At 44.3% G+C, this 60,000-nt stretch overlaps 1 protein-coding gene across 1 annotated transcript; it reads right to left on the bottom strand.

The window, feature by feature from the left end:
• Positions 1-35,638: 35,638 nt before the first annotated feature.
• Positions 35,639-50,543, bottom strand: LOC126999309 (homeobox protein extradenticle-like). The gene is made up of 2 exons (XM_050861750.1): positions 49,230-50,543; positions 35,639-38,226 (listed from the first exon to the last, which is right to left on the bottom strand). The coding sequence occupies exons 1-2, from the start codon at positions 49,436-49,438 to the stop codon at positions 38,112-38,114; spliced, it is 324 nt and encodes a 107-aa protein (XP_050717707.1). The 5' UTR covers positions 49,439-50,543; the 3' UTR covers positions 35,639-38,111.
• Between the last annotated feature and the right edge of the window lie 9,457 nt (positions 50,544-60,000).

The following is a 60,000-nucleotide window of genomic DNA, read 5'->3' as shown; positions in this document are numbered from 1 at the left end:
TCCCCCCCTCCCAGCTCATAACCTTACCAGCACCACAACCCCCCCCATACCACCCTCCCCCCCTTCCAGCTACCCCCCAGTCCTAAGCCAGTGCACCCCCAGCCTCCCCCCTCCCCTCCCTCCCCCCCACCTCGTAACCCCACTTTTACGATCGCGAAATGGGCGCGTCAAGACCCGATACCCATCATGTAATTACTTATGATCGGAGGCAGACTATAGGCCGACGACCCTCTCACCCCACCACAACAACCACAGGGGGGGGAGGGGGAGAGAGGAGGTGTGAGAGGAAAGAGGGGAGGTCAGAGGGGACTGAGGGGGGAAGTGAGGGGAAGATGGGTGGGGTGTGGGGAGGGATGAGGGTTGGGGTAGTAAGGGGAGTGAAGGAAAAGAGGATGGAGGGAGGGGAAGAAGAAGGGAAGGGGGAAAGGGAGAGGAGGGAAAGATGGTAGAGGGAAAAGGAGAGAGAGGAGGAGTGAGAGGGGGGGAAAGAGGGGAAAAAAGAATGTGAAGGAAAGAGGTAAAGAAGGAAGTGAGGGGAAGGGGGGGTGAAGGAAAAGAGGAGTGACGGAGGAGTGAGCGAAAAGAGAGGGGAGAGAGTGAAGGGGAGAGGGGAATAATAGGAGAGAGATGGGGGGAGTGAGGGGAGAGGGGAGAGGGGAAGGAGAGGGGAGCGCTATAACCCAATTTTACGAGCTTAGAATAGCCAGGCCAAGTTTCCATAGCGGTGTGTGTTTATCTGAACCACTTGAGAGGGAGGGAGAGGGAGAGGGAGAGGGAGAGGGAGAGAGGGGGGAGAACAAAACATTACACTGGTCTCTCCCTCCTCCTCCTCCCTCAAACTTAGAGAGAGAGAGATCAAGAGTGCGAAAGAGATAATTAACAGGCTATCAAACAACCATTTCTCAAAGACACCCCATCACCCTAATGACGCCCTTCACCCCTTCACCTTAATTCACCCCTTCCTCCCTCCTACACACCTCCTCCTCCTCATCATCATCCCCATACCCCCACCACTAGCCTACCACTACTACCACCACCACTATTACTACTACTACTACAACTACTACTACTACTACTACTACTACTGCAGTCTCGTATACCTTCACACCTGCTCACCTGCTGCTAATTACTCCCGCACATACCTGAGCACACCTTGACCCACATATCCACACAATACACCTCTCTCTCTCGCTGGCCAGGACAATGAAGAGGAGGAGGAGGAGGAGGAGGAGGAGGAGGAGGAGGAGGATGGCTGAGGGATAAGTAGAAAGAAAATAAGACATGGGCAGGAGGAGATGGAGGCAAAGGCAACGTCGGGAAAAGAGGAGGAAGAGGAGGAAGTAGAGAAAGAAGAAGAGGAGGAATGAGAATTAAACTAAGTAAAGGGGGAGGAAGAGTCACAATAAAAAATGGAAGAACAAGACTCAAAGTAGGAGGAGGAGGAATCAAAGAGGAGGAGGTAGGGAGGGGTTAAGAAGAAGAAGAGGAAGAAGAGGAGGAAGAGGAGGCGCCAAGTCCGAGATTCGTCGTAGAGCGGAAAATCTAAGAGTCGTAACGTGGGTTTACGAGCGCGCTATCACCGGGCCAGGCCTCGCAAACACATTGGCGAATTATTACAGTGGCTGCCGCCCGCCCGGCCCCGCGACCCACTGCGGAGGGGAAGCTTGTTGCATCACTTAACTACCGCACAACGACCGGGAGGGAGGGAGAAGAGGAGGAGTGGAGTTATACATGGAAAGAGAAAGGTGTGGTCGGTTTGAGTGTTGATAGGGACAAGGAGGAGGAGGAGGAGAGGATGAATTGAAGGAGGGAAACGAAGAAGAGGAGGAAAGGAGGAGGAGATATAGATGGACAGGGAAAGGTGGTGACAGTTTGAGTTAATAAGGGTAAGGAAGGGAAAGAAAGGGGACGAATAGAACGAAGGAAGATGAGGTGAAAAAGATATAGAAAATGGAGAGAAGGAAGACGAGAAGGAACTACAGATGAAGAAGGAAAAGATAACTTGATTTTGAGAGTAAATGAAGATAAGGGAGGGAGAGATAGAGATAAATGGAAGGAAGAAATAAAAGGAAGAGGAGCAATAGTATGTAAATCAGGAGACAGAGAAGGAGATAAGAAAAGAAAAGAGATTGGTAAAAGAGATAAAGAAGAGAAGGAAGAGAAGGAAGAAGGCAAAGAAAAAAGACAAATGAAAAGGTAAGAGGGAGAGAGAGGCAAGGGGAGGGAAGGGAGGAGTCACAGGGAGGGAGGAAGGGAGAGAGAACGAGAGATAAAAGAGGCTTGTAAAAGGAGGAGAATGGAGGTAAAAGTGGAGGAAAGACCTTTAGAGGAAATCCAGGCGGAGAGGAGATGAGGTGAGTGATGGAGGGAAGAGAGAGAGAAAGAGAGAGGAGATGATAAGTGAGGGGAGTGAGTGAGAGAGAGAGTGAATGAGAGGAGCAATGAGTGGCCATGAAGGAAGGGCGGAGAAGAGGGAATGTGAGAGGGAAGAGAGGAGGAGGAGGAGGAGGAGGAGGAGGAAGAAGAGGTAAGGTAAAGTTGGGTGCATACGCTATGGCTACGCGTGGCTCCAATGCTCCTCTCCGTTGCAATGGTCCTTAGAAATAAAAAAAAAGGAGAAAAGAGGAAGAAGAAGAAAGAGAAGAACAAAGGGAAAAAGAAATACATAAAAGAAAAAGAGAAGAAAATGTAGAAACGAGAAGGAGGCGAATGAGACGGAAGAAGAAAAACAAGACAGAGAAGAGGAAGAAGGAGGAGGAGGAAGAGGAGGAGGAGGAGGAGGGGGGCGTAGGAAACTTGTGTCATTACTTGGGCAAAACTTAACGCTCCCTTGAGATCACCACCTCGACTCTGCCCCCTTAAAATGAAGCTGACGGAGGGCTGACGAACAGACTGTTAGAAGAGACTGACGAAAGGGCTGACAAAATGGGCTGATTCTAGAAAGGACTGACGAAGGGGCTGACGGAAGGACTAAAGAAGGGACTGAGGTAGGGGCTGACGTTGATTGACAAATGGGCTGATTGGTAGGACTGACGAACATAGACTGCCGAGGAAGCTGACGAAGTACTGAAAGAAGTGGCTGACGGAGAGGCTGACGAAGGGCTGACATAGTTCTAGAATGACTAAGAGGACTAAGAAATGAACTAACAGGAAAGGAGTAGATAGAGACAACGAAGGAAACCAAGAAACAAACAAACAAACAAAGGAGTAGATAGAGAGATAACGAAGAAAATCAAGAAACAAACAAACAAAGGAGTAGATAGAGAGATAACGAAGAAAACCCAGAAACAAACAAACAAACAGACATAGGCGCTGACGAAGAGGCTGACACTTAGAAATGAGAGAAGAAATAAGAGATTAAAAAAGGAGTTAGTAGATAGAGAAATAGATGAATGTAGGAATAATAAGAGGCAAATCGTACACACACACACACACACACACACACACACACACACACACACACTAAATCACCCAATCTGAAGGTCATTTAACGCTTCATTTTACACTCTCGGCGATAAAGAACGGAAGAGCAATAACATCCAGTGCGGCGTAATGGTGTTAAATCACTTAGGAGAGGATCTGAACCCACCCTGAGGCGGATCATAACGGGGCCATTAGCATAAAGGGTGTTTGGACTCCATGTAAACAGCGCGTAAAACTCCTTTATCGCAACCCTTATTATGGGCTCCTGTCCCCGCCACCCGTATGCAAATTATCTATCTAGTTTACTCCTTCCTTCCTTCCTTCCTTCCTCCTCGTAAATTATCTAGTATTAGTTATGATGGTGATGATGTTGGTATGATATTGGTGCTGTTTATCTAGTTTTCTCCTTTCTTTCTTTTTCTTTCTTTCTTTCTTTCTTCTGTGGGTTTGATATTGGTGGGTCTTCATATCTTTCTCATTCTTCTCTTAATTATTTTTTACATCCTTATCCTCCTACCTATCCACTACCTTCCTCTGTTATCTATCTGGTTTTCTTCTTCCTTCTTTCCTTCCTTCCTTCTCGTAAATAATCATAGTATTACTTATGAATTTAATTATATTGATATTGGTGATTTTTATGCTTCTCTTTAATCTCCTCCTCCTTCTCCTCCTCGTTATTCTCTACATTCTTTTCTTCCCTGTCCAGTTCCTTAATTTATCCTAATATTAGTAAGGAAAGGTAAGTGAGTGTGTAATTTTCATCCTCCTCTTCCTTCTCCTTCCTTTTCCCTATAACATCTTTACATTAGCTAACAAATGCTAAGTCTAATTTTTCAAGTCTTCATTTTCCTCGATTATGTTCTCCACCTTATGTTATGTGAGTCTTATACTGCAAGTTGTCATTCTCTCTTCATTTTACTACGCATTATCATCCTCATCTTTCTATTTCCTCTTGTCTCTCTCATGAATTGTCTCAACGTGTATAATTTTGTAATATTGAAACGTTTTATCCTTCTTCTCTTCCTCTTATGCGCAATCTTCCCTTCCTGTTCTGCCTCTTAACTTTCCTAACATTAGTGCGAGTATGATGCGTGTCTGTAATATCGGTGTGTCTCGTAATCCTCCTCTTCCTCTTCCTCCTCATCCTTTACCTTGACTTACTGTCCACGAGATCCTACCATACATGTGTCCTGTTGTCCTTTATCTTCTCTTCCTCTCCGTCATTTCCCTTCACTCATCCTTAACCTATCAAAATATTCCTTTCAACTAAGAACTGACCCTATAATTTAGTCATTTAATATCCCGAAGATAAATAAAGAAGAAAAGGATAAAGATAACACACACAGGTAAGAAATATGTACAGGTAAATGAGAGAGAGAGAGAGAGAGAGAGAGAGAGAGAGGGGAGGGGGGAAGAAGAGGAGCGCTATAACCCGTATGGAGTGTTAAGGGCGGCCAAATGATACTAACAAACACACAAACAGGTGATAGTGGAGGTGAGAGGTGGTGGTGGTGGTGGTGGTAGTGATGATGGTGGTGGTTATAAAAGTGGTGATAGTGGTAGTTGTGGTGTTGATAGTGGTGCTGAAGGAGGTAATAGTAGCGGTGATGGTAGTAGTAGTAGTAGTAGTAGTAGTAGTAGTAGTAGTAGTAGTAGTAGTAGAAGTAGTAGTAGTAGTAGTAGTAGTGGAAGTAGCAGACCGTCTCACTTCTCTTCAGTCTCTCTAACTCTCTCTCCCTCTCCTCCTCCTCCTCCTCCTCCTCCTCGCGAACCAGCCATAACCTTTTTTACGAGGCTCCTTTGGGTGAGTTTTGCGAGCGCCTGAGTTGGTGTTATTGAATCATAGTCAGGCGGGGCGCGGGTGTATGGCCCATCACTTACCGCACGACCCCCTCACCCCTCACCCCTCGCCCCTCACCCCTCGATCCTCTCCCCTGCCCCATCATCTCCCTTCCTCTTCTTTACCTTTCTCCTCTCTCGTCTTCGTCTTCTTTACCATTCAATCGATTTTTTTTCTTCTTTTACTTTATTTAGCTTTTTTCTCTGGCCCTTCACTTACCCCATCATCTCCCTTCTTTACCTTCATTTCCTTACATCTTCTTTACTTTTCCATTAATTTTCCTTCCTACTCTTCCTTTGTTTTGTTTTCCTTTCTTAAACTTTCTTCTCTTTTTTTTCCTTCTTCTGTCCCATCGCCCTTCACCCCTGCCCCATCATTTCCCTTCTTTATCATCCTCTTCCGTCTTCTTCTTTACCTTTCAATTGGTTTTCCTTCTTACTCTTCCTTTGTTTTTTCTTTCTTAAACTTTCTTCTCTTTTTTTTCCTTCTTCTGTCCCATCGCCCTTCACCCCTGCCCCATCATTTCCCTTCTTTATCACCCTCTTCCGTCTTCTTCTTTACCTTTCAATTGGTTTTCATTCTTACTCTTCCTTTCTTTTTTCTTTCTTCAGCTTCCTTCTTTGTCCCATCACTTACCACAAGACGCCCTTCATCCCGCCCCTTCCTATCCCATCACCATCTTTCTTTACTCTCTCTTCCTTCTTCTTTATACGTCTCTCAGATGATTACTTTTTCTTTTCCCCTTTTTCCTTTCTTTTTTTTTTGGACTTTCCTTCTTTATGTGCCTCTTAGATGATTACTTCTTTTCCCTTTTTCCTTCTTTTTGGACTTTCCTTCATTCTTCACCCTTCCTTATGTGGCCCATCAACTAACAAAATACCTTTCTCCGTCCCATCATCTATTTTATTTCCCCCTTCTTCTTTCCTACCATTTATTCATGTTTTTCTCCTCCTTTTCCCGATTCTATTTTTCAACGCTTTCTTTATTTTTCTCCTCCATCCATCCATCCATCCATGCAACAGGGTAGGGTGATTCGTCTCTCTCTCTCTCTCTCTCTCTCTCTCTCTCTCTCTCTCTCTCTCTCTCTCTCTCTCTCTCTCTCTCTCTCCTAACTCACCGCCAAGGGGGACCTAAACGCAACCTTATTCCTGAGTTGCTTCATCAAGTAGACCATTCCCTTCCTCCTCCTCCTCCTCCTCCTCCTCCTCCTTCTCCTCCTCCTCCTCCTGCAGAGCCCAAGGGAGCCGCCGTGACTGAGCGAGGGTCTTCCTTGCCTCCTTCGCTCTCTTTTTTTTTTTTTCCTCTCTCTCTCTCTCTCTCTCTCTCTCTGAAGCGGGTTCCTATATTTACTTTTCATTAACCTATTTCTTTTTATTTTTACTTCTATTTCGATGTTTAGCTGCTAGTACGACTCTCTCTCTCTCTCTCTCTCTCTCTCTCTCTCTCTCTCTCTCTCTCTCTCTCTCTCATCACCACCACCTTCAACACCATTATCATATCAAAAACTACAAATATTCCATCCTTTTCCAATTTCTTTTTCAACTTTTTTTTTGCATTTTACTTTTTTTCATATATTTATTTTTTCCACTTTCTTTTTTACATTTTTTTCGCGTGACAGAATCGAGTGTAGTTTTTCAGAGCGGCAAATTCACGGCTGCCGATTTACCCCCCCCCCCCCCACCACCACCACCCAGTCCCCCCCTCCTCACCTGAGCCCCATCACCTGCATCACACTTTCGCAACCCGACACCCGCACTTTACCTGATAGTTCTCGGCTAATTTCACATCAATTGCCCCAAATCTTCATCGCCACTCTTCAAAAACTCAGACACTATTATTCTTTTTTTTATCATATCTTTTTTTTATTTTTTTACTTTCCTGCATTAATTTATTCTTCCGGGGATTATTGTATTATTCGCTAGGGGTGAGGGGGAGGAGGGGGAAGGGGGGGAAGAAGGGTGAGGGAGGAGGGAGAGTGAAAGGAGAGAGGAAATGTGAAGAGGGAAGGGAAGGAGGGATGGGGAGGGGAGGGAGAGGGGAAGGAAATGTAAGGAGAGGGAGAGGGACGGGGAGTGGGAAAGAGGGAGAAGGGGAGGAATTGTGTGAAGAGGGAATGGGGAGGGGAGGGGAGGGAAGAGGAAGGAAAGGGGAAGATATGAAGGGGAGGAAGAATGGAGGGTGAGAATGGAAAGGGAAGTGAAGAGGAGAGAAAGGGGAGGAAGAGGGAGGGGAGGGAAAGGGGGAGGTGAGAGGAGAGAAAGTTAACGAAGTGTGGGGAAGAAGAAAGGGGAGGAGAGGGAGATAGCAGGGATGGGGAGAGAAGGGAGGGGAGAAATGAGGAAGAGAGGGGGAGGAAAGGAGAAGGAAGGAGAAAGCATTAATTATTTCTTTCTCTCTTTTTTAACTTTTCTTTTTCTTCTTCTTCGGTTCTTTAATATTTAAGTTTCTGTGTTCCGTTGTCCAATTTATCGATTCATCTCTCTCTCTCTCTCTCTCTCTCTCTCTCTCTCTCTCTCTCTCTCTCTCTCTCTCTCTCTCTCTCTCTTCTCTCTCTTCTCTCCTTCCCTCCCTTTTTCCCTCTTCCTCCTCTCTCTTCCCCTTCTTCCTCCTCCCCTCCCTTCCCCTCTTCCTCCCCTTCAAATTAGAACCTGCAAGTCAGTGATCGTTAGAATGGTTACTCTCTCTCTCTCTCTCTCTATCTCTCTCTCTCTGTATACATCCATCCCTCTTCTCTCCCCTAAACCAATCAACTAACACCCTCCCCGAGAGAGAGAGAGAGAGAGAGAAGGTGGGTGTGTCCTTCAAGTATTCAGGAGGGAAGAAGGAAGAGAGGAAGGAAGAAAGGAAGAGAGGAAGGAAGGAGGGAAGGAAGAGAGGAAGGAAGGAGGGAAGGAAGAGAGGAAGGAAGTCCCCCTGGAGAGAAAACCCTCCAACTGAAGCAATAAGTGAGGCAGGTCGCGTCCAGGAGGAGGAGGAGAAGGAGGAGAAGGAGGAGGAGGAGCGAACTTTAGTGGAGGAAGTAAGAGGAAGCAATGAGGAGGAACATGGAGAAAAATTAAGAAAGAGAAGGAAAAGAATAAAGGAAAAGGAAGGAAGGAAGGAAGGAAGGTTAAGGAAGAAAGAAAAAAGAAAGGAAGGAAGGAAGGAAAACAGACGGACAAAGAAAACCAAACATCACCCTGGACACACACACACACACACACACACACACACACACACACACACACACACACACACACACACATGTACACGCTTCAGCACTCTTGAACTCGATCAATAACGCAGACGAAAACCATTAATAAGAGAGAGAGAGAGAGAGAGAGAGAGAGAGAGAGAGAGAGATTAAAAATAGACTTGTTAGATGCCATGAACCACACGAGACGGAAATAAGAGTGAGGAACCGTATCTCTCTCTCTCTCTCTCTCTCTCTCTCTCTCTCTCTGGCCGGATATCCTGTGGTGGTCTCTTTGTACCTAAAACCTTTCTCCTTCCCTTTAAGTCGCCTTTCAACGGAGTAATTTAAAGAAAAGGTTGATTTAAAAAAAGTGAAAAAAAGGTAATATTCACGATAGGTTAAGTTCATTGTTAGGCAGTCAGTCAGTCGGTTAGTCAGTCAGCCAGTACGTCATTTAGTTACCCAGTCAATCATTCAGTATATCAGTCAGTCAGTCATATAGTCAGTCAGTTAATCAGTCAGCCAGTACGTCATTTAGTCAGTCACCCAGTCAGTCATTCAGTCAATCAGTCGGTCAGTTTAGTCCGTCATTTAGTCAGTCAATCAGTCAGCTAGTCAGGCATTAATTAAGGCCGTCATTTAGTCAGTCAGTCAGTCAGTCAGAAATAAAAATATATAGTGTAACAAAAACAGAAAAATTAGGAAGAAAAAGGTAGGAAGAAAAGTAAACCGTGAAAGAAAATAAATAAAACAAACTAGGAGAAACAGAAGCAGAAAAAAATAGTAGAAAGAGCAGCAGGTCAGTTAGTCATTCAGTAGGTAGGTCAGTCAGCCAGTCAGTCAGTAAGAGATGTCAGTCAGTCCCCCTCTACCCCTCCTCCAAAACTGACACTAAACAACAACAGCGGGTCAGTCAGTCAGTCAGTCAGTCACTCAGTAGGTAGGTCAGCCAGTCAGTCAACCAGTCAGTCAGTAAGAGATGTCAGTCAGTCCCCATCTACCCCTCCTCCAAAACTGACACTCAGAAGGCAGGAACAGAACAGAAAGACAAAAAAGTTATTGAGACACAGAACCATAAAAAAAAAATAGTAAGAAGAGCAGCCAGCCAGTCAGTCAGTCAGTAGGTAGGTCAGTCAGTCAGTTAGTAAGAGATGTCAGTCAGTCCCCCTTTCCCCCTCCCCCAAAATTGACACTCAGAACGCAGGAACAGAACAGAAAGTAAAAAAAAAGTTATTGAGACACTCCAAATTTCAGGTCGTGCTGCCGCGGGGACGAAGGAAAATGGAAAAAGAAAAAATGCTGCAAGGAAAGCCGGGTAAGGGTTCTCTCTCTCTCTCTCTCTCTCTCTCTCTCTCTCTCTCTCTCTCTCTCTCTCTCTCTCTCTCTCTCTCTCTCTCTCTCTCTGCAACCCCCTTTCCTTCTCTTCTTCCCCTTCATAAAAAAAATCCTTCTTCTTCCATCCCTCTTTTCCTTCCTCAATACCTCTCCCTTTTCTCCCTTTTTCCCCTTCCTTTACCTCTCTTTTCCTTCTCTTCTTCCCCTTCCTTTTACCTTTCCTCTCGTGCCTCCCTTTCTTTCCCTTCCCTTACCTCTCCCTACTTCTCTTAATTCCCATCATTTATCTCTTCCTCCATCCCCTTCTGTTCCCTTACCTTTCTCTCCCCCTCTTCCCCCCCTTTCCTTCCCTTGACTTTCCTTTCCTCCCTTTCTTCCCATACCCTTGTCTCCTCTTTCCTCTCTTTCTTCCCCATCCCTCCTCTCCTTCCTTTTTCCCTCTGTCTCTCCCTCCTCCACGTTACCTTCACCTTTCCTCACCTGTGCCTAAAAAAAAAACATACCTTTGCTGTTTTTTCTCACTTTTGCCAACTGTGATTTTTTCTTTCCTCTTGTTTTTTACTCATATAGACAGACACACAGACAGATACAAAGACAAAGAAAAATGGAGCGATAGAGACACAAACTGAACAGAATATAAAACAGAAAAAAATAGATACAGAAGAACAGGTAAGACAGATAGACAGATAGACAGACAGGCAAACAGAAACATGGATGAAAATAAGGATAAAAAGAAAGAATTAAAAAGAAAGTAAGTTGGTCCACACACACACACACACACACACACACACACACACACGGAGGCAATCGGAGAGCTGTTATCTCTATCATTGTAAACAAGAATGTGGGTTGTTTACATGCCCGGCTCTCGTGGGTGTCGGGAAGAAGAAGAAGAAGAAGAAGAAGAAGAAGAAGAAGAAGAAGAAGAAGAAGAAGAAGAAAAAAAGTACCTAGTTTTGTGTTTTATATTTATGTCTGGTGTGTGTGTGTATGTGTGTGTGTGTGTGTGTGTGTGTCTGTGTGTGTGTGTGTGTGTGTGTGTGTGTGTGTGTGTGTGTGTGTGTGTGTGTGTGTGTGTGCGTGTATGTGACGCCACTGCCACGTACGCTGTTTAATCTCGCACGTGTCAAGATCACACACACACACACACACACACACACACACACACACACACACACACATCTTATCGTAAAAACGGGAAAAAACACGACATAAAAGATAGAAAAAACAAAGCATAAAAAATAGAAGCACGGAAAAAACATACATAAATTACGGTATTTTTTTATTGTGGATGGTGGTAGTGGTGGTGGTGGTGGTGGTGGTGATGGACGTGGTGGTGGTGGTGGTGGTGGTTGGGATTGGTGGAAGAAAAGTAAGAAGGAAAGGTGAGAAGGAATATATCGAAATGAATAATAATAATAATAATAATAATAATAATAATAATAATAATAATAATAATAATAATAATAATAATAATAATAATAATAATAATAAAAAGAATGGGAAGAAATAAGACACATGACTGAGCAGAAAGAGAAAAAAAGAATGAAGAGGAGAAAGAGAAAGAGGAGGAGGAATAACTGAAAAAATGGAGGAAACCAGAATCAGAAGTAAAAGTGAAAAACAGGAATGAGAGGAAGAAAGAAAGGAAGAAAGAGGTAAAAAGGGAAGAGGAAAGAGAATCCCAAGAGAGAAACAGGATAAGAGGAAAGGGGTTAAAAGAGGAGAAACATGTGAGAGAGGAGGAAGAGGAGATGATCCCAACAGGTAGCAGGTAACAGATAACAGGTAGGAGAGGAGGAGGAGGAAGAGGAAAAGGAAGAGGAGCGGGTCATCCCAAGAGGTTCAGGGTATCGAACGTTTTTTTACGATGTAATAAAACGACCCAAGAGGCCACGACCTCCTCCTCCTCCTCCTCCTCCTCCTCTACCTTTACTTCTATGTTCTCTTCCACACTCTTCCTCCTCCACGTTATCTACCTCTACGGCATCCTCCTCCTTTTCCTCCTCCTCCTCCTCCTCCTCCTCCTCTTCATTATCATCTACCTCTACTCCACTGTCCTCTTTTACCTTATCTACCTCTTCCTCTCCTCCTCTTTATCACCCTCTTAATTTGTGGGCATCAGGGCATATGGGCAAAACATGGATGAGGAGTAAGGGGAAGGGCATAAAAAAAAATCTCTTTCTGTTCTCTTCTATTTTCTTTCTTTCATGCCTTGTCCTACCCTTTCTTTGTATTCTTCTATGTCGTTACATACGCTCCTTTCTTCTCATCTCTTCCATTCCCTTTCCCTTCATTTCCCTTCTCTCTTTCCCTTCATTCTCTGACCTACACTTCCCTTCTCTTCTCTATCCCTTCACTCCTTGTCTTAAAATTCACTTCCCTTCTCTTCTCTATCCCTTCACTCTGTCTTAAAATTCCCTTCCCTTCTCTTCTCTATCCCTTCTCTCCTTGTCTTAAAATTCCCTTCCCTTCCCTATCCCTTCACTCCTTGTCTTAAAATTCACTTCCCTTCCCTTCCCTATCCCTTCACTCCTTGTCTTAAAATTCACTTCCCATCTCTTCTCTATCCCTTCACTCCTTGTCTTAAAATTCCCTTCCCTTCCCTTCCCTATCCCTTCACTCCTTGTCTTAAAATTCCCTTCCCTTCCCTTCTCTATCCCTTCACTCCTTGTCTTAAAATTCCCTTCCCTTCCCTTCCCTATCCCTTCACTCCTTGTCTTAAAATTCCCTTCCCTTCCCTTCTCTATCCCTTCACTCTGTCTTAAAATTCCCTTCCCTTCCCTTCTCTATCCCTTCACTCTGTCTTAAAATTCCCTTCCCTTCTCTTCTCTATCCCTTCACTCTGTCTTTAAATTCTTCCTTCACTCCTTGTCTTAAAATTCCCTTCCCTTCCCTTCTCTATCCCTTCTCTCCTTGTCTTAAAATTCCCTTCCCTTCTCTATCCCTTCACTCTGTCTTAAAATTCCCTTCCCTTCTCTTCTCTATCCCTTCATTCCTTGTCTTAAAATTCCCTCCCTTCTTTTCTCTATCCCTTCACTGCCTGTCTTAAAATTCCCTTCCCTTCCCTTCTCTATCCCTTCACTCCTTGTCTTAAAATTCCCTTCCCTTCATTCCTTGTCTTAAAATTCACTTCCCATCTCTTCTCTATCCCTTCACTCCTTGTCTTAAAATTCCCTTCCCTTCTTTTCTCTATCCCTTCACTCCTTGTCTTAAAATTCCCTTCCCTTCTTTTCTCTATCCCTTCACTCCTTGTCTTAAAATTCCCTTCCCTTCTCTTCTCTATCCCTTCTCTCCTTGTCTTAAAATTCCCTTCCCTTCATTCCTTGTCTTAAAATTCCCTTCCCTTCCCTTCTCTATCCTTTCATTCCTTGTCTTAAAATTCCCTTCCCTTCTCTTCTCTATCCCTTCACTCTGTCTTAAAATTCCCTTCCCTTCCCTTCTTTTTCCTCCACATTCCCTTCCTCCAGTTATTTTTTATTCCTTTGCTTTCTGGCTCCTTTACCTTCTGTCCCCTCTCACTGCCTGTATTATTTCCTTACTTTCTCCCTCTCACTCACTCACTCATTCACCCACACTCTCTTTCTCTTTTGCTCTCCCTCTCTCTCACCCTCTCTCTCTCTCTCTCTCTCTCTCTCTCTCTCTCTCTCTCACACATGCACACGGGTAATAGACATGATTTTTGCCCCTCTCTCAGGCCTAAATTACTTATTCGCTTACTCTCTCTCTCTCTCTCACTCACTCACTCAACTTCCTCTCTTTTTTTACTGTTTCTCTCTCTCTCTCTCTCTCTCTCTCTCTCTCTCTCTCAATACAGATGATTTGGAAAGAAGTTGATTGTGTTATTAGAAAGAAGTGATCCTTTTTTTTTAGATAGAGAGAGAGAGAGAGAGAGAGAGAGAGAGAGAGAGAGAGAGAGAGAGAGAGAGAGAGAGAGAGAGAGAGAGAGAGAGAGAGAGAGAGAAGGAGTCAACACAAGTAGCGACCCTCCACTAGGCAAGCAAATATTGAATGTTTTTACGATCGCATAAAAGAAGATGGCGGCAGACGTACGTACACACACACACACACACACACACACACACACACACACACACACACGAGGGCGACAAAAGTGGATTAATTTTTCAGCGACAAAACACGAAGTAAGACGCAACGAAATTTATACGCGACATGCAATAAAAAAAAGGGACAAAGACCTCTCTCTCTCTCTCTCTCTCTCTCTCTCTCTCTCTCTCTCTCTCTCTCTCTCTCTCTCTCTCTCTCTCTCTCGGGGGACACAAAGAACAAGGCAGCAAATAGGAAAATAAATAAAACCAAGAACAAAAGTATAAATAAAATAAACAAGATTACCAAGAAAAAGAACAACAACAACAACAACAACAACAACAGAGAAATGAGAAAAAATCAAAGCAACAAACATAAAAATAAATAAATGAAAGAACAAAAGTATAAATGAAATAAGAAGAATAAGAGGAACAAGAATACCGAGAACAAGAACAATAATAACAGCAACAACAACAACAACAACAACAACAACAACAAATTAGAAAAAAATCAAGGAAAAAAATAACCTTAACTTCTAGAAAAAAATAAAAATAAAAACAGCTGATCAACACCAACCCCACAATCTGCCTCGACGTTTGAAAAAAAAAAAAAAGATAAAATAGAGCAAGAAAGTAACTCCGTGAACTATGCCATTAACAAAGTAAAAAAAAATGTCTAAAAATTACTAACTTCTCTTGGCAATATTTATTTTCCTCTTTCCTCTTCCACTTTCTCTTCCACTACCACTTTTTCTCCCTTTTCTCTTCCTCTTGTTCTTCCCTTGCTACTTTTCTCCTCTTTCCTCTTTTTCTTTCTCCTCTCCTGCCACTTCTCCGTCTTTCATCTTCCTCTTTTTCCTCTCCTGCCACTCCTTCCTCTGTCTCCTCAGTTACTTTCCCCAGCCTTTCCTTTTCCTTTCTCTTCTTTTTTCTACTTTTCTGTCTTCTATTGCCCCTCCTTCTCATTCCTCTTCCTTCTATTGATCTTCCACTTATTCTTTCTATTAGAACATAGGAACATAAGAACGTAGGAGTCTGCAAGAGGCCGGTAGGCCTGTACAAGGCAGCTCATTTGAACCTAAGCTCCCGTGAATCTAACCCCACCTATTATCACTGTCCATGAATTTATCTAATCTATTTTTTATCATGACTGCTCAGCCTATTCCACTCATCCACCACTCTGTTAGTAAAGCAATTTTTGCCTATGTCCCTGTTGAATCTGAATTTATCCAATTTAAACCCATTATTACGTGTCCTATCCGGTTCTCTTACCAACAACATTTTATGAATATCCCCCTTATTAAAGCCATTCATCCATTTATAAACCTCGATCATGTCTCCACGCATCCTCCGCCTTTCTAGAGAATGCAAGTTTAACTTTTCTTCTTCCTCCTCCTCCTCCACTTCGTCCTCCACTAACACAAAGAGTACACACACACACACACACACACACACACACACACACACACACACACACACACACACCTGAATCAATCGTACACAACATCCCCGAACCGCTTGCCACACCTGTGCATTTTTAAACCTCAGGTGAGCGCCACTTCAGGAGGAGGAAGAGGAGGAGGAGGAGGAGGAGGTAAGAAAACTCCCTTACTACTCTCCTTTTTTTTTTTTCTCTCTCTCTTCCTTCCTCTCCCTTGATAGTGGAGAGAAAGAGGGGAAGAGGAGAAACAGGAATAAAGAAGAGGAAGGGAGAGAAAAATTGACCCTTCTCTCTCTTTATCTCCTCTTTCTTCCTTGCTTCTGCTTCCTCCTCCTTCCCTTCCTTCTTTTTCGATTTCTCGTAGTAAGAAGAGAAAAAAAATGAGGAGGAAGAGGAGGAAAAAGAAAACTAAGAGGAGGAGGAACAGGAAGATTAGGAGGAGGAGGAGGAGGAGGAGGAAAAAGAAAACTAAGAGGAGGAGGAACAGGAAGATTAGGAGGAGGAGGAGGAGGAGGAAAAAGAAAACTAAGAGGAGGAGGAACAGGAAGATTAGGAGGAGGAGGAGGAGGAAGATGAAAAAGAAGAGGTGGAAGAGGAAGATAAAGATGAGAAAGAAAAGAGGACGAGAAAAAAAAAGAAGAGAAGGAGGAAGAGGAAGAAAGAAGAGGAGGAGGAAGAGGAAGAAAAGGAAGACGACGACGAGGAAGAGGTGAAAAAATGAGGAGGAGGAGGAGGAACAGGAGAAACAAAGGTAAAAAAAGAGGAGGAAGAAAAGTACGACCATTTCTCCCTCCTCCTCCTCCTCCTCCTCCTCCTCTTCCTCCTCCTCCTCCTCCCCGGGGCTCGAACACCCTCCGAGTCACCTTTACGGCGCCAATTAAAATTTTCTGCCATTAAAAATCTTGAGCGGAATGAAGTTTACCGGCGAGTGTGTGTGTGTGTGTGTGTGTGTGTGTGTGTGTGTGTGTGTGTGTGTGTGTGTGTGTGTGTGTGTGTGTGTGTGTTTCCATTTTCCTGTCTTTCTTCCTTGCATTTCACTAATTTTCCTCCTCCTCCTCCTCCTCCATCTTTTCTTGATCCTCTTTTACCTCTTCCTCGATCATCTTTTTCCTCCTCCTCCTCCTCCTTGTCTTACTCACCACAACTACTACTACTACTACTACTCTTACAACTACCGCTACTTCAACTACTAATGTATCTCTTTTTCTCCTTTTATAAGCCCTATTCTGTCTGTTATGCCAGAAAACAACAACAAAACAAGGAAAATCAAGAACAAAACCTAAAAAACAACAACTGGACAAAACAACAAAAAAACAAAAATAAAACTTGAAACAGAACAATCACCATCACAAACATAACTTAAAAGAGAACCACCACCACCACCAACAACAACAACACCAACAACAACAACAACAACAACAACAACAACAACAACATCATCATCATCACCACCACCACCACCATCGCCAAACACAGTCGCTCACTATCCCTTACTTCCTTCCTTCCTCTCCACACTCACGCCCTCCCCCCCTCCCTCCCTCCCTCGCTCACGCACGCACGCGGGACCTTAGTTACGATATGCAATTTACATTCAAATAATACAATTCGCATTTCACGGATTTTTGCCTCCCGAACGTGGCTCCGGCGGCTGTATTGCATTTCCGCGTAACCCTGTGGCGACGCTGAGACTTGGGGACGAAGGGAGGATACTGGGAGGGGTGGGGAGAAGGGGGGGGCTGAGTGAGTGACAAAGGTAATGAAAGGTAGGGATGAGGGTAGGGAGAGAGGGAGGGAAGTCAGTAGGTAGGAATGGAGGTGGGTAGGTTAGGTTAGGTTAGGTTAGGTAGAAAGGAAGGAAGGAAGGTGTATAGATAGATAGGTTAGGTTAGGTTAGGTTAGGTAAGAGGAAAGGAAGGAAGAAAGGTATATAGATAGATAGATAGGTTAGGTTAGGTAGGAGGAAAGGAAGGAAGGGAGGAAGGGAGGAAGGTATATGGATAGATAGGTTAGGTTAGGTTAGGTTAGGTTAGGTAGGAGGAACGGAAGGAAGGGAGGAAGAAAGGAAGGAAGGAAGGTATATAGATAGATAGGTTAGGTTGGTTAAGGTAGGAAGATAGAAAGAAAGCAAGCAAGGAATGAATGAATGAATGTATGAAATGTATGAATAGGTAGGTAGGAAAGTAGGCAGGTAGGTAGATAGGCAAGTAGAGGTAACGTTAGCTAAGATAGTAGAAAGATAAGAAGGGAAGAAGGAAGGAAGGAAGGAAAGAAGGAAGGAAGGTAAGTAATATTTAGGTACGAAGCTGAGTTGGTAGACCAGGAAGTAGATAGAAAGGTAGGTAGATAGGTAAGTAGAGAGGTAACGTTAGCTAAGATAGGAGGAAGGAAGGAAGGAAGAGAGGAAGGAAGGAAGGTAAGTAAAAGGTAGATACGAAACAGAGTCGGTAGACCAGAAAGTAGATAGAAAGGTAGGTAAATAGGTCAGTAGAGAGGTAACGTTAGCTAAGATAGGAGAAGTAAGGAAGACAGAGAGGTAGGAAGGAAGGAAGGAAGGTAAGTAACAGGTAGGTAAAGTAGATAGAAAGGTAGGTAGATAGGTAAGTAGAGAGGTAACGTTAGCTAAGAGAGGAGGAAGGAAGGAAGACAGAGAGGTAGGAAGGAAAGAAGGAAGGAAGGAAGGTAAGTAACAGGTAGATACGAAACTGAGTAGGTAGACCAGAAAGTAGATAGAAAGATAGTAACAAAGGAACATGCATACCGAAATACATAAATAAACGAAGGAACCAATAAACAAAGGAAGGAATACCCGAACTCAGGTGTAACTAACTCAGCCCGCCTTACCTGTGCTACGCGAGACGGGTGTGACGTGACGGGCCGCGCTAACTCACTTTTTCTCATCGGGTGCAATTTTACCGTCACGTTTGCCCTCTCCCCCCCTCCCCAGTGGATCAGGCCCCCGAAGAGCTATTCCTATGTGTGTGCGTGTGTGCGTGCGTGCGTAATTTTCTCCAGCTCGGGAATAGTGTATGAGGAGTAATTTTATTTGCGTCAAGCTCGCAATGTATATGTGTATTTATTTTTGTTTATTTATTATTTTATCTTTTTTTTAATGTGTGAAGTTTCTGTGTCAACCCCTATTTATTTTTATTTATCTGCTTCTGGTATTTATCTTTATTTCTCTATTTACTCTATTCTTTTATGTGCGTTCTCTTTTTTCTCTCTTTCTATTCATGAAGTTTCTCTACGTTTCTCTTCATTCCATCTGTTTCTATCTACTTATATTTCTCTATGTTTATTTATTCGTAAAGTTTCTCTGCATCAACTTCTATTCCATTTGCTTGGTTTTGTATTTTCTTATGTATGTATGTAAAGTGAGTATAGAAAGGCGGACATTTGTCTACATATATATTAACCCTGCACAGAAAGAAAATGTAAGGTAGGTTGTGAGTTGGCAGCACAGGAAGACGATAGGAAAAGGAAGGAAGAAAGTTAAGGAAGGAGGGGAGGAAATATGGACGCAGGGAAGGTTAGGTAGGAAGGAACAACGGAAGGAAAGAAAAGAGGAAGTAAGAGAGGAGACAGGTATACAGGAATGAAACGGGGAAAGGAAGGGAAGGAAGGAAGGAAGGAAGGAAGGAGAGAAGAGAAAACACAGAGGGTGGGGAGGGAAACAAGAAAGGAAGAAGAGACAAACACCAATACAAGGGAACAGACACGAAGAAAGGAGAAGGAAGAAAAGAAATAAGGAAGAAAATAAAAATGGAGGAGGAGGAGGAGGAAGGAAGAAACAAGGACTATAGAGGAGAATAGGGAGAGGAAAACAAAACAAGGAAGCACAGATGAAGAGAAAACACACACAAACACACGAACACATACACAAAGGGACACACACACACACAGGACCAGAGAGAGAGGAGAAAGACAAGGCAAGACAAGGTGTGTGTGTGAGTGTGTGTGTGTGTGTGTGTGTGTGTGTGTGTGTGTGTGTGTGTGTGTGTGTGTGTGTGTGTGTGAAGGTGGTGGTGGTGGTGGTTCGGCTTGTTCCCAACTTTGCTCCTCTTTCTTGCTAAACAAATGAACACTGGCGCTACTTTCAAGAATTCCGGCCAAGTAATCGCATTAAAGTGTGGAGGAAAACACATTTAATTGCAGCGGGGCGAGTGGAAGGAGTGCGATAACTACATTAATAAAGGTAATGTACGGCGCGTGAAGGGAGAGGCGACGGGGGAAGGTGCGAGAGAGAGAGAGAGAGAGAGAGAGAGAGAGAGAGAGAGAGAGAGAGAGAGAGAGAGAGAGAGAGAGAGAGAGAGAGAGAGAGAGAGAGAGAGAGAGAGAGAGAGAGATAGAGAGAGAGAAAGAGAGATAGAGAGAGAGAGAGAGAGAGAGAGAGAGAGAGAGAGAGAGAGGAGAGAGAGAGAGAGAGAGAGAGAGAGAGAGAGAGAGAGAGAGAGAGAGAGAGAGAGAGAGAGAGAGAGAGAGAGAGAGAGAGAGAGAGAGAGAGAGAGAGAGAGAGAGAGAGAGAGAGAGAGAGAGAGAGAGAGAGAGAGAGAGAGAGAGAGAGAGAGAGAGAGGAGAGAGAGAGAGAGCGAGAGAGAGAGAGAGAGAGAGAGAGAGGGGGGGTGGGGATATGACACACCTCTCACCTCTCCTCCTCCTCCTCCTCCTCCTCCTCCTCCTCCTCCTCCTCCTCCTCCTGCTGCACACCTGCGCCTCCACACAGGTGTTAGGGCGCCCCTCACACCTGAGATTCTCCTGCTTTGAGACCAAATGAGCCGGAGAGAGAGAGAGAGAGAGAGAGAGAGAGAGAGAGAGAGAGAGAGAGAGAGAGAGAGAGAGAGAGAGAGAGATGCAAATCTATCAGGTTACTATGATAAATAAGAAGGAATGAAGGAGGAGGAGGAAGGGAATCAGAAAGAGGAGGAGGAGGAGGCGGCGGAGGAGGAGGAAGAGGAGGAGGAGGAGGAGGAGGAACACGAAGGAAGAACAAACAACCGCAGACCTGCTGGTCCTTACGAGGCTGTTTGTGACAAGCTACACTAACTATTTAATCAAAGGTGGAAGATGAAGGACAGCAAAGGCGAAGGCTCCTCCCCACCCCCCACCCCAATCCCTCTAGCCAAAGCTGGCAGGAAAGGAAAAAGAACCATGCAGCATGGAAAAACTGCATGGAAATTATGTAGGAAAGAGGAAAGAACTACCATTACTGCTACCACTAACCGGGCGATAAAAGCGGACAAGGACACCAGTATTCGAAAGAACTTAACGTTATTACGACAATGAGTAATATCTTAGTTGCTGGTTGGATTCAAAATACTTGTCTTATCTATTCTTGAAGGCCGTAACTGTTGTACTATCAACGACATCACAGGGTAGAGTTCCAAACATTTACAACTCGATTGAAGAAGAAGGGTTTAGCTTCGTGCGACGAGAATCTTTTACCACTTATCTTCAAATTGTGATTTCTTCTTGTTCTATTTGATCGATCAATTGTAAAGTAATCTTCCGCATTAATATCACTGAATCCTTTAAACATTTTAAACACTGCTATTAGATCGCCTCGCATTCTTCGTTTTGATAGGCTGAATAAATTTACTTCTTTAAGCCTTTGTTCATATGATAAATTTCTCAACCTAGGAATCATCTTTGTTACTCTTCGTTGAACCCGTTCCAACTTTTCTGTCTTTTCTGTAATAGGGAGACGAAAACTGTACACAGTACACTAGACGGGGTCGAACCAACGAATTATACAGTTTTAATATTACTTTTTCCGATTTATTATTAAAGACTCGTCCGATGAAGCCAACCAATTTGTTTGCAGTTTTAACTACCTCTGAACAATGCTGACCGGGCTTTAAATCGCTTGATATAGTGATTCCAAGATCCTTTTCTTTACTTACTGCAGAAAGTTGTTGGCCATTCATTACGTACCGAACGCGATTGTTATTTTTTCTGATGTGCAACACTTTTCATTTGTCAACGTTAAATTTCATTTGCCATTGATTGGCCCAACGTGCAAGTCGATCTAGATCTGATTGTAAAGCTTCTTCGTCGAGTGTCGCAGTTACTTTACTAGCAAGTTTTGTGTCATCAGCAAATTTTGATACTTTGCAAGTGAGCCCATCATCGATATCACTAACATAAATTAAGAAGAGCATGGGGCCGAGCACTGACCCTTGAGGTACGCCGCTTCTGACGTCGAGCCAGTTAGATGTAACACAGTTTAGAACTACTCTCTGTTTCTCCTCAGAGAGCCAGTCCACAAGCCAATTGTGAATGTTACCCGAGATACCGTGCGCCAATAGTTTGCTGAGCAATCGTTGGTGGGGGACCTTATCAAATGCCTTTTGAAAATCCAGATATATGATATCTACTGATCTGCTTTCATCGAACACCTCAAAAATATAATGAAAAAAATCAAGTAAGTTAGTCAAACACGAACGTTTACTACGGAAGCCATGTTGCGAATTATTTATCATATTATTTTCTTCGAAGAATTTCACCATATTGTCGCGAATGATAGTCTCCATTAACTTACAAACAATCGATGTCAGGCTAATTGGTCGATAGTTTCCTGGATGAGACTTGTCCCCCTTTTTGAAAACTGGTGTGACATTTGCAAGTTTCCAATCCGACGGAACTTTTCCAGCTGTTAAAGATTTATTGAATATGATGGAGAGCGGTTTACAAATATGATGTTTGATTTCTTTTAAGACCCTAGGGGTAATTTTGTCTGGACCAGGAGCTTTGCTTACTTTGATCTTTTCAATTGTGCGTAAAATGTCACTTTCTACTATCAGCACGCCACTTAACATCTTTTCGGTCCTTCTAACCTCCGGCGGTTGAGGTGATAAACAATCTTCGTCGGTAAATACGGATGCGAAAAAGTTATTTAGGATTGTAGCCATTTCAGGAGGAGGAGGAGGAGGAGGAGGAATAAAGGAAGCCAAAAAAATACGCAGTAGCTTCAAAAATTAAATGAATAAATTAGACGGAGAAAAAACGCAACATGATATTTAAACGTTTCCAACCCACTGAACTGATGAGACGAGAGTGTGTGTGTGTGTGTGTGTGTGTGTGTGTGTGTGTGTGTGTGTGTGTGTGTGTGTGTGTGTGTGTGTGTGTGTGTGTCCTTCAAAAAATACCATTAACTGAATTTCTTTTAACCACACTACCTCTCTCTCTCTCTCTCTCTCTCTCTCTCTCTCTCTCTCTCTCTCTCTCTCTCTCTCTGTGGTTATTCTTGGTGCCAGTTCCGGAGACGCTGCCAAGATGGGGTGTCACGTTGATGTGGTGGGAGGGGGGGGGGGAGGAGGAGTGTGGTGGTGGTGGTGGTGGTGGTGGTGGTGCTGCTGCTGCTGCTGCTGCTGTGTGTGTGTGTGTGTGTGTGTGTGTGTGTGTGTGTGTGTGTGTGTGTGTGTGTGTGTGTGTGTGTGTGTGTGTGTGTGTGTGTGTTACTAACTTCTCTTACGCTCTTTCCTTTACATTATGATCTTTACATGAAGGAGAGCAAGAATAACTAAAGGAAGGTAAATGATTCAAACTAACATTCTTACATATAAAGGAGCAAATCTCTATATATCTGGTTACGTAATTCGCGACAAAGGAAAGCAAAAGACTGATTCCCTTCCTAACACTCACCTAAGGGAACCAGACTTCACATATACGGCTAAAGGAGCACAAATGAATAAGTCACCTCCTAAGACACGTAAAGGAACCAATTTCGCTGTATGTAGCTAATGGAAAATTGAAGAATGGCTCACTACATAACATCCTCAGTCTTCATTCTTCTATCAAAGCAAAACCAACAAAGTAAACAAAGGAATAACACACGCCTAAAGGAACCAATCAGTCTTCATTTGTACGGTTAAAGGAAAACAAAACAAGAAAAATAATCAGCCAGTCAGTCAGTCCGTCAGCTGCTTCTGCTCCGGCCAAGGTAAGAAGAGGAAGAAGAGGAGTAGGAGGAGGAGGAGGCGGCGGCAGTGACGGGCAGCAGCAGGTCCTCAAAAGGGCGGGGAAGGGGGTGTTTACGGTGTGTATGGGTGTGTAAGGGCGGCGAGGTGGTGGTTAGTGGGTGGAGGCGCGCTACTTCCCTCGTAATGGGTGGAGGGAGGAGCGGGGCGTGGAGAGGTGTGATTGTATGGGCGTTTGAGGGGGGGGAAGAGGGCGTTGTTTTGCGGTAGAGTTGATGTGGCTATGGCGGTGAAAAGGGGCGGTTTGAAGAGGGAAAGGGGGGAAAGGGGCGTTGCTCTGGTGGGTCTTGAAGGGGAAGGATCTGTTTTGCGGTGGAGATGATGTAGCTATGGGCGTGAAAAGGTGTGATTCTATGGGTGTTTGAAGGGGGAAAGAGGGAGCTGTTTGCTGGGTCTTGAAGTGGAAAGGGAATGTTCTGCGGTTGAGATGATGTGGCTAAGGGGGTGAAAAGGGGATGTTTGAAGGGGGGAAGAGGTGAAAAGGGGGGCTACTTTTGTGGTTCTCAAAAAGGGTAAGGTAAGGTAAAGCTTGAAAGGGGAAAAAGGGGGAAGAAGGGAGCAGTTTCGTCGGTCTTGAAGGGGAAAGGGATTATTTTTGTGGTTCTTAAAAAGGGTAAGGTAAGGTAGAGTTTGAAAGGGGAAAAAGAGGGAAAGAAGGAAGCAGTTTTGTGGGTCTTGAAGGGGAAAGGGATTGGTCTGCGGTAGAGTTGATGTGGGTAAGAGGGTGAAGTAAGAGACTATTTGGAGGGGGAAATGGGGAATAGGTGTGTTTATGGGTGTTCTTTAAAGGGGGGAAGGGAATGTTCTGCGGTCGAGTTCATGTGACTAAGGGGGTGAAGAAAGAGACTATTTGAAGGGGGAAATGGGGGATAGGTGTGTTTATGGGGTTCTTTAAAGGGGGAAAGGGGATGTTTTGTGGGGGCTAAGGTGCTACTTCTGATGTTCTGGGAATAGGGGAGGAGTTGAGGTGGCAGAAGGTAAGCAGGTGTGTCTGAACAGCTGTTGGGGTAATAGCGGTATTTAAGTCAGTTTTTTTTATTCATTATTTACTTATCTATTTATTTCTTGATTTTCATTTATTCATCTACTTATCTATTTACTTTTATCTATTCATCCATTTATTTGCTTTACTTTATATTTCATTTATTAATTCATCTATTGCTTTTGTAGGGGACTTAAGTGCTCCTTTAAATTTAACTTGGGAATAGGTTCGTTCTGAAGGCCCTTTTTTTTTACAGCAAAGGAGACAACACAAGGACACAAACAAAGGAAACAATAATAAAAAAAGGCCCGCTACTTGCTACTCCTGATGATTCGAAAGGGAAAAGGAAGTATCTATAGATCTTGAGGATGAGCTAAGCCTTGAAGGGGGTAAAGGCGCATTTATAAACTTTCTGAAGGGGTCTGAGGCGCTACTGCTGCATTTATGGGGGCGGGAGTGCGTTTTGAGGTGGTCGGTAGAGGCAAAAGGTGTGTTTATGTGTGTTTATCTATCTTGAAGGGAGGTAAAGGGGTTGAGGGGGTTGGTGCAGCGTTGAGGTAGGTCTGTGCAGCGGCTCTGTGGCTGTGTGCGCGCCTTGTGGTCTGTTAGGTAGTGGCGGTGCGGTCTACTGCGGTGGCGGAGGCGGGGAGTGAAGTGGAGTAGAAGTAGGAGTGGGAGGGCGAAACGAAGGAAGAGATGTAGAAGGAGGAGGAGGAGGAGTAGGACGAAAAGAAGGAGAGTGGAAGAAAGGAAGGAATAAGTAAGAGAGTAAGGCAGCGGGGAATGAAGTGGAGTAGAGGTAGGAGGCCGAAAAGAAGGAAGTGATGTAGGAGGAGGAGGAAGAGTAGGACGAAAATGAGAAGAGAGGAAGAAAGGAAGGAATAAGCAAGAGAGTAAGTCAAGGAGTGTGTGTGTACGTGTGTGTACGTGTGTGAAGGTTTAACGGAAAAGTGGTGACGGTGACTAGTGATGGTGACTGTGGTGATGGTGACGAATGTGATGACCAGACTGCCATGTAACACTTTCCATAAAAATATCATGAACGGTATGGCAGGTGATGATGACAGGGGTAATAGTACTCAACCTACACAAACTCCTCCCATTACCAAAGCTACACTATCCTAACCTAACCAAACCTAACCTAACTTAACCATTACCAAAGCTACACTAACCTAACCTAACCTAACCTAACCTAACCTAACCTAACCTAACCTAACCCTAACCTAACCATTACCAAAGCTACACTAACCTAACCTAACCTAACCCTAACCTAACCATTACCAAAGCTACACAAACCTAACCTAACCTAACCTAACCCTAACCTAACCATTACCAAAGCTACACTAACCTAACCTAACCTAACCTAACCCTAACCTAACCATTACCAAAGCTACACTAACCTAACCTAACCTAACTTAACCTACGGACAAGGGGATCAAAGCAGAAGGAAAAGTATGCAATGAGATATGAGAAGGAAACGAGAGAAGAGAGAAGTAGAAAGGAAGAGGTAAGAAATGAACAGCAGGGAGAGAAGGACGCAAAAGAATAGAGGAGAGGAAGAAAAAGCAAAAAATTAAGGAAACAGCAGGAGAAGGATGCAATAGGAAAGGAGAGAAGAAGAAGAGAGAAGAGGAGGAAGAAGCAATAAAGATATGAAACAATAAACAGCAGAAAAAGAACGCAACAGAAAAGGAAAGAGAGAGAAAGAGAAAAGAAGAGAGTAGAGGAGAGGTAAGAAACAAGCTGAAGAACGTAATAGGAAAGGAGAGAAGGAGTAAAGGAGAGAAGAGAGAAGAGACAGGCGAAAATAAAAACAGCAGAAAAAGAACGCAACAGTAAAGGAGAGAGAGAGAAAGAGAAAAGAAGAGAATAGAGGAGGTAAGAAGCTGAATAGGAAACGAGAGAAGGAGTAGAGAAGAGAGGAGAGACAGGCGAAAACAAAAACAATAGCAATCCCAGCAGCGTCCTATTACCCAGAGGAACGCCGCCTTTTAGAGCACGAAGCAGCACAAGTAGCAAGGGCGGCGGCTGCGTATCGTGTGTCTGAGGTAACCATCCGCGGCCCGTCAGCAGACAACAGTTAGCGCGCTCACTCCCCCCGTAGCGATTAACTCAGCATGGGGAGTGTTAGTGTGAGAAGCGAGGCGGGGAGGCGGGGTGCTGAGGCGTGTTGGTGGTGAGGAGTGAAGGAAGGGGTGAGGAAGGAAAGGGGAGAGGACATGGGAAAGGAGAGAGAGGGAGGTTAGGTAATGGAAGAGTAAGGAAGGGGAAGGAAGGGGTGAGGAAGGAAAGGGGAGAAGACGTGGGAAAGGAGAGAGTTTAGGGAAGGGAAGAGTAGGGAAGGAAAAGAAAGGAAAGATAGGGGTAGGAATGGGGAAGGGAAGACATGGGGAGGAAAGGAAAGGTTAGGAAGGAAAGGGAAGGAAAGAAGAGAGTAGTGAAGGGAGATAAAGAAACTGGAAGGGAAGGGATGGAAAAAAGAGACAAAAGAAGGGAGAGAAGGCATGGGAAAGTAAGGGATGGGAAGGGAGGGGAAAAAGAGACATGGGAAGGGAAAGAAAGGCATGGGTAGGTAAGGGAAGGGAAGGGAAAGGAAAGGGAGGGAAAATAGTAATGGAAATATGGTAATGGTGCTGGTGGCAGGTAATAAGTAAGGCAAAGAAAGGGAAAGGTAAGAGGAAGGGAAGGGAAGGAAAAGGATGTCAAAAGAGGGGAAGGGAGGAAAAAAAAAAGAAGGCAGACACACACACACACACACACACACACACACACACACACACACACACACAACACCGATCACCACCGCCGCCGCCGCTACCTCCACATCGCTACCTTACCGCCGCCCGCCGCCGCTAGCCAACACCACCACCACCAGCACAACACCGCCGCCGCCGCCGCACCGCCCTCCGCCATCCCTCCCGCTTGTAAACATTGCTCCGACTTTAGTGCCGCGGAATCATAAGTAAAACCATAAATTCCTTGATTATTCGTTTTTCCTCGTAAGGAGCGCGGCGAGAGCACCCACGACCACGGCCTCTGAGCTACGCGAAGTGTGTGTGTGTGTGTGTGGGGGGGGGGGGGATATTATGCGGGTTTAGGAAATGGTTTGATGGTTGACTGGGGGAGAGGGAGGAAGGTTATGAGTGTACGTAGGTAGGTAAGGTAACACAGCGTAAAGACTTATAGTTGAGGAGAAGGGAAGATTAGGTAGGTAGATAGGTAGGTAGGTAGGTAGATAGGTAGGTATATATATAGGTAAGGAGAGTAACACAGCGTAAAGACTTGGATGAGGTAGAGGTGAAGGTTAGGCGCGCATACTGGAGTTGGAAAAAAGTTGGTTGTATCGTTGATTGAGGGAAGAAGTTGAGGAAGCGGTGAAAGGAACAAGTGTGAACATTATTGAGGTTTTAAAGTGAATAATTGCTGAAGGAGGGAATGAAGGAAGAAAGGTAGGTAGGTAGGTTAGCAATGGACACTCAAATTGGAGGAGTCGAGTGGGAAGAAATCAAGGAAGACAGGTGAGATAGCGAAAGGAACAGGTGGGAATATAACTAGGGTCTAAAAATTCCTCATCTTTTTTTTACATTTTCTTTCTCACCGATATATCCTCACTCGCCGATAAAAATTTCCTGCTACCGATAAAGCTGAGTGGTAGCCTCCTCCTCCTCCTCCTCTTCCTCCTCCTCCTCTTGTGTAACTCAGCGCCGATTTAGAAGTCTCCGCCGATAACTTTGCGACCACTTCCGATGACCGCGTATATTTCCTCACTACCATTCTATTCCGGGGCCGATTTTGCGCTAGTTTGATGATTCTTTCCCCGATTTACTTACTGGCCGAGTTACCACTATTTTTCTTCTTTTCTTCTTCCTTTTCAGATGTTTTCTTATTGAATTTACTGACTTCAAATTCTTGTTTTCTGGTTTAATCCGATTTTTCACTTCTTTATTTTACTAATTCTATTGTTTTTGGGGCATATTCGACATTATCTACAACTACTTTTTTTTTTTTTGCGTCATAACCCCCTTCCTATCTTTACCACCATCTTCCCTCTCTATCTCTATGTATCATCTATTTTACCTATCATTTCCTTATCGTCTAACTCTCTCCTCCTTTCAACTTCCGTCCCTATCGCCAACTGCTTCCTTTCCATCACCATCCTCTTCCTGTCTCTATCACCTGTCTGACCTATCTCTCACCTATCACCATTCTCTCCCTCACTATCTATCTACCCATCATCTCCATCTGCCTCGTTTCATATTACCGCCATTTTGCATATCACCATTCATCTTCATCACTGACCTCTTTCCATCATCTATTTATTCTTATTACCTTACTATCGCTATTATCTCTTTCTCTTTCTCTATCTCTACCTATCATCACACTTCTCCCCCTCCTCCTCATATTTCCTCTACTATGCTTTTCACCATTTCATTTTTATCCTCCCCCTCTTCTTTTCCATCATCTATACTGCACTATCGGTAGTATCTCTCTTTTTCTATCTCTACCTATCATCACCCTTCTCCTAATCCTCCTATTTCCTCTACTATGCTTTTCACCATTTCATCTTTATCTTCTCTTCTTTTTCATCATCTGTTTGTCCCTTTCACTTTACTATCATCATCCTCTCTCTTACTCTCATTCTATCTATCTGCCATACTCCTCCTCCTCTACCTATCATCACCCTTCTCCTAATCCTCATATTTCCTCTACTATTCTTTTTCACCATTTCATCTTTATCTTCTCTTCTTTTCCATCATCTGTTCGTCCCTTTCACTTTACTATCATCATCCTCTCTCTTACTCTCTTTCTATCTCTCTAACTATCCTCCTCCTCCTCCTCCTCCTCATTCTATTCTCAACATTGCCTCCACTAACATAACACCATTTAATATTTATCGCTATCCTCTTCCTTTTTATCATCTCTCTGACTTACCTATCACTTTCCTATCAGCCACCACACTCTTCTATCACCCTTCTCCTCCTCCTCCTCCACCCCCCCCACACTGCCGCCACTAAGCATAACACCGCCCCCCGATCACAGCCATTCACGGTGACTTTTACGACTTATTCCGACCTTCTGCACACGAGGCGTTAAATCGGTCCTTAGCCCCCGTGCGTGTGTGTGTGTGTGTGTGTGTGTGTGCCCTCTCTCTCCCTCTCTCCCTTGACACAACCGCCCTCCGCCGCCACCGCTTCTGTCTGTCTGTCTGTCTGTCTGTCTCTGTCTCTCCGCTACTCTGAAACTCTTTAACCCTTACGCACCGATTTCTCTCTCTCTCTCTCTCTCAGCTGAGCCCTCGCTAACACACGCTAACATTCCCTGAAGTTAGCAAAGTTAGAACATATCAGACCAACTCCCCTCCTCCTCCTCCTCCACCACTATACGCAACACACCGCCGCCATGCCCTTCGCTATACGCTCAGCCATACGCCAATCCCCTTACGCCGTACGCTACTTGTCCCGTCCTATACAAGGGAAAGGGGGAGAAAACATGGGATGGGAAAGGTTAGGGAAGGGAAAGGAAGGGATGGAAAGAGATGGGAGGGTAAAGGATAGGGAATGGAAGAGGGAAGAGAAGAGAAGGGAAGGAAAAGCTAAATCGGCCTCTTCCCCTTAAAACAATTTCCTAAACTATACGCAATGTCTTACGCAGTTTACGCTACTTCTATCCTCGCTATACGCTTTTTTTATTCATATACGGATATTCTGGCATGGATACTCCTTCTCTTTCCTATTAGTTATATCCAAAAATAGACTATACGCCTCTTCCCTCCCTCCTCTCTCCCGTCTTACGCTCTTACGCAAACCTGACCTGCGTATCTTCTTTCCGCTTCTAGTTATACGCTATGTTCTACACTATACGCCATCTATATCCTGTAAGCTATGTAAGTAAAGACACTATAGGCCACTTTCACTCCCCCTCCTCCCGTCTTACGCTCTTATACGCAAACTTAACCAGCGTATCTTCTCGTTTCTAATATACGCTATGTCCAACACTATACGCTATCTCTTATACTGATCTCCTCCTCCCCCCTTCCTTCCTTCTCCTCTACACAGCTCCCCTCTCCCCTTTTCTTCCTCCCCCTCCTCCCCGCTATACGCATTCCCCCCGGCCGGCGTAAAGTGGCGTAAAGGGGACACAGAGGGCGGGTTCGTTTTCAAAAAGAGGAATGGCTAAGAGGAGGAAGAGGAAGAAGAGGAAGCGTCAACGTGTGATATTGATGTGGGAGAAAATCTTTGCTCCTACGCCCCTCTCTCTCTCTCTCTCTCTCTGGGTTTGATCCTTGTCCTCCTTCCCTCTCGTCCTTTTCTGCCTATACATAATTCTCTCTCTCTCTCTCTCTCTCTCTCTCTCTCTCTCTCTCTCTCTCTCTCTCTCTCTCTCTCTCTCTCTCTCTCTCTCTCAGCTTCATTTATCTCCCCTTTTATCTCTTCTTCCTTTCCTTCTGCTCTTCTCTCTCCGTTATCTAATCTTCCTCTTTCTTCTTCCTCCTTATTATTCTTCCTATACAGTATTTTGCTCCTCCTCTCTTCCTCCTCTTTCCTCCTGGACTCTTCTCCTTCTCCGCCTTCTCCGACTCTTACAGAATCTTCCCTCCTCCTCCTCCTCCTTTTCCTCCTCTCCCCTGGTTTCGTCTCTACCGCCTTCTCTCCCTCCTCCTCTCCTCCTCCTCCTCCTCCTGCCCATTCACTAGGCCTATCTCAACCCTCCTTACAGTGTTGCCACGTGTTCCCAGCATCTTCCCAGCCTCCTTGCGCGATGTTGCTACTCTCTCTCTCTCTCTCTCTCTCTCTCTCTCTCTCTCTCTCTCTCCGATTATTTTTCCTTCTCTTCTTCCCTTCATTTTCTCTCTCCCTACCTTCGTCCCATATTCCTTCTCTCCTTCCTCTCCTCTCAGCCTCCCTCCCTTCACCCTCCTCCCTTCTACATATCTCTCCTCCCCCCTTCTCTCCCTCCCCCCCCTTAACACGACAAGACGCCTCTCAAGTGATCTTATTAACGTGGAGAATATTTGGATTTGGAAATATGCGGAAGAGGACCAGTTAGAGGAGGAGGAGGAGGAAGAGGAGGAGGAGGAGGAGGAGGAGGAGTAACGCCCTGGGTGGGATGTGTTATGGATCGGCCGGAATAGTTTTGTTGGCGGTAATAATTTCAGCTTAACACAATTTCTATGATTTATCTATTTGTTATTATTTGTTTATGTCTTTTTTTTACGGCGATATCCGTGTAATTATTTATAGCTACTGAACGGACTGCCTCTGGTTAGTGTTTGTTTGTCTGTTTGTTGTTTTACTTTACGGTTCATAATTAAAACACAAAAAAAATAAACGTGAATGAAAACGATGAGAAATGAAACACGAAACAGAAAAATACGGAGCAACACTTTCTTCCCATTTAACCAGTAATAAGCATAAAGAAAAAATAAGGAAAAGAAAACAAATTCACTCCTCCACAAAAATTGCTATACAAAAACTTTAAATTAAAAAAAAAAAATTGCCTCCGATAAGGAAATTAAAAAACAGATTGAAAATATGGTAGCTGTAGTAGTAGTAGTAGTAGTAGTAGTAGTAGTAGTAGTAGTTGTAGTAGTAGTAGTAGTAGTAGTAGTAGTAGTAGTAGTTGTAGTGGTAGGAGGAGGAGGAGGAGGATAGTAGTGGTAGTAGTAATAGCAGTGGAAACAGTAATAGTAATAGCATCAGTAGTAGTAGTAGTAGTAGTAGTAGTAGAAATAATAATAATAATAATAATAATAATAATAATAATAATAATAATAATAATAATAATAATAATAACAATAACAACAATAATAATAATAATAGTCGCATTTGTAGTATCAGTAGTAGTAACAGCAGCAATTCCAGCGAGTAATTAATGACAACCGTGACGGGACAGGTAAAAATAATCACAACACACAAATATTTGCAGGTGAACACTAACTCACAACAGGCGGCGGCGGCGGCGGCGGCGCGGCTCATAATCCCAATTTATGCTTGGCCCCAGATTAGTACAAATTAGAAAATATCAAGAGCCGGGTAATTCATTAGTGATATATTACCATCGATTCCAACCACCTCGCGTCAATGGTACGTAGCCCAGTGCTGGTGGTGGCGGTGGTGTGTGACTGTGGTGGTGATTGTATTGTTGTGGTGGCAGTGGTGGTGGGTGGTAGTGAGTATGGTGGTGGTGTGTGCATGTAGTGGTAGTGACCGGTGTTGGAAGTGGTTTTGGTTGTGGTGATGTAAATATATTGGTGATGATGGTATTGATTGGTTGCGAGATTGTGGTAGTAGAAGTAGTGGTGGTGGTGGCGGTGTGTGACTGTGGTGGGGATTGTATTGTTGGTAGTGCTTGTGGCTGTGGTGGTGGGTGGTAGTGAGTATGGTGGTGGTGTGTGCATGTAGTGGTGGTTTTGGTTGTGATGTAAATATATTGGTGATGATGGTATTGATTGGTTGCTAGATTGTGGTAGCAGTAGTAGTGTTGGTGGTGATGAAAGTGGCGGTGATGATATTGTGGTGGTGGTGATACAAGGTCAGGATGGTTTAGGTGGGTGGTAGTGGTACTTGTGGTGTTGCTGGTGTTCTGCAGTGGTGGAGAATGTGGTAGTGATGGTGGTGTTGATGGTGTTAGACGAATCAGAACCTACTCCCAATGCCTCCTTCAACAAATTATCCTTCCATTAATCTTTGCTAATGGAATCTAAACTCATGATAGTAGTTTTCAGTCCCTTATAAAGAATCACAACCTATTCCCAATCTCGTCATCATCAAGGCAACTTCAAATCCTCTATAAAACTCTAACCTAATCTACACCCCATTGTTATAGGCTTCAATCCCATATATAAAAAGAATCAGAATCCATCCTCAACCCCTTCTCACTTTCCTCGCCCGATAAAGGGTTAAACGCTCTCTTAAACCCTTTCCATCTATCCATCAAACTCCAATATCAAAGTTTCCAATCCCTTATATGAGGAATCGGAGCCTACATCCCATCCGTTCCTCCTCACCTCCTCCCCTATAAACCTGTATCTGTCCATCCATCAGCGAAGGTCACGGAAAGAATTAACACACTTTTGTGGAATCGAACCCCTTTTGACGAGGCGATACGAGCGTCAATCCTCCTTATGATCCTATTATTTCTGAGTTATGGGATCACATCTTCCTCTATCCGATAAATAGTCCAGAGCTCGCGATAGAGGATTCGAACCCTCTCTCTCTCTCTCTCTCTCTCTCTCTCTCTCTCTCTCTCTCTCTCTTTATCGGTGTTTTTGCGTGTTTGGTTGTGTTTTGATTGATTTATGGTTGAATTTGGGGGTAGAGTTAGCCTGTTTGTTTTTTTATGTCTCTTTTTACGATTTGAGAATGTGAGATAAGGGTAGTAGTAGTAGAAGTAGTAGTAGTAGTAGTAGTAGTAGTAGAAGTAGTAGTAGTAGTAGTAGTAGTAGCAGAGATGAGACGGCTGAGATATCGCCTTGAACACACACACACACACACACACACACGCACGCACGCCAGTTATCACTTTATACGGTAATTCTAAGTGAGGGATCGCGGCCGTCCATCTTAGCGGCGGTCAAACACACATAAATATTCGGCCCATAATTTGTCGGCGTAATCTGAGAAAGCCCGAAGCCTTGTCTCCCTTGCCGGGCTTATTTATCGTGGACAACAGCAGCAACAACGACAACAACAACAACACTAACAACACAACCACCACTCATAACTACAACATTTGGATTTTCTTACTTTATACTCAAACCTAAACATCACTACCAGTTCCAACATCACCACCATCAGCAACAAGAATACAACCACCACTAATAACTACAACATTTGGATTTTCTTACTTTATACTCAAATCTTAACATCACCACCACCTCCAACATCACCACCAACAACAACACTTATAACACAACTGCCAACACTAACAACTACAATATTTGGGTTTTTATTTGTTTTTACTTAAATTTCAACACTTCCAGCATCATCACCACCATCACCAGTATCACCAACCCATCCATCACCACTCCCTCCACCATCACCACTACGTCCACCATCTACATCATCACCACCAACAACAATAGCATTTTCATTATTTATAGTCATAGCAACATCATCACCACCACCACCATCACCACCACCAACATCATCACCACCACCACCATCACCACCACTACTAATCGTTAGGTGATTCATAACATAAAACAACAAACCACCAAGATTTCTCACCATCGCGTCGCTTTAAAGATATCACCACCATCACTTTCATCACCACCACTGTCATCACCACCATCACTTTCATCACCACCATCACTCTCACCACCACCACTGTCATCACCACCACCACTATCACCAATAATTTCACTTAAATATCGTGAACCAAGACACCACCACCACCACCACCATCAACACCAGAATTTACACCGCTTAAATCATCACCACTACCACAATCATCACCACCACCACCACCACCACCACCACCACCACTGTTATTTATATTTATTTATCGCAACTCCATTATGTTTATTTTATCTTAAACAACAACAATAACAACACCAACCAAAGAATTATGACCGTTTAAACACCACCACCACCACCGCCATCACCACCACCACCACCACCACCACTTATATTGCGTTACCGAGAAAAGTTAGAAGAGGAGGAGGAAGGAGGTTGAGAAAGAAGGCTACGGTGTTGAAGGATGGAAGAGGAGGAAGAAGAAGAAGAGGAGAAGAAAGTGAGGATAAGGAAGATAAGTGAATGGGAAGATAAGATGAAGAGTGGAAGAAGGAAGAGGAGAAGGAGGTGAAGGAAGAGGAAGAGAAGATAGTGGCGTATAGGAGAAAAAGAAGAAAGAAGAGATGATACGCAGTGATGTTAAGCAAGAGGAAGAGGAAGAAAAAGAGGAAGCAGAACAAGATCAGAAGGAGGAGGAGCAGGAACAAGAAAGAATAGGAGGAACAAGAATAGGAAGTAGAAGTTAAAAACAGGAGGAGGAGGAGGAACAAGAAAAAGAGGACGAGAAGAAGGAAGAAGAGGACGAGGAGGAAGGGGAAGAACAAGAAGAACAAGAGGAAAAGGAGGAGGTCATGGCGGTAACAAGGAGGTGGCGTTCCCGCGTTACACACCTGGCTCGCTTCTTAACACACCTGTCTCCACCTGGTCGGAGAGGCGCTCATTTGTCCCCGTAGCGTCAGGTGTAACGGCCAGGTGTGGGGCGGTAATGCTACACTGCCGCTGTTTGTCCGTGTTTGTCTGTGTTTGTCTTGTGCTTGCTTCTGTTTACGTCTGTTTGGGTGAGTGCCGTGTTTGTTTGTCTGTTTATTTACTTATTTTTTTGTTTGTTTACTTATTTGTATATCTAAGCTTCTATGATTTTTTTTAAGTGGTGTTTTTTTATTGTGTGTTGTATTTCTTGAAGTGGTGTGTGTGTGTGTGTGTGTGTGTGTGTGTGTGTGTGTGTGTGTGTGTGTGTGTGTGTGTGTGTTATCTCTAATTTATGTTAATTTTTTTGTGGTATTTTTTTCTACTTTCGTCTCTAGTTCATTTATGTTTTTCTTAAGGTTGCATTTCCTGTTTCCTTATAATATATTTACCAAAGAATGTGTTGATATAGCAATCTTATTTTCCTACAGTCATTTGATTCATTATTTACAAAAGATTTAGGAATGTGTGGCTGGTGGAGGTTTTTTTTTGTGTGTGCGTGCGTGTGTGAGCATGTGTTTTCTCTCATTTATTTTTCTTCTTCCTCTTGTTCTTATTCTATTCTCCTCTCCCTAATCCTTGGTGATGACGATATGCTGTAGGATTCACTTCGCACGCTTCTCCGTATAGCGCATCTAACGCTCCGTAATGCGAGGTTCCTATAACGTTGCCGCGACACTAGTAAATGACTCCTATTCCGTCTCTCTCTCTCTCTCTCTCTCTCTCTCTCTCTCTCTCTCTCTCTCTCTCTCTCTCTCTCTCTCTCTCAGGTAACGGCTAACAATGTGGTTTCTTGCCTTACTCCGTGACAAGTTGAGATGGATGCAAACACACACTCACATCCAGGACGTGAGTTTTGTGCGATACGCCGTGGTTATTATTTTTAAGGTGTTTTCACAGGTATTATTTCTTCCCCTTCATTATCCACATCTTCCTCTTTCCCATCAACACAACTATGAAATTTCCCTTCCTCCTCCTGCTCCTTCTCTCCCTCATCTCTTCTTCCCTCTCAATAGGCCTATCACTATGCAACTTCTCTTCCTCCTGTTCCTTTCCTCCTTTTTGATATCACGATCTTCCCTTTCTTCTCTTCTTCCTTCCCCTCAAGTAACCTCCTTTCCTTCTCCTTCTCCTCTTCCTTTCCCTCCTTTTCAGTACCATTATCTTCTCTTTCCTCTTCCTTCCCCATCATCGTCTCTATGTAACCTCCTTCTCCTCCTCCTCCTGTCTCAATACCACTATCTTCCCTTCCTTCTTCTCTTCCTCCTCCACTTCCTTTTTCTCCTCCTCTTTCTTTAGCTACCTGTGCATTAAGCGGGAGACCATTATGCACTACACCTAGCCAGACGCCAGACGTATAGCCACACCTTGCCATAACACACCATACACTGTCACATCTCTCACAACCAGCCACACCTCACCACACCCGTACACACACCACACAGCAACCACACCCACGAAAGAGGCAAACAAACACATGTAAACAAAGCCCCAAAAAACAAACAAACAAACAACGAGGAGGGGGCTCAAACACCAACACCACCACCGACACCGCCGCCGCCGCCGCCAACACAAACGCCGATAAAGACTAAACCATAACACGGAAATAGGGAAAAATCGGTTCGGATCACTCAACGGCGGAATATAAACGAAAGCACACAGATAAATACCGCAAGGGGGCCGCGGCGAGGAGGAAAAAATATAAACGACATGAAAAAAAAAAATGATTGAGGGGAAAAAATACACGACTGATCGGACAAACACAGCAACACAACCATCCTCTCCAACACCGGCAACACACTAACAACACAGCGTAGAAGTAGAATATAAAAAGAATACTCAGTTGATTATCATGGAACCTGAAGAAGTGACGCGATTTTCACCTTCAGCAACACACTAACAACACAGCAACACAGCGTAGAAAGGAAGTAGAATATAAAAAGAATACTCAGTTGTTTATCATAGAACCTGAAGAAGTGACGCAATTTTCACCTCCTGCAACACAAAACCTAAGTCCCTCGCAACACAAAGACAACCTCACCTCCCTACACTTGCCTATGATAATTAATGCTCACCTTTCCTCTCACCTGTAACTCTTTTCAACGCCACGGAGGACGAAAAGGGAGAGAGAAAAGGAGATAAAAAACGCGAACTTCTTCAGAAAATTAAAACGAGACCATTTTTTCCCCCTCCTCTTCCTCATTTCTTCTAAAAAATAACTCCTCCTACTTCAGTTCTTCACCCATCACCCCGAGTACTCAAGACACCATTTTCTTCTCCTCTTCCTCTTTAAAATAACTCCTCTTTCCCCTCTTTCTTCAGTTCCTCTTCCAACCTCAACCGAAATACTCGAGACATCATTTTTTCTCCTCTTTATTTCTTCGTCTATAAGTGAACTCCTCTTCAGCCTCTTCCTTTAGTTCCTCTTCCACCTTTCACCCAAATTACACCCACACTCCCCTACACCTCCACCCAAGAAGATACACCCCAATACACCCTTCCCCTTTCTCCCCTACAACACAGAGACACCATCTCCCCTCGCCTTCCCTCCTTCCCCCTGGCACCCTTACACTTACACCCAAGAAGACTCACCCACACTCCCTTACACATACACCTAAGGAAAATACACCCTCATACACCCCTTTACCACCCTACAACATACACACACCCTCCCTCTTGGCCCTCCTCGGTGCTACATCCTCCCGCCACACCTTTCCGGCACTCGGCACTTACCTGTTTTTTCCTTGATTTCACAGAGGACGCTGAAGAGGGCGGGTTTCATGCGATGACAATTTAACGTGTGTTTCCTGTGGGGAGAGACACGGGAAGGGAGATTAGTACAGTGGCCATAGTAACTTGTATTGGTAAATCGATGGGTAATAAATAAAGGAGAATATAGATGAAAATAAAACTGCATCAAGACAGAGACAAGTAAAGGAGAATATAGAAGAAAATAAAACTGCATCAAGACAGAGACAGGAAGTTTTAATGGAACGTCCTTAGAAACTTTTCATGGTAAATCAATAGACAGAATAAATAGATGAATGAAGGAGTACATTTATATATACATCAAGAGAGAGTGACACAAGAAGTATTAGAGGGGCGGTCTTACTATCTCGCCATGGCAAATCAATAAAGAGATAATAAACAAATGAATAAAGGAAAAAAATATATCAATGCATCAAGAGAGAGAGAGAGAAACACAAGTAAAAAGATTAGTGGGGCGCCCTTAGTGACATGTTCTGGTAAATCGATGAAGATGGAGATGAAAAAAGATAATGAAGTAAGGAAAAAATGATATATTAATATATCAAGAGAAAGAAACACACGTAAAAAGATTAGTGGGGCGCCCTTAGTGACATGTTCTGGTAAATCGATGAAGATGGAGATGAAAAAAGATAATGAAGGAAAAATTAATATATAAAAGCATCACAAGAGACAGAACATGCTTTAGTGGGTCAGCCTTAAAAACACGTCATGGGCTACTACAGTAAATCAATAACAAAACAAAGATATATAAACGTACCAATACAGGAGAAAATATCGTCACCCTCATAAAATAATCGCCTAAGTCATTTTTCATATATTTCCAGGTTTTTGTCTACATCAATTTTTCGACATGTGACGCCCATTTTTGTGGAGTTGCCTTCGTCGTTCAGGGTTTGAGTGTTCTAGAATTGGCCTTTTCCTTTCTGCCTAAATCTTAAGGCAAATGATATAATGACAGTTCTTTTTCTGATTTCTTGTAAAGTAGAAAATAATGACTTAGGCGGTTTGTTTACGAAGGTGACGATATATAAATACAATGATATAGACACAAGAGGAAGGTTTAGTAGGGCGGCCTTAAGAGCAGCGTTGCCAAATTGTCGTACTCTGAGCATTGCATTTATCATTTTTAGGCTCCAAGACCGTCGTAACCACACAAACAACGATAGAAAATTAAAGTTATCGTTGAAACTGTTAAAGAGTGATGGTTTTCGCTCATTTTTGCTAGAGTTATCGGTCAGAAACTAGGAAAATGCAATGCGCTGAGTACGATAATTTGGCAACGCTGCTTAAGAACACGTCGAAGGCTACATAAATGAATAAACTTGGATAAATAAATGGACCATACAGGACGCACTCGTGGTCTCCCTCAAAGCATAGGCGCGTTCTTCCAAATGGTCGCCCGAAGTCACTCAGCTATTTCTTTTACATTTATTCGCCATCATTTTTTTTTTCATGGTAGTTCCCGAAAGTTAACGAGCTTGAAATGATCAGCTACAGATGTTCGCATACGAATTTGGTGATTAGCTCCGATGTGTCAATCCGATTTTTTTTTTTTCCGATATTTTTGAAACGGAGTCGTCAGACATACCTAACACACACACACACACACACTAACGAAGACACAGGCGGACGACGGAAACCTGATCGTCCTCCTCGGTGGCCGGCGATAGTAAACAAGCAGCGAATCAACGAACAAACTGACCAAGTAGCTAATACATATCAAAGTTAACGGCGTCACCGCTCACCCACTAAGCGAACAGAATCACAGGAGTTCAGTAAATGCAGAAGAAAATATCGCAGCTACAAATATCACTGGACGCTTGATAAATTAATAATATTCTCGCATCCAAGAACACAAAGCAAGAAATTACATAATCTTTTAGTAATATATAAACAAAAATCATACACCTGCTAACCTTTCAAAATTTAGGAGGAAAAAAATCGATATACTTAAAATTTAGGAGCGTAAAAATTTATGCACAAAAATTTAGGTAAAGTTGGGATACACGCCATGGCCGCGCGTGGCGGCGGTGCTTAGCTTCGTCCCGAGGGAGTGTAAAAAGCTATACGGTGCATTAAAATATAAAAGTAAAGTTGGGTGCATACGCTATATCTGCGCGTGGCCGCGGTGCTCATCTCCGAAGCATTGGCCCTTGAGGCTGTGGTGGGAAGAACCATCACCCCGGGACACAGGACCAGAGTGACATCCGGGTTGCCAGTTTGCCTTCCCCAGGTTTCCCCAGGTACTACCCACTTATCGACCAGCCCGAGAGGAGGATGAACAGCTGGGTGAGCTGAACGCTGAATGCACGGATTGGGATTCGAACTTGGGCCAGCAAATTCGTGGCTAGGCACGCTAACCACTAGACCACGGAGGCGTGTTAAAATCAATCAGTATAAACATGATAATTTAGAAGAGGGTAAAAATCAATATACATGATAATCTGGGTGAGCGTAAATAACTATACAAAAAAATTGCCAACAAGTAAACAAACACTGCGATCTCAATGATCAGCACAAAATCACTAAATATCGCCGCTCATATAACAATGAAAGATGAAATGTTTTGCCGTCCTCTTCCCACCAGTGCAGTGGAGAAAAATATTTAGCTTCCACAATATTACAAAAGAATTCTGAATCCTTCACAGACCCATCCCGCGGCGCATTTAATACCCGGGCACCTTATACATCATGAAAACTCTTATTCATTCGTCTATACTTCAGGTAAAATAGAAGAGCAAGAAGAATATATAGCGGTTTCTGTTTTCCAGGACTTATTCTTTCATGGCTACATCCTGAAGTGATCTGAATACCTAGTTATCTTATATTATTACATGAAAACTTTGATTCATTCATCTATACTTGGGAAAAACAAAGGAGCATACAGAATCGACGGTAGAATTCTGTTTTCCCGTGACTTATTCTTTTATGGCTACATCCTGAGGCGATTTTAATACTTCGTCGCCATTTGTTATATAACTACGATTCATTCATTTATATATACTTAGGCAAAACAAGAGCAAGCGGATTATACAGTAAAGTCTTGCTTCCCGGAACTTACTCTTCCACAGCAACTTCCAGAGGCGATTTTAATACCTACAGTCGCGTTGCAGTCTAAGAAAACTATAATTCATTCATCTATACTTCAGAGAAAATGGAGCAAGCAAAATGTATGACAGTTCTGTTTTGCGGGATTTATTCTTTCATAGCTACATCCTGAGGCGCCTTTTAATGCACACAGACGTTACTTCATTCATTTACTACATTTCGTCACTAGATGCAGACGGAAACTTTAATCATGCTCTTAATATTAACGGGAAAACTTTGAAGCCCACTTCCGACGCCGCAATGTATACCCCGTCGCCTTATTCTTCATGACAATCTTAATTCATTGTTAAACTCAAGGAAAAAATATATGAGCAAGATTATACGACGGAAGGCTTTTTCTGAATCTTTCACAACAACCTCCATAGGCGCAATTGATAACCAGTCGCCTTATATATTCGCTAAAACTATAAGTCAGTCATTTATACTTCACAAAAATAAAACAAGAGAGAAAATTCCCGCCAGTGTCTTTTCTGCATGACCTTATGATCTTTCGAAACTACATCCCGAAGCCCAAATCTCACTTAATATTTCCTCAAAACTTCAAATCATTATTTTAAACATCATCAAAACAACAGAAAACGCAGAACACACGACACAGTTTCTCTTCTACGCAAACTCCATCAATTAAACTCCATCCCAGTCGCCTTATATTTCCTTAAAACTTCGATTCATCCATTCACACATGAGGACACAACAGAACACCCAAAATACATGACAGTTTTTCTTACACGCAAACTTCATCAATCAAACTCCATCCCGCGGAGCATTTAATACACGGCGGCCTTATTCATCATGGAAACTCACCCACTCGTCTCCGGGCACCTCCGCGGATGGGTCACGCCGGCGGGATACACGGGGGGGAGGGGTTCCTAGGGGCGCGCGCCTAGGCCTAATCTATCACAACATCCTCCGGCGCACCTCATACTCATTAAAATTCGTGGGATGGTCGCCTTGTTCGTCCCTTTAATGTAACGGGGAAATGGCGCAGTACGATGATTATATGAGGGACATTTTTTTTTCCTATTTCTATTTTGTTTCTCTCCCTTCCTTACAGCGAACTTGACACGCACCATCATCAAAGTACAGGTTAAGTTGGGGCCATACGCTATAGCTACGCGTCGCCTCAGTGCTCATCTCCATCTCACTGGTCACGGACATTTCATTCATTTTATTATCTTACAAAACAATACGGCTATCTTTTTGTTCTGTACCGGCTACCTTCTTCCAGCGCTTTTAATATACAAACAACAACACCAAGGCATACACTGAAACTTTCATTCATTCTCTACAATACGGCTATCTTCGTTTTTTGTATCGGCTTCGTCCTTCCAGCGCATTTAATATACAAACAACACCACCGAAGCATACACGGAAACTCTCATTCATTCTCTATATATTACAGAAACAAAGTAGAGGAGATCGATCGCGATATATAAGAAAGAGACTGAAGCATTAAACATATCGGCACCTCAGTTTGCCCGTTTCAAAAGCCTCTCGTAGAAGTTCCCGGGCATACTGTAACTTTTAATTCATTCTCTGATAGCATTAAAGAACAACGGGGCAGCTTGCTTATTTTCACGGCATCACCCTTACGGCGCATTCCATTCATATCGTCATTAATACAGGTAAACTCTCATTCATTTTCTTATAGTATTACAGAAATAAAGTATCCATAGACTGTTTTGTGATGCTTCTGATAGTTTTACACGACCTCTACATCTTGAACGAAAAAAACACCCATGAACACCCGGTTAATCTTCTCTGCGGCCTTGGGAAATAGTCTACTTTGTTTCTGTAATATATAGAGAATGAATGAGAGTTTCCGTGTATGATTTGGTGTTGTTGTTTGTATATTAAATGCGCTGGAAGGACGTTGCCGGTACAGAAAACAGAGATAGCCGTATTGTAGAGAATGAATGAGAGTTTCTGTGTATGCTTTCGTGTTGTTTGTATATTAAATCTGTTGTAAGGACGTAGCCGATACAGAAAACAAAGATAGCCGTATTGTTATAAGGACTATGGTCATTATTTTTCACGACAACATCCAACGGCGCATTCCATACATGTGATCATTAATAAGCGGTAACTCAATCGTTATCGTATGGTGTTACCGACAAAGTAGAGCAGCTAGTGGTGGATATGAGGTTTCCGATACGATATTTATTTTTCACGGCAACATCCAACGGCACATTCCATACATAACACGACTGACATACTCTCATTCATTTTCTTGTTACGGCAAAAGAAGAGTTCAGTTCGCGATATAATTATAAATGGTTCGCCTACCAGCCGTTTTTCGCGGCATTATCCTTACAGCGCATTCCATACACATCGTCATTAATAATAAATAACTCATTCATTTCCTTCTAGTGCCACAAAACAATAAGCGGCTTCGCTAAGAGGCTTATATCCGTGGTAATGTCCCTCTGCGCGTTTTATCGTCGTTATAATACTGTAACTTTTAATTCATTCTCTGATGGCATTAAAGAACAACGGGGCAGCTTGCTATTTTCACGGCATCACCCTTACGGCGCATTCCATTTATAACGTCATTAATACAGGTAAACTCTCATTCATTTTCTTATAGTATCACAGAAACAAAGTAAAGCAGTTCGCGGGGTGTAAAGGGTTCCGCTAATGCGCTAATTTTCACGGCAATGTCCTACACGCGCATCCCATACATATCGTTATTAATGAGCGGTATCTCTCAGTCTTTTATAATATTATGGAGCAATAGGGCGATTCGCGATATATAAGTGGCTTTCCTACAAGGCTTATTACCACGGCGTCATCCTTACAGCGCATTCCAAACATATCGTCCTTAATATTCGGTAACTTTTATTCATTCTTACGGAAAAGGGGAAAATTGCGTACGTACAAGATTTATTACGGAAACTGAACTTCTGTCTGGTACTCTACTGCGCATTTCATACATATCTTCCTTAATGTGTGTACGGTGACTTTCATTCATTCTCACGGACAAACGAAGATGGTCGCAGGATATATAAGCCCTATTTCGGATCCTATTTTTTCGTTGATAACATTCTACTACGCATTTCGTACATAGCGTTCTTAATACACGGTAATTCTCATTTCTTCTCACGTTGAAAGAGTAGATACATCGCAGGGTATACAAGATTAATTACCGAACATAAACTCCTCCATGGCAACCAGTCACGCATAGCAATAGCGTATGCCCCCACCTCTCTCTCTACCAGTCTACAGCGCATTTCATACATAGCGCCATTATTATACGGTAGTTTTCCTTCATCCTTACGTAAAAAGAGTAAATGGCGGGATATAGATACGAGATTAATTACGGACCCCATTTTTTTCCTTGGTAACATTCTACGTAAAAAGAGTAAATGGCGGGATATTGATACAAGATTAACTACGGAACCTATTCTTTTCCTTGGTAACATTCTACATAAAAAGAGTAAATGGCGGGATATTGATACAAGATTAACTACGGAACCTATTCTTTTCCTTGGTGACATTCTACGGCGCACTTCATACATAGCTTCCTAAATACACAAACTCTCATTCTAACGGAAAACATGATTAAATTCCAGACTATACATGATTTATATATACTAGAGGACCCGTATTCATTTTTCCTTGGCAAGATTCTACTGCGCAATTCACACACATCGTCATACTAACACAGAAACTTTCATACTTTCTTTCATACATAGAAATACTGTGAGTCGCACAATGAACAAGATTTACCACAGGACTCCAACATGTTTATTTTTTTTATTTTTATACTGGCATCATTCTACTGCGCACTTCATACGCATCATTATCGAAGAGTGTGCGGGAACGTTCATTCTTTATCGCCGTGGAAATGAGGTCTATCTAAGAACGAGTGAAATAAGTTAACAGATTTGTGTTATGAAAAATTAAATAGCAAAATACTGTATCGAAAGAGGAACGGAGTGAAGGGAAGTACATGTATCATATATCGGAAAACTAAAATATAAAAAAAAGCTAGGTATTTAGTGATAATAATAATGATAAGAGAAAAATCATCAAATCATATCAAACTAAAACGAGAGGAAATGTATATCACGGAAGTGTTCGAAAAAAATATATAACGATGAATAAAATATGAATAAACGGCCATAAAAAAATATCAAGGCGAGGAGAAATGAGTGAATGTATAAATAAATGAGTAAAAAAAATATGACGCGGAGCTACACACACACACACACACACACACACATGCCTCACCAAAGATTAGCCTCAATGCATCTAATATGTAACCCCGATAAAAATACTGATACGGACGACGCACGACGGCCAGAGTACAGAAGACGTGGAGGAGGAGGAGGAGGAGGAAGAGACTCGCATAGTACACTACAAATTCCTGAAAGTCACTGGAATGGAGATGGGAATTTTTTTTTTCATCTTAGAATACGAGAAGGAAAAGGAGGAGGAGGAGGAAGAGGAGAAGCGGCGACTCTCAAGGCACATTAAAAATTCCTGGAAGTCGATGGATTGGAGATATACATTTTTCTTTTTAACGATTAATATCAATACAGCATAATCAAATACACATTCTCAAAGGACTAATCTTAACATTCCTCCGCGTTAATAATAATAGTTGTAGGTATGTGTGTTTACGTTCATTTAACCTGTTGTAGGACTCTTTCTTTATTGGCTAGTATTCTCAGGCTCTTTCAGCTCTCAACAACAAATATTTCCATAGGCCGCAAAGGAGATTAGTCGGGTCGTCATGAGTGATTTTTCATATTCGTGGTGCATTTTTTTTTTTTTACCCGTTCTATTCCTGTTCTTGTTTTCATTTTTTCACTTACCCTTTCTGTTCCTGTTCTTGTTTTCATATTTTTTGTTTACCCTTTCAATTCCTGTTCTTGTTTTCACATTTTTTGTTTACCCTTTCGTCAAAACTATCACTAGGCGCATAAAACTACCCAAGGAAATACTGACAGAGCCTCTACGAAAGCCTTATCAATGTGTGTGTGAAAGGCCCGGAATGCTGGAGAATATGGGACTAAGAAGTAATATTTATTTCTATCGCCACCACGAGAAGCCGCCATGATTAGTGTTCTTGTCTTGCGCCGCGATTAATTTTCCGGTAAATACCTCGCCCTCTGCCTTGCCTCGCCCGCCTTCAGGAGAGAGAAGCCGAAGTAAGCGGTATTTGGGCCGGCGCCGAAGACATCCCCGCCCGTTTACCGCACGTTACCGAAAAAGATAACCATAACACACACACACACAAATCAGCAATGCGCATTTTAACATATATTGACGCCGGAAATATATATAAAAGAAATGCGTCACGTTGGGCTCCATGGATCACCTGAAACACGCACTTATTTTGTTGACTGTTTATTTTACGTCTGCAAAACACACTCTGCCCCGCGCTGGCTGCTCCGGTGTGTGTGTGTGTGTGTGTGTGTGTGTCGGTAGTCATGATGAGATTGCACCTAAATTTTCCAGTCCTTCGGAAATACATCACTTGCACAACTTTTTAGATCATTACTAAACCTGTGAATGAGGAGGAAGAAGGAGGAAGGACGAAGGAGGAGGAGGAGGAAGGTCGGGGAGATGAGTTCATTCTTCCTTTCCTTCGCTCTTCTTCCTCCTCCTCCTCCTCCTCCAGGTTCTGCCGCAGCGAGAGTGAGAGATGATAAATGAAGCCCGGATAGAAAAACCAGTTTATCGTAAAAATTCCTGTAACAGCTATAATCTGGCGGGTTTACTCTCGCCCCACAAATACTCCAGACGCGGGCCAGCCACTTGACGCCGGCGGGAGACACGAGTTACGCCTCCCAGATACACCTGAGAGTTACACCTTCGAGTCACACCTGAGTAACACGCACGAGAGTAACCTAACCACGAGGCACACTTTAGAGGTTCCACACACGAGTTACACCTTCACCGTTTTGTTGCTTCCCGCTTGTTTTGTGAGGGATAGGTTACCGACACGACACCTACCACTACCACTACTATTACTACTACTACTACCGCTGCCAACTACAGCACACGAGTTACATCACACCGTCTCGCATCGCTACCATTACCAACACCACCATCTCATCCTCCACCAAAGCCAACACCACCATGGAATTCTCCTTCATCACCTCCATCAACATCACCATGATCTCCACCACCTCGTCCACTACCGCTTCCACGACTACATAATCACGCGTCCTTGCCCGGTCCGTTTCTTGTCCGTGTTGTTGCTCCTGGTTTGTTTGTTTACCTTACGGATATTAATTAAGACACCTGCCCGGCGATGTTTTGGTGCTAAGGGATGGAGGAATTGAAGAAAGGAAGGACGGACGGATAGAAGAAAGGATGGAAGGAAGGATGGAGAGAAGGATGGATTGGGTGGCGTTGTTTTATTTTTCCTATTGTGAATGCGTGTGTTTTGAGTGCGTGTCAGGTGTTGTGTTTGAGCGTGCATTCGGGTTCGTCATGGATGCACGCACGGGCGACTACACACACACACACACAGCAAGCGTAGCGTCACTATTTTTCTCCACCGCCGCCGTCCCCGCCGCCGCACCGTACCGCACCGCCGCTGTGTCCGCCGCCGCCACCGTCGCCGCCGTTCACGCACACAACATAATGGAACAAAACCGAATGTGTGTGTGCGTGTGTTCGTGTGTCCACAACTCATTTGTTACATTACGACGCTTAAATCAAAAGTCGTGTTTACTTGTTTTTTTTTTTTTTTTAATATACATTTCATCCGTCATCGTCTCCAGTTTTTTTTCTTTTTTTTTCTTTTCTTTTCTTTTTGTGCGGTTATAAGTTATTGGTTTTTTTCTCTGTTGATGTGCGTATGTTCGTTCTTTATTTCGTGTCAGCGGAATGATTTACTTTTTTTCTTGCGTTCACACGACACGCGCGGGAGTCACTGGAAAATTATTTTGTCCTTACGTGTGTTTTCAAAGTGTGTACCGCTCTCTCTCTCTCTCTCTCTCTCTCTCTGGCAGGAAATTCAGCTCATTATATATCTACAGTAAATCTCGGCTAAATATGAACCCCGCGCGGCGCTAACACCTGCGACGGCCCGGCGACGTGTTATTTCCAGGCGCTAATTCCAAACAAAGGTGACCGCCAAGGATTTTTGCGACGAATAAATAAGCTTCGTTCCGCTAACAAGACAAGGCGGCGGCGATAGGTTAGGCAAGGCAGACGTGTGCAGACTTGGATTGGCTGCTGCAAGGCGTGGTGGTGGTGGTGTGTGTGTGTGTGTGTGTGTGTGACAGCCGCGTTCCGGCGTGACGTAACCCCCGCCCCGTCACAGTGCCCGTCACGGCGTTACGCGGCGCGGCGGCCGTCACGCTCAAGTCGATCTTCCGTTCAGTGTAACTTTGTATTATTTATTTTTACTGTGCCGTGTTGCTCTTTGTCCCCGTGTGTGTGTGTGTGTGTGTGCATGGCCATGTGTGGCAAACTTAACACACACACACACACACACACACACACATATACACACATACATACACACACACACACACACACACACGCCGTCAAGGTCTGCCATGGCGGGCCGCACATCGATACCGCCGCCATTGCCGCATAACAAAGCTCCTCACGTGTTCCTGGTGCCTGGGTCCCCCGCGGCCCCGCTGGCCATGCCTGGCCCGGCCCGCGGCAGCACCCGCAGCCACCCTCGCCGCCGAGTGAGTCAACGGCCTTCGCCGCCGCGGCGGGACACAAACACGTCGCGGGCGCCGCTCGCCGCCGGGGTTCCTAAGTTTCCTCCTCCGTTTGTGCCTAACGCAAGCGTGTGCCGCCCGCAGGGCCGCGCGGCGTGGAGGCGCGGGCAGGGTAGGGCAGCGGCCGCCCCACCGCCGCCGCCGCCGCCACCACGGCCCAAAATAAGAGGTGGCGAGGCTGGGTGGCCGTGGCGGGTGAGCGCTGGGTAGGGAGGTATGTGTAGTGTACACACCTGGCCTGTGCCTCATCGAGCGACTGGTCCGTGATGTTCATGATCTGCTCCAGGATGGTGTTAATGTCCTGCTTGCGGCCCTCATTGTCCGGCGTGGTGGTGCCCTGGCCGGGGTCCACCGAGCCGCCGCCCATGCCGTAGTGTTGGGGCATGAGCATGCCCGTCTGGGAGGTGGGGTGCATCATGCCGCCCCGCGACGTGTCCTCCATGCTGGCCGCCACTAACACTGCACACCACACCACAACACACACACGACGCAGCAGCAGGTACAGCCGCAGCGGCCGCCACAGGCAGCAGCAGGTCAGTCCAGCGCGAGTGGAGGAGTGAGTAGGAGCGCACCGCACACACCACCGTCACAGCCAACAGGCCAGCAGCGACTGACGGAGGCAGGCGAGGCTCCCGCTGTCGCGCGCACCGCAGCCCTCCACCACTGTCCTCACCACACCACTAACGCATGTCCGCCTTGCTCCACACACCTCCACAACACACGATTATTCAGATTTTTATGGTTGTTTGCTCAACGACAAGAAATAACGCGTGGACTCCAATGAATACCGCAAAACAGCACCTTTTCGGAGTGAGTATGCCATTAACAGAGAGAAAACGCCTCGGCCGCCAATCACTGGGGCCGTCTCGCTCGCATAAAACCATAACCTGACGGGCCAAGCCAGCCTCCGCGCTCGCCACGATCAATATGAGAATGGGATGCCGACAAAAAACTCTCCGTCCAGCTGACAACAGAATCGCAACTCCCTCATTTCCACTTGAAATCAACTCAGTGTGATGTAAGTTAAGTTTAGGAAAGAGGAATTTCTGGGGCGAGGCGAGGAAGCTGAAATAAGGTCTTTGTTTACATGGTGGTCTTTGTGTGGGGGAGTCTGCGCGGGAGATCGCTCTCAGCATCACATCGCTAACTTTACACCTCCGGCCATTCCTCGCCCTTGACGCCCCTCGCCGGCCCTTGCACGGCCCTGGGCAGGAGTGTCGCCGTGCAGATCAAGGTCCGCCGCCGTGCAGGGTCCTCCAAGGCCGGCCCCGGGAGTGGCCACGAGCATCCCGCCACCAGGATTAGGCGGCTCAGGGTGATTTACGTCACTCCTGAACGAGGCCCGCGGCTGCCAGAGGTGCGTTTTGTACCATAACAAATCTCGTGCCCTGTGCTGCACGGGAGGGACCTGCTGCGTGCCCGGGGGTGTCTGGTGACAGAGGGCTAGCAGGCACGCCCGCGGGGGCACGGGGGGCGCGGGGCAGGGCGGCGGCGGGCGTGGGGGCGGCGTTAGGGGACATGCTGCATTCGGCCCCGCCAGGCGGAGGAGGAGCCACGCGACCATAAATCAATCTAAGTTACTGCGGTTGCCTAAGTTTGTTTATCATGTGCCAATCCGAGGCGTCACATGAATGTCCGCCGTGACACAGTAACACGGGAGACCCAGGTGGCTCCACGAACCTCCGGCCGTGGCGGTGACGAGGGAGGGAGCGAACAGAGGAGAGAGTGGGAAGGACAGCGACGGGACAGAGGGAAGGAGGGGAGGCTCGGAGCGCGTGATTATAACCTGGCTAAAAGTTGAATAATAAATATGATTCAACTATCAACTTTATGACAGGACTGTTATTTTTTATATACAACTTCCACCTGTTTCCCTCCCACGCCTGACCCTGTTTGGGCCCGGCGGCTACTTGTGTGTGTGTACGTGTTTGTGTAGGTGTGTGGACCTGTGTGTGTACGCGTGTGTGTACCTGAGTGTATGTGTGTGTGTCTGTCACCTGCCCGCCCCACCGCCCAGAAGAACGACCCGCCCAGCCGCCACACTAGCCTGACCCCGCCCACCTCACCCCATCACGCCACCCACTCCTGCCCGCCCACTTCCCGCCCACCACGCCCTCTCCACCTGACAACACCACGCCACACATTTCAACCCACCCACCTCAACACACCAAGACATACACACTCCCATACAAACCACCCACAACCCCATAACTCACATCAAATCACCCATACCACCTACTCAAATGCCACGCCACGCCCACTTACACAAGTAACGCCGCCCACTTACCACCAATCACCGAGACCACATCCCACCTAACTTACCCACCAAACACCCACCACCACGCCCAGCCCACGTGACACCCACCACCACACCCATTCTCCCCACGGTCAGTACGCGAATGAACAAACTCCAATTCACCTCACCCATCTATCCACCCACCTACCTATGTACCCATCTGTCCCCCGCCTCACCCCACCCCCCGAGGCACACACAAGACCCCCCGTCGCTACTGCCAGACCCCCAAAAAAGGACCCACCAAAAAATAAAAATAAGATACTAAACTCGTGTTCTGGCTATGAATTTCTGGTCCGCGGGGAGCGATCAGCGAAGCATCTTTCCTGATAAGTCTAAGACACAATTTATATATAATACCTCGCGCCCCTGCACCCTCCCCCCTCCCTCCTGCCCATTCTCCCCCCTCCTCTTCCTCCTGTTTGCCTGTGACTTGCAATATTCAAAAGCAATTTCATACAACGCTGCAGGTTATTGATGAGTCGACCGAGCGGACTGAAATATTATGATCTGACTAGAGGAGTGAGTGAGGGAGACAAGGGGCCGCGGTGGTGGTGCTGGTGGTGGTGCCTTCGGGGTAATGGTGCGTGATGGGGTGATGGTGTTAACGTGGTGGTGATGCTGTGTTGATATTGGTGGTGATGAAGGTGGAGTGGTGGTGATGGCGGTGGTGGTGATGATGTGGTTGCCTTGGGGTGGTAGTGATGGTGGTGGTGATGATAGAGAATGTTGGTACAAATATTTATGATGATAAGGTTAAGATGATGATGATAGTGGTGATGATCATAATGGGAACAGTTGTAGTAGTAGTAGTAGTAGATGACCTCCAAGCTATGGAGCCCTCCATGATTATGTGTCGGGAAAATAAACATGGGTGGAGGTGTCTTTTATGTAGTAGTAGTAGTAGTAGTAGTAGTAGTAGTAGTAGTAGTAGTAATAGTAGTAGTAGTAGTAGTACTAGTAGTAGTTGTACTAGTAGTAGTAGTAGTAGTACTAGTAGTAGTTGTACTAGTAGTAGTAGTAGAAGTAGTAGTAGTAGTAGTAGTAGTAAAATAATAATAATAATAATAATAATAATAATAATAATAATAATAATAATAATAATAATAATAATAATAATAATAATATTTTTTTACATCAAAGGACACGGCTCAAGGGCAACAAAAAGAGTACAAAAAAAATGCCCGCAACCCCGCCGCTCCCATAATAGATGACAGCGAAGAGTAGCCAAAAGAGAGGTCAATTTCGGGTGGAGAGGTGTCTTGATACACTCTTCTTGAAAGAGGTCAAGTCATAGGCAGGAGGAAATACAGATGAAGGAAGGCTGTTCCAGAGTTTATCAGTGAAGGAGATGAAAGAATGGAGATGCTGGTTAACTTTTGCATAAGGGGTTTGGACAGTATAGGGATGAGCATGAGTAGAAAGTCGTGTGCAGCGGGGCCGCGGGAGGGGGGGAGGTATGCAGTTAGAAAGTTCAGAAGAGCAGTCAGCATGAAAATATCGATAGAAGATAGAAAGGGATACAACATGGCGGCAGAATTTAAGAGGTAAAAGACTATCAATTAGAGGAGGAGAGCTGATGAGACGAAGAGGCTTAGACTCCACTCTGTCCAGAAGAGCTATGTGAGTGGAGCCCCCCACACACGCGAGACGCATACTCCATGCGAGGGCGGAAAAGGCCCCTGTATATGGAAAGCATCTGTGCGGGGGAGAAGAACTGGCAGATACGATACAGAACGCCCAGCCTCGAGGAAGCTGATTTAGTAATAATAATAATAATAATAATAATAATAATAATAATAATAATAATAATAATAATAATAATAATAATAATAACGATAACGACAACAAAAACTAGTTCTTGACTCGTATTAGAAATTAGAGGAGCACCACACACACACACACACACACACACACACACACACACACACACACACACACATACACACACACATACACACATTTAATATTTGTTTCACCTGTTCCTCTCTTCTCATCTCTTTCCATTACCTTTCCTCTTCTTCCCTTCCCTCTTGTCGCCCTCCTTCCCCTTTCCCTCCCCTCTTTTCTTTCACATCCCTCCCCTTCCCCGCCTCTTCCTTCCCTCCTTTGCATACCGCTTCCCTCGCCCCTTCTCTCCCCTTTCTTTTACCTTTAATCAACACACTCTTCAATGCACTTGCCTTCTCTTACTTTCCCTTTTCCTTTCCCTCACTAATCTTCCCTTCCCTTTCCCTTCACCCTCTTACTTTCCCTTCCCATTCCCTTTATCTCACTTCTCTTACCTTTTCTCTCCTCTCCCTTATTTCTCTTACCTTTCATTTCCCTTCACCTCATTTTTCTTCCGTTTCCTTTCCTTTATCTCACTTCTCTTCCCTTCCTTTCTCTTTATTTTATTTGCCTTCCCTTCCCTTTACCTTTACCTCCCTTCTCTTACCTTCCTTTTCTCTTTATCTCACTTCCCCAAGCGTCGCCTTCACCTCTTCTCTTTTCCTTCCTCAACTATTTTAAACACACACACACACACACACACACACACACACACACACACACACACACACACACACACACACACGCACTTCCTCACTGCACTCACTATTCCTTACCTGCACTCCTAACAACCCACCCACTTCACCTTTCCCGTCTCCCCCTCCCCCCGTCTACCTGTACACTAATTGAAGGGGTAATTACGCGGTGTACTGTGCTTCCGTCCCGGCGGCTGAGACGGTACCTCACTGCCCCGGTAATGACCCGCGCCCGCCGATTACCATGTGAGAGAGAGAGAGAGAGAGAGAGAGAGAGAGAGAGAGAGAGAGAGAGAGAGAGAGAGAGAGAGAGAGAGAGAATAGTATTGACATAGAAAAGAAAAAAATAGATAAATATGAGGAAAGGAATCAGAACGAAAAAATGGATAAAATGAAAAAAAAAAAAAGGAAAATGGATGAATATAAGAAAATAGACAGAACGAAAGAGAGGACAAATGAGTGAATATTAGAACGTAAACAGAACGAGAATGGATAGATATGAGAAAAAAAACGAGAAAATTATATATAGGCAAAGAAAATAGGACGGAAAAAAATATATATATGTAACAAGAAAAGAATACAATGATAAATGATAAATATGACAAGAAAATAGAATGAGAAAAGGAAAAATATGAGAAGAGGAAAAAGGACGTTAGGCAAATATCTAAGGTGAAAAATACTAATGACGGTGCTACGGATACAAACAGATACACAGAAGAGTAAATATCTAAGTAAATAAAGAAATACGGGAAAGAAAATACAACTTGATACAAAGAAAGAGAAAAAACCCGCCACAGAAACCAATAAAATTAGGCGGAAAAGTGGACGCAAAAACTGGAATAAACGAAAGAAAGAATAAGTAAATAAACAATTACATCAATCAGTAAATAATGCATATATACATGAATATGATCAACAGTAGTATAAAAAAAATACACAGAAAAAAAAATCATACAAAAAAGAAGGCGAGAAAACTGAAACAAATTAAAAATAAAAATAAAAATGACAAAGAAAAATAAAAGAGGAGAAACAAAATATGGAAGCTGAAGAGAATATGGAAAGAAAACAGAAGGGAAAGAAGAAAAGAACAGAAGGGGAAGAGAAACAGAACAGAAGGGAAGAAAGAATATAACAAAGAACAGAACAAATAATATAACAGATAAAATGCAAAGAGAAAAGAAAACGAAGAAAACGACGAAGAAAAGCAGGAAGAAAGGAAGGAAGGCAAATGCGCAGATATGAAAGTGGAGCAAAAGGGAGGAGGAGGAGGAGGAGGAGGAGGCGGAGGAGGAGGAAGAGGAGGAGGAGGAAGAGGAAGAGGAGGAGGAGGAAGAGAAGGAAAGGAATGAGGAAAGAAAACATATGACAAATGTTACACAAAGTAGTTATTTAGCGTGTGTGTGTGTGTGTGTGTGTGTGTGTGTGTACCCTGCATGGCAAGTCGAGTGGGGTAGAAACGAAGGCATTGCACTCCTCCTCCTCCTCCTCCTCCTCCTTAAACCCCTAATAATGACCTTCCCCTCCTCCCTTTTCTTTCCTCCCCATTTTCTCCCTTCCCATTTCCTTCATTCTGCTCCCCACGTACCCATGCACCTCCCCCCCCCCCCCCTTCCGCTACCTTCCCTCCCTTAAAATGGTGAAGACAGGTGGAGGGAAGGGGAGGAAGGGGATAAAAGGGGAATTGACAGGTAAGAGTGATGATAAGGGAGGGGAGAGTAGAAGAGAAGAAAAGGAATAGGAAGGGAAAAGAAGAGAACAAAAAGTAAGGGAAGGGAAGGGAAGGGAAGGGCAGAGAAAGTAAGGAAGGTAAAAGGAAGGGAAGAGAAGGGAAGGGAAGGGAAGGGAAGGGAAGGGAAGGGAAGGGAAGGGTACGGAAGGGAAGGGAAGGAAGGAAGGAATGAAGGAAGGAAGGAAGGAATGAAGGAATGAAGGAAAGGATGGGAAAGGTAGGGATAGTAAGGAAGGAGAAGGAAAGAAACGAAAAGGGAGAAGAAGAAAAAGGTATAGGGAAAGAAAGGGCAGGGAATGTGAAGGGAAGGGAATGGAATGGAAGGGAAGGGAAGGGAAGGGAAGGGAAGGGAAGGGAGGGGAGAAGGGATGGGAAGGGAAGGGAAGGGAGGAGAAGGTAAGGGAAGGGAAGGGATGAAAATGAAAGAGACATGAAACGAAGGGAAGGGAAGGGAGGGGAAGGGAGGGCTGGGACGGGATGTTATACCTGACCTTACCTATCCTCCTCAAACTTTCCCACGCTTGATCTATCGCTGCAGTTTGTTGCTTGTTGTTTGTTTGTTTGTTTGTGTAGGAAGTTGCAGCAATAGTAGTCGTAGTAGTAGTAGTAGTAGCAGTCGTAGTAGTAGTTGTAGTAGTAGTAGTAAATTTTCTTAATACGTATTCAGATTTTGTAGAATGGAACACACACCTACACAAACACAAACACACACACACACAACAACAACAACAGCAACAACAACAACAGCAGCCTCCACAAAGGGCCATTAGGGAACAATACAACAATGCATAATGAGATAACAAAGTAATGGCCTAAATTAATAACGGCGGCCCGACGCAACGAGAGATAAAGTCCTGGAGGAGAATGGAAAATAAGTCACTCCATTTTGTACGTGTTGCAATTACTACCTGTGCTCTCTCTCTCTCTTGCTGTTTCTATTTGTATCATTATTTTTTGTTTTTTTCTTCTTATTTTTCGTTTGTTTCCTTTTTTCTTGTATTTTCTTCCTTTATTTACATTTTTTTGCCCTCTTTTTCTCCTCCTTTTTTTCCTTTTCTTATGCTTCCTTCCTTTGATTAATTTGTTTGCTCTCTTTTCTCCTTTCTTTTCCTTTTCCTTCATGCTTTCTTCCTTTAATTACTTTGTTTCCTAATTATCTCTTATTTGTGCATCTTTTTCCTATTTCTTTCCTATAGTTTCCTCTTTCTCTCGCCTGTTTATTTATTTTTCTCATCATTGCTTCTTTTATTCATCTTATTTCCCTGTTTTTATATCCCGTTTCTCTTTTCATGTATTTTCCTAATTTATTTATCTTAATTTTTTTTTATCCTACCTTATCTCGTGTTTCTTTTCCTTAGTTACGTATCTACCTTTCTCTTGCTTCTCTCCTCATAGTTCCTTTTCTCTCACATTTTGCTGTTTTATAATGTTTTTCTTTTGTATTCCTTTGAAATGGTTGCTATTCCGTACACAAAAAATAAACGTAATAAACTCAATACAGACCTACGGATTCGAATTACTTTTCCCGGAACAATTTCACACAAACTCACACACGAAAAAAAACAGGAAAAAAAACGAAACAAGCGCAAAACAACGCGAGGAAAATCAATAAATAAAAAGCGAGCGATAACAAATTTGCAGCAACACAACAACACGGAATAACAACACAAAATGCATCGAACACACACACACACACACACACACACACACACACACACACTGAAATGCAGAAAGAGTAATGCGCTTTCACAGTCTCTCTTTTTCTCTCTCTCTCTTATTTAAACAAAAGCACATAGGTTTAAAACCCTATTGGTAGGGCATGGGATTTCTTGAGCTAAAGGAGCCCTCTTCCAAACCTTGCCAGGAACACTTTTAATTTGTTTTCATATTAATGTGGGTGTGTCCCCCCTTTAAGTGCGTGTTGTTCGTGGTCACTGTCGCTCACCTACAACCTTCTTCCCTACACCCCTTCCTTTCTTACACCTCTCCCTTTTACCCTTTCCCACCCTGCACCCTTCTTCCCCTTTCCCTTCCGACACCCATCATATCCTCAACCTCTCCCCCAGGGCTGAGACGTTCACTTCGGCCGTGAGGGCGTTCTATAATGTTACTGTGGCACCTTCCCGACTCAAGTGCATGCCCCCGGTTACTCTCAGATCCCCCAAGACATTCCCACTTTCCCCAGTCTCCCTACTTCCCCAAGACGTCCCTTTTCCCATCTCAAGAGTCCCCAACATCCCCTCAGATCCCACAAGACATTCCCACTTCCCCCAGTCTCCCTACTTCCCCAAGACATCGCTTTTTCCATCTCAAGAGTCCCCAACATGCCCTCAGGTCCCCAACGTGATACAGTTCCCAACACTACAAGACCCAAGGCAACAATACATCACCGTTGCAAAGGTGTGCCCCCAGATCTCATCGACTTCCCTACCTTTCCCCAAGACATCCCTTTTTCCATCTCAAGAGTCCCCAACACTACAAGACCCAAGGCAACACTACATCACCGTTGCAAAGGTGTGCCCCCAGACTTCATCGACTTCCCTACTTTTCCCCAAGACATCCTCACTTTACGACACCTTCAACACTCGCCTGAACTGCTCCACCTCAAACTTCCTCAACACTCAAAAGCCTTCAGGTTCCCCAAAGTCTTCCGAAACTCTGCCCAAGACATCACCTTTACCAGAACACTCATAAGTCGGTAATTGTGTACAAATTACCTTATACGTCTTCATATTATGGCTAAAATTCGAAAATACATCCCTTTTAGCGACACTATGAAGGGGTACATTGTTACAAATAAATTTAAACTAACCAAACCTAAGAATCGGCGACGCTGGGCATGGTTATGTTAGGTTTATATAGGCTAAGTTAGTTTAGATTAGTTTATAACCATGTGCGCCTTCATACTATGTTTAAAGGGCATGTAATGTTTTGTATTTTAGCCATAATAAAGGCGTATATGGTATTTTGAGGTGGCGGAGCTAAACTACACTTTTTTTTCTTTTTTTTTTACAGCAGAGAAGTCAGTTCAAGGGCATAAAAAAGGAAACAAATGTGAAAAAAAAAGCCCGCTACTCACTGCTCCTAACCCGCTACTCCCTGCCCAAGCTTCTTCAGATTTCCCAAATGTCCCTAACCCACACACGAGACATCCCCACTTTCCTAAACACCCAGATGCTCTCACGTCTCGCAAATCTCTCCGACCTTTCCCCAACACATCCCCAGTTCCCCAACACCCCAACAGTCCCTTAAATCCAACCTCCCTCACGGTGCTCCTTCAAACCCCCTTCCTCCATGTGCCCCAGAAGCCCCCCAAGCGACCCCTGTATCCCCGCCCCGGCCCCCTGCATCACGGGAGGCGAGGGCGGCGCCGCGCGAGATGGAGGAGCCAGTAAATCGTGTCGGTGTGACGCGTCTACATGCCTATTAATGAGCTACAGCCACGCCACGCTCCGGGGCGGCCAGGTGAGCGGCGGCGGGGGGCGCTGACTGCTGGGGGGCGGGGGGGGGGGTGAAAGGGGGTGAAGGGGGAGGGTTAGGATCAGCGTTGCCAAATTGTCGTACTCTGAACATTCCATTTATCATTTTTAGGCTTCAAAACTGTCGTAACCACACAAATAACGATAGAAAATTAAAGTTATCGTTAAAACTTAAATATAGACGGTTTCATTTTTTTTGTGCTAGAGTTATCGGAAAGAAACTAAGAAAATGCAATGCGATGAATACGATAATTTGGCAACGCTGGTGAGGATGTGATGGGTGAAGGCAAGGAGGGTTCAGGGTAGAAGGGTGTGAGGGTAAGGGGAGTGTGGGTGAGGATGTGATGGGTGTCGGAAGGGCAAGGGGAAGAAGGGTGTGAGGGGGAAGGGTGAAAGGGAGAGGTGTAAGATAGGATAGGGTGTAGGGAAGAAGGTTGTAGGGTAGGGAAGAGTGAAAGGGAGAGGTGTAAGATAGGATAGGGTGTAGGGAAGAAGGTTGTAGGGTAGGGAAGAGTGAAAGGAAGAGGTGTAAGATAGGATAGGGTGTAGGGAAGAAGGGTGTAGGGTAGGGAAAGGTGAAAGGGAGAGGTGTAAGATAGGATAGGGTGTAGGGAAGAAGGTTGTAGGGTAGGGAAGGGTGAAAGGGAGAGGTGTAAGTAAGGAAAGGGTGTAGGGAAGAAGGGTGTAGGGTAGGGAAGGGTGGAAGGGAGAGGTGTAAGATAGGATAGGGTGTAGGGAAGAAGGTTGTAGGGTAGGAAAGGGTGAAAGGGAGAGGTGTAAGATGGGATAGGGTGAAAGGAAGAAGGTTGTAGGGTAGGGAAGGGTGAAAGGAAGAAGGGTGTAGAGTGGGAAAGGGTGAAAGGAAGAGGTGTAGGGGAGAGGGTTGTAGGGTAGGGAACGAGGAAGGGAAGAAGGGTGCAGGGTGGGGAAGGGAGAAGGGAGGAGCGGTGTTAGATGGGAAAGAGTGAAGGAAGAAAA

The sequence above is a fragment of the Eriocheir sinensis genome, chromosome 16 (assembly GCF_024679095.1).
Source record: "Eriocheir sinensis breed Jianghai 21 chromosome 16, ASM2467909v1, whole genome shotgun sequence".
Taxonomy (NCBI): Eukaryota; Metazoa; Arthropoda; class Malacostraca; order Decapoda; family Varunidae; genus Eriocheir; species Eriocheir sinensis.
This window is presented reverse-complemented; position numbering and strand designations above follow the sequence as displayed.

Bases quoted from the DNA above. Each gene is read 5' to 3' on its own strand.
- LOC126999309 (XM_050861750.1), bottom strand. From the start codon at position 49,438: ATGGAGGACACGTCGCGGGGCGGCATGATGCACCCCACCTCCCAGACG. The intron at 38,227-49,229 runs GTGTGTACACTA...CTCTCCCCACAG, and splicing joins CTCGATGAGGCACAGGCCAG to GAAACACACGTTAAATTGTC.